Source organism: Quercus robur, chromosome 5 (genome assembly GCF_932294415.1).
Source record: "Quercus robur chromosome 5, dhQueRobu3.1, whole genome shotgun sequence".
Lineage (NCBI taxonomy): Eukaryota > Viridiplantae > Streptophyta > Magnoliopsida > Fagales > Fagaceae > Quercus > Quercus robur.
The window spans coordinates 72,622,117-72,694,205 of record NC_065538.1 but is presented as its reverse complement, the minus strand read 5'-3'; the positions used below and the strand labels follow the sequence as shown (position 1 = coordinate 72,694,205).

The 72,089-nt window shown below is 34.4% G+C and overlaps 3 protein-coding genes and 1 long non-coding RNA gene across 5 annotated transcripts; 2 read left to right on the top strand and 2 right to left on the bottom strand.

Annotated features, from left to right (window-relative positions):
• Nucleotides 1-10,883: 10,883 nt before the first annotated feature.
• LOC126727003 (plastid-lipid-associated protein, chloroplastic-like) lies at nucleotides 10,884-14,891 on the bottom strand. Its single transcript, XM_050432448.1, has 3 exons — nucleotides 14,203-14,891; nucleotides 12,126-12,321; nucleotides 10,884-11,342 (listed from the first exon to the last, which is right to left on the bottom strand). Exons 1-3 carry the CDS (start codon nucleotides 14,667-14,669, stop codon nucleotides 11,028-11,030), a joined length of 978 nt encoding a protein of 325 aa, XP_050288405.1. The 5' UTR covers nucleotides 14,670-14,891; the 3' UTR covers nucleotides 10,884-11,027.
• Nucleotides 14,892-37,717: 22,826 nt separating this feature from the next.
• Nucleotides 37,718-40,885, bottom strand: LOC126727004 (plastid-lipid-associated protein, chloroplastic-like). Its single transcript, XM_050432449.1, has 3 exons — nucleotides 40,292-40,885; nucleotides 38,482-38,677; nucleotides 37,718-38,199 (listed from the first exon to the last, which is right to left on the bottom strand). The coding sequence occupies exons 1-3, from the start codon at nucleotides 40,744-40,746 to the stop codon at nucleotides 37,885-37,887; spliced, it is 966 nt and encodes a 321-aa protein (XP_050288406.1). The 5' UTR covers nucleotides 40,747-40,885; the 3' UTR covers nucleotides 37,718-37,884.
• A 4,190-nt stretch (nucleotides 40,886-45,075) lies between these two features.
• On the top strand, nucleotides 45,076-47,381 carry LOC126727000 (uncharacterized). Its single transcript, XR_007656112.1, has 2 exons — nucleotides 45,076-45,324; nucleotides 45,896-47,381. It is a non-coding gene; the product is annotated as an uncharacterized LOC126727000 (long non-coding RNA).
• Nucleotides 47,382-59,302: 11,921 nt separating this feature from the next.
• Nucleotides 59,303-60,882, top strand: LOC126726999 (uncharacterized). 2 transcript variants are annotated; one of them, XM_050432445.1, is made up of 2 exons: nucleotides 59,303-59,669; nucleotides 59,913-60,882. In XM_050432445.1, the coding sequence occupies exon 2, from the start codon at nucleotides 59,970-59,972 to the stop codon at nucleotides 60,624-60,626; it is 657 nt and encodes a 218-aa protein (XP_050288402.1). In that variant the 5' UTR covers nucleotides 59,303-59,669; nucleotides 59,913-59,969; the 3' UTR covers nucleotides 60,627-60,882. The 2 variants fall into 2 exon arrangements, with proteins under 2 accessions (XP_050288402.1, XP_050288401.1); XM_050432444.1 differs by having other exon boundaries at nucleotides 59,303-59,756.
• Nucleotides 60,883-72,089: the final 11,207 nt, after the last annotated feature.

The following is a 72,089-nucleotide window of genomic DNA, read 5'->3' as shown; positions in this document are numbered from 1 at the left end:
AAACCTGCCCATTTTGTTTCAAATTAAATATGGGTCAATCCATGGCCTGCCCATTTTTTTGTGGGCCAACCATACCCAATCCGCGGCCCGCCCGCTTTTTTAACTTTTTTTTTTCCCTAAAAAATATTTAAAAACTATATGGCATTATGGCAAGGTGTACGTTTTGTCACGAATTTCCAAAGGGAGAGATTGTTAGGTTCTAAAAGTTTAGAACAATTGGCAAATCGTGAACACAAAATTGTCTAGATATAGATCCTAGAGTCTATAGGTATTATTAGACAATACTCAAGGTGATACAAGTTAAGATTCAAGAATATAAAAGCTGCAAAAAGAAGGGTTCAGAAATTGCCTGGTTCGACTAATGGAGAAACAGGCTCGATTGATCGAAACAAGTATCTACAGAATTCTATTTTAGCCCAAACTATACTTAAATGTATTGGGTTTCAAGTAAAACACTACAATTATATTAAAAAAAAACCCTAAGTACATTTTTATAAGGCTTTTCAGAGAGAGAATAGTGTGCCTCTTTTGTAGATCTAGGGTTTTGTACCCAAAAGCTCTCTAAAGTCTTCTACCGGTGTTATTCCTTGAAGAATCTCAAGATTTGGTGTTGTAGAAGTTGCTTCATACAAGATCAACGTCTAAGGAGATCCAAAACCTTTGAATGGAATCTCAAAGTCACAAGTGTGGGTGTTTGTGTTGTAAAGGCCTAATAGAGGAGTCTATGGATTTAAAGCTTGCATGTGGTCATGTCAGTAAGTTCTACATATGGTAGCAATAGGATGTTAGTGGTCTAAGTCTTATTGTAAACTTCGATTCTCTATAGTGGATTTTCATTTTACCTTGAGGATAGCTAGGTTAAATCCTCCTCAAGTTTTTTACCGGTTTGGTTTTCTTAGGTCATCATATCATTGTGTTGTTTACTTTTCCGCTGCTTTGTATGATATGATTGTTTTGTTTTAACCTAGATCTAAATAATAAACCTAAGTATTCTCTTAGTTAATTAATTAGGTTAAACAATCTAGTTTACAAGGATCTAAAACCTAACAAGTGGTATCAAAGCGAGTTAACTCTTGTTTTTAGGTTTCTTGACCTAAAGTTGATCCTTGATCCCTATTATCTTGGATAATTTTAAGTGTCTTACTATTTTTTATTGTGATGATTTGAATAAAAATGACACTATTGTTTTACTTGATCTTTTTTAGGCTTGTGAAAGGAATTTGCAGTATTTCAGTCTTTCTCAGAAGATTATCCCTCAAATATACTCTGCTTCACATGGATTTTCACCTACAAAGCCGAAGACTCATTCTATATGGGTGAGAAAAGATTCTCTAAGGTGAGTGTTGCTGACTTGTCCCTGATTTAATTCTTTCAATTATTTGTGGGCATGTTTACTTTTAGTTTTTAGTTGTTTTATTTTCTTAGGTTGTTTTGATTATTGAAAAATCCAAAAACATTGAAAATTTTCAAAAAGACAAAAATATTTGATTTTGTATCTTGTTTATTTGTTTTGAAGATTACATGAGTTATAATATCTCTCTTTTGATTTAAAACATGCTTGACATTGTGGAAAAACTTGAATAGTATGTGTTATATAAGTGCTAAGTTATTTCTGATTTTATATGAGTATGTACTAGTTTGTACATGTACTCAAGGGTTAATTAAGAAATTGATATTTCTTTTTTGTGTACCCTCTATAGCTTAGTTAAGCACTGTCATGCATTGCATTTGCATTTTTAATCATTTAGCATAATGTGTGCTTTTAGTTTTGGTCATAAAAAATTTTTTGAAATCAAAAAGATTTTTATTTCTTTTGTATTACACATCATGAATATATAATTGAGGTTGGCCTATTATCTTTGCATAACATGCCTGTATACCTTGTTTAGCTTAGATAAGCCTTTTTTTGCTTAGATGAGCATTTTTTTTGCACTTTGCTAGTTTTAGCTATGTAGTGCATGTTTGTGTGAGTGTTTATAGTTTTTGAAAATATGCTCTTGATTTTGAAGTCACATGATTTTGATTGTAAGAACTAAAAAATCCTAAGAGAAAGGCATAAAAAACCATCTCACCACTGTTTACTAGCCAATCATAAATACCTTAGTGCATATCATAAGATTTTGTGCTCGAGAAAGTGTAGCACATGCACAAAAAAAATAATAACAAGGTGTAGCCTTAAAAAAAATTAAAAAAAAAAAAATCTACATTCAATAAAGCAAAATAAAAAAATATGCATGATTGCAAGCTTGTTTTCTAGGAGATGTGGGAGTTATAGGATGTAACTCTTTAGGTGATAGTCATTTTCAAACGTTTGTGATGGATGATGTAGAAATTTTGATTAATTACTATCTACATATCACCTTATATGTATCTCATGTTCTTACTAGTTGCACACACATCACAAGTAAGTCTTTTCTAAATCTTGTACATAAAATTGTGTGTGAATTTGGTTTGGCCATCCAAGATTATATATTCTATGACTTTGATACAAAATATATTCATTGGTTGAAAATTTGGGGTAAAAAGTGTGAAAATCTTGTTTTTAAAGCTTTAGGTTGAAAACAAATGTTTTTGAAGCTTTGGGTTGAAAACAAACGTTTTTGAAAAACTTTTAAACTCATTCTCATGCATTTCATTCATGAAATTATTTGGTTTGAGTGTTTTCTGCATAAAACTTCTGCTGTTTTTCAAAAAATTCAGTTTTCCAGAATTTCGATCGATCGAGTGTGATTTTTGATTAATCGAAAATTTCCAAGTTTTTGAATCTTGCTTCTACCTGACTCGATTGGTATTCAATCGATGCTTAACCGATTGAAACTAAAATATTTTCAGTTTCTAAATTTTTGACCAAATTTTTTTTCATGCATCATTTATATTTAGGATTCACATGCATTGCATTGTTTTCTGTATCCATTTTGCATTTTTACAGTCATATCTCTCATCGTTTTCACACATAACATGCAGACACTTTGCTAAATTGGGTACTCAACTTGATCTAAAAATTGATTGATTAATTTTTGAGTCCTTTGTACATTTTAGTATATGCTATTTTTCTTGATGTGTGAAATGTTGAAAATTGAAAATATTTTTTTAGAAATATGATGGATAATCAATGTGCAAATATTTTCTCTTAAACATATTGCATGCATATATTTATAGATCACATAGTGTCAAGTTTGCATTTATTGAAAGAGATAATATTTTTTTTTAAGTGTATCCTCAACTTATGTTTCTTTTAGTTTTTCCCCACCTCCTAAATTTTACCAAAAACTGTTTTTCCCAAAACATGTTTTGTTTTTCCTATTTTTATAGGAGGAGAAAATTTTTTTTTTTTTAAACTTTTATTGTTCTTAGAGAGAGTTGTTGCTCCTAATAGGGGGAGTTGCCTCTATTCTCTATAGAGCTGAATTCATTTGTTTCCTTGATTCTCTATTTTCTCTTGACTTTTGTTGTGTATGTTTTCTGTTTACTTTTGTTTGAGTTATCTTTGTCAATACGTGACAAAAAAGGGGAGAAATAGATAAAATGTTGGAATCCTTTTTTTTTTTTTTTTAAGTTTTAAAAAATGTTTTGTTTAGGGGGAGTTGAAATTGTTTTTGAAAGGGGGAGAAAATAAAAATTTTTGATGTATCTAACTTAGGGGGAGAGTTAGTTTGCATATTTGTTATTTGCTTTAGTTTGATTATTTATTGTTTATATGTCTTTCTTTCCACACATGCAGTGATGTGTTTTTTGGAGTGTTTTCAAGAAAAACAAGTACATTCTGATTAAGACCTTCTACCCCTTATTGCAACTTCTAGGTTAGGAGTCTTAGATTGGGATTTGTGATGTAATTGGGCATTTTATTGTAGTGGGTTATTCTTGTATTTGAGCATTTCATATTGTATGTAAGTTTTGTCACGAATTGCCAAAGAGGGAGATTGTTAGGTTCTAAAAGTGTAGAACAATTGGTAAATCGTGAACACAAACTTGTCTAGATATAGATCCTAGAGTCTATAGGTATTATTAGACAATGCTCAAGGTGATACAAGTCAATATTCAAGAATATACAAGCTACAGAAAGAAGAGTTTAGAAACTGCCTGGTTCGACTGATCGAGAAATAGGCTCGACCGATTGAAACACATATTTGTAAAATTCTATTTCAGCCTAAACTCTACTTAAATGTATTGGGTTTCAAGTAAAACACTACTAGTATATAAAGGAAATCCTAAGCACATTTATATAAGGCTTTTCAGAGAGAGAATAGTGTGCCTCTTTTGTAGATCTAGGGTTTTATACCTAAAAGCTCTCTAAAGTCTTCTACAAGTGTTATTCCTTGAAGAATCTCAAGATTCAATGTTGTAAAAGTTGTTGCAAACAAGATCAACGTCTAAGGAGATCCAAAACCATTGAGTGGAATCTCAAAGTCACAAGTGTGGGTGCTTGTGTTGCAAAGGCCTAATAGAGAAGGAGTCTGTGGATTTAGAGCGAGTCTGTGGATTCAAAGTTTGCACGTAGTCGTGTTAGTAAGTTCTACACGTGGTAGCAATAGGATGTTAGTGTTCTAAGTCTTATTGTAAACTTCAATTCTCTATAGTGGATTTGCTTTTTACCTTGAGGATAGCTAGATTAAATCCTCCCCAGGTTTTTTACCAGTTTGGTTTTCCTACGTCATCATATCGTTGTGTTATTTACTTTTCCGCTACTTTGCATGATATGATTATTTTGTTTTAACCTAGATCTAAATAATAAATCTAAGTATTCACTTGGTTAATTAATTAGGTTAAACAATCTAGTTTATAGGGATCTAAAACCTAACAGTATTGTAAATGAAGATATTGATGAAATTAGCCAACTTGAGCTACAATTTGCAAGTATGAATATTTGTAGTGCTAAATATACTACCAACGTTGAGTAAATTGATGTATAATTCTTATAAAATATTCACTTGTTCTTCTTTACTTAAATTGTTATGTTCATTTTTAAAGGTTTTATTTTATATTTAGTTTATCTTTTTATATATTCTAACTTTATTAATATTATTTTAAATGCAACAGGGATTTGTGCACTTAAGAAGACTGATAGCTTGACATGGTCCATAACATTCAATTTTTTTTTTGTTTTGTTCTTTTTGTGGGAATGATATCATTAGTGAACTTTGAATTTGAAATATATAAAGAATTTTACTCATGCTCAAAAGTCAAAACTATTTGAATTGCGTGGATATGGAAATCTTTCTGTTTTTTTTTTTCCCCTTCACATCACATGTATAACAGTAAATTAGTAACAAATAATCTAACTATTTGATTTGATTCATTCTCTCTAAAAAGTTGGCATTTATTTGGTTTTTTTTTTTTAATGTGAAAATATGGGTCAACCCAACCCGACCCAACCCATTTTAAAATTGTCCTTTTTTACCCAGCCCGTTTTGGCTCGCAACCCAACTGACCCAACCTGAAACCAACCCAACTCAACCGTTTTCCATGTCTAAGAACAGTGGAGTCTCAAAAATTTCATATGCCTTACAAAAGCAGGCAAAAGGGAAGCCCCGGCAAAGGGAGTTTAGAGGATGCTTTACGTCATTAACAAAGGAATCCAACAGACCAAGGTAGAGAATGGTGTCATTTGGTTCATTGGGGTTGGGGGTGTGATAGTTTCAGCATAACAATACCATCCTCATCATTGGCCAAGACATACAAAGCTATCCACTCCAGCTTAGTTGCAAACCTAAAAGGCCCACCCACACCCATAGGTACCCATACCTTGTAGAGTAAAAATCCCATAAAAGAAAACATTTAAGTTGGAGATAAAAGAGTTTTATAGAAGGGCTCTGATCATAATAATCCAAAGAAGTCAACTGCTATTAAATTACCTTCTTTCATGTCCCAGATCTCTCAAAGCGTGAGCTTGTCTAGCATTGTTTGAGCAAATATGCTAAATATGTTTTCAAGATTCACATTCTCCTCTTTGGACTAAAATGTGTACCACATTGGGGATGGGGCCATGGGGCGTGATTGATTTAGGGATTTTGATCCAAACGTGAGACCTTTATTAAGCTGGTTTTAAAAAAATTATAAAAAAAAAAAAAAAAAAATCATCTTAGTAAGGCATACATGTGACATTCTGATTTGGTATAAAATTATTTTTTATTTTGGTTATTAGCCATGTCAACATTTTCTATCCATCACTTAACGGTAGGAACTAATTTCACCCAATAACAAAAGGTTAGGGATTAAATTGACACATTTGAAACGTTAGGGACCAAATTGACATTTAGCGAAAATGATAAAGAATAAATTTGTAATTTACCTATAAAAAAGAATCTATGCGGAATGTAAAAACCGTTCAATAGACTTTTGAGTCGTCGATGATCAAATAATTCTATAACAAGTACATTCCTTCTCCGTCACAACTTTCTTCCGAATCCGAATTGAAGTTGTCCGAGTCACTAAGGGTAGTAGCAAAGACTTTACACTTTGCCTTCAAATAAGTGGGGCATTCTTTCTTCACATGCCCAAGCCCTTTGTACTCATAGCACGTGACCACTTGAGATGGAGAAGAATCTTTGGAATCCTTCTTCTTGAAGTCTTTCTTATCCTTCTTGAAATTTAAGAATTTCCACTTCTCAAAAGACTTCCCATCCTTCTCGAATTTAAAGAACTTATGAAAGTTCTTTGCAAGGTATGCCACTTCCTTTTCAACCTCATCCTCACTAGAGGAGTCTTGAGCCTCCACTCTCTCATTGATTGTCTTAAGAGCAAGAGATTTGCTCTTCCTTTGTGAAGGTAGAGATAGCTCATAAGTTTGGAGAGAACTGATTAGCTTTTGAATCTTAATCTCATCAAGGTCTTTGCTCTCTTCGATTGCAGTGACCTTGGCACGAAAGCTCTCCAGCAATGATCATAAGATCTTCCTCACAGCCTTAGAGTCCTTCGTCTTTTCACCCAAGTTGAATTTGCCAATCACCACTTCATTCAACTTCCCATAAAAGGAGTCGAACAACTCATCTTCACTCATCTTTAGTTCTTTGAAGCGAGTGGTGAGCATTTGTAACTTGGTGTCTTTCACCTTCTTGGTGCCTTCATATGTGGTCTCCAAAATTTCCCATGCCTCCTTGGCGATTGTAACATGTGAAATCCTATGGAATTCATCGGGTGAGACACCACAAAAAATAGCATTCAAAGCTTTACTATTAGCATTGGCCGCTGCAAGGGCTACCTTATCCCAAGTAGATTTGGCAGCCTCCAGCCTAGTCCATCCATTCTCAACCGCATCCCATATGCTCTCATCAATAGAGCACAAGAATGCACGCACACGCACTTTCCAAAAGGCGTAATTGCTCCCATTAAAGAAGGAATGTGCATTTAGGGATTGAGATATATCCATTGTAGGGTCAAGGATCACACTTAGGATATAGAAATCCGACAAAGTGTACCCACTCTGATACCAATTGAAAGTTCACTTGGTGTATAAAACACTACTGAATGTTTAGACCCCCAATTTCAAAAATATTAACACAAGCTTATACTCAAACAATAAATGTGTGGAATAATAAGTATAAGCAATACCCAAATAAATAAACTACTCTAAACCATAATTAATCACAACACAACAGTAATTAAAAGGTAAAAGTAAGGATTAGAGAGATGCAAGCACAAAGATAATACCAGCACGTGTTATCGAAGAGGAAACCAAAGTATTCGGCGAAAAACCTCTTCGTCGCCCTCCAAGCGATAAAATGATCCACTAAAGAATAAAGTCGGGATACACGAATAGCAATAGACCCTCCAAGCCTAATCTACCCAATGCACCTAAGCCCTCCAAGCTTCATGCTCTAACAAGGTTAAGCCTAACCGTATCTTCTTTAGCTTTCTGGATCCCGTAATAAGCCCATTGCATCAACCAAATGAATTGGTCATCTCTGAACTGCTTCCCAAGCATCAAATAACCTCTTCACTGATATGGGTATGGTGAGATAAGAATTTGGCTAATGAACCTCTCAAAGGTATGTTAATGGAGAGGGTGAGAGTAGAGGAATTTGAGAATCAAAGGTATAAGATTGTGGATGAGTCAATCTTGTTGTTATTTAGGGTTTTTCTCTCAAAATTCTCTCTGGAAGTTCTCTACATTTCATGGGTATAAGGGTATTTATAGTAGGATACGTGAGGAATGTGAAAAGTCATTTTTCTGCAAAACAGGATGTTCCGGAGACTCACTCGCGACAGGGATGAGTCACAAGTTCAAGTCGCAAAATAGCTAACTGGTCAGACTGTCCTTTTTTGTCCTGTAGTGCTCCAGCTGTTGTGACCCTTCAGCTTCCTGCGTGGTTCACACGTGTGGTATGTTGGCGAGTCATCAGTCTCGAGTCACTCACGAGAAGCTATTTGAATGCACACACACTTGAAGTCTTCACACTCTTTCACATACAACCCTTACATGATTCCCACCTAAATATAGGGTATCTAATTGCTGAATTATAAGCAAATTTGGCATGGAATAAAACCAACACATGGTTGAATAAATTCAACCTTACAATTTCTCCATTTGGCTATTCCGTGACAAAACCCTAAAACAGACTCTAGACTTAAAATGTGAGTAGGGAACAGCTGTCAAAACTCACTCACACCTAACTCTAGATTCTGTGAATCTCTTGAACCATACGGACAAGTTTTCCTGAAAACAATATCACAAGAAGTTCATTGTAAGGATTGGGACTAGTGCAGAGGAACACTAGACCTATTAGGATGCTGACAAGTGGCAAACATTTGACATGTGTCAACATCTCAACGAATTCAGTGCTACAATGCACTAGACCCAAGTCAGTTCCTATATATATTACCTATACGATCACCTAAGTAGCAAAATTTGCGGGGACAACTCCAGCCACGGCCAAGCTCAAGATCTGTTCTTCCACTTGAAGTAATCAAAGTTTCATTATTTTTGTCATCGTGAAGGCCGTCATCATCTGGAAGGCTTGTATTGGAGATGCAGGTTTAGTTAGCTATTATGTACAGAGTGAGAAATGTAATAAATTCTTCAAGCTGGTAGCATATTTTGTGAGGCATACAAAGATAGAGTAGCCCCTCCAATACGCTCACGGGGTGTCCACTCTTGAAAGCAGACGGCATGTTAGCTAGTAGTTGAAAACATGTCGTGCCATGTTCATCCCTCAAGTCTCGAAGTGAAAAATCCCACGTTAGTAACTCCAAAGCTGTATCTGTAAATAATTGAGAGAGAGATCAGAGAGAGAAGTTTGAGGTTTTTTTTTTTTTTTTTTTTTTTTTTTTTTTATAAAAAAAGAGTATTATTTAATATGAAATGAAAGAGAGAGATTAAGTCTTACCAAAGTGGATGTCAAGGATAGCTATATGAAGAATGGATGTGGAATCTTTTCACCTGCGGTGCTTTTCCATTATGCTGCTTTCCCTGTTAATATCTTCGATAACATTCACAACCAAAAACTTAACCATTTCTGTCCTGCTGTCCTGCCAAATGCAGCGGCTATAAACAAAAGAGTTTCACCAATATTGTTTTTATGGCCAAGTTGGCTTTTGTCAAATTTCAATAAGATACGTGCCATTTCTATATCTCCAGTTGCTGCCGCTTCATGAAGTGGTGTGTTTCCCCATATATTCCAGCCACCTTCCCTCTCCTCTCCTCTCCATCTCCCATGCTTTATTAAAAAATCCAACAATTCCTTGTTTTTGCTGAAAACAGCAATATGAAGTGCAGTGCCCTTGGTGACTGTTAACGAAGAATCCAGGTATACACTATCTTTCTCCGTGTAGTATTTCTTCACTGCTTCCCAATTCTTTTCCATGAATAATCCATAAGGTTCCATCAATATTTCCAAATTATCCATCTCTCTCTTCCTCTCCATGTCAATGTCTCTCTCCATCAGACAATGTATGCAATCCTGCTTTGGTCCATAGACTGCTCACAATTTAAAGAAAGTTACTGGTGTCTACTTTGTTTGCTCGACTAACAAAGGTAAACATTATAACAATAAAGAAAAGATTCTAGGCTGTAATTTTTATTTTTCTTTTTTCTTTTTCCAGCATTGCCCTCCATTTTTCAATGAATTAGCTTGGTTTTCCTGTAAGAAAAGATGGACTTCAGTTTCAATTTTTCAAAAGAGTTCATAGTAATGATCTTATAGAGTCAAAATCTATTGTGTATTGATACAATTATTTTTATTGATTTCTTTAGTACTAACTAAATGATCATAAATGTATAACTGTGCAGCCTTTAATAATCATATTTATCATCACACCCCGAGGGGTGTATACAATGCAATTCGGTGACCATAAACAGATTGGTCACTTTGTGATTTGGTACAGTTTTAGACCGTACAATTCAGTGCAGTTTTGTCTATGCTGTGCTGGGCCTTTTATTCCCATTTTGGGCTAGTTTGGACTTGCCCAAATATCTTTCATTTTTTCCTTTGTTTTGGGTTGATTTAGAATAGCCCAATGGGATTTTAGTTGTAAAAAGGGTTTTTAGTTGAAAAAGTTTTTAGTAATTTTTAATTATTGAAAAAGATATATTAAATATATAAAACAAAAATGATATAGTATTATTAGGTGCGGTGAAGTGCAGTTTTTTAAAAACAAAACCGCAAACCAAACCACACCTAGCTTTTGCACCTCCACAATGATTGGTGGTGCAGTGACCACATTTAACAGTCGGTTTAGGTGTGGTCAGGTAGTTAGGGCCCTTTTTTGTACACCTCTAGTCCCAATGTCAATAAAATAGTAGTTTTCACAAAATCATAGAATTAAAAAAATAGCAAATACGTAATTGACTCCCATCAAAGGCAAAATGATGCTCTAGGGTCAAGAAAAATCATATGTTAGCAGAGAGTGTACATGCCATTAGAATGACCTAAGATTGACAACCGATATAAGTTATGGATATACCCTTTCATATCTTTACAAACACCATTTCAGAGGTCCAGTTTACATTCATCACCAAAGATTTATTACATAAAATGTCTTTGTTGAGGCGGTATCCTTATAAGAAATTATAAAAGAATATTTTAGTTTGCTCAGGTTGTCAAGAGAGAGCTGCCTTCCTTGATGAGAACAAACACACCGCCACCATCTTCCCTTGAAATTCGAAGTTCTTCATCAAGGTAAGTGGTAAGTAACCATGATTCAGGATTGCTTTTTGAGAAAGAGACCTTCAATGGTGGCTGGCTGGAAATGGTCTTTGCAACAGATGAAGCTGTGTCTTGAACAGAGTTGATTAAGCCCTCGAAGGGCGAAAGGTCAATCTTTTGCCCCAGAAGTTCCACATTTTCGGGTATCACTATGGAGTCAGTTAATTGGGGAGTCCCAATGATACCTTCTTCAAATTTCATCTGAATAGAGTGAGAAAAAAAAAAAAGGAAAGGGCTAATTTAGAGCTAAATCCAATGCTTCAAAGTTCTCTAAGGTGAGATAGAACAACATGGCAAAAGAGAATCTCTGAATGCCAGGGGCAAAGCTATAACATGGATGGCCCCCCACAAAATTTTAAAAAATTATTTTATATTATGTATAAGTATTAAATATTTAAATATTTAGCTACAAAAATAGAAGATGTCCCCCAATGTTTGAGTTAGTCCAATAAAGCTCTTAAAAATCAATAGAATTTGTCAATTGGTCTAGTAGTTATAGAGATAAGGTAGTTTTTGTTTTCTCTAATTCATTTTTTGTACATGTTTAATATCAAACTAGACAGTTTTTGTATACTCATTAGAAGTTTAAAAGATGATAAGTTCCCCTAAAAAATTATCTTCCGAATATATATATTTGAAAGTTGTTAATTTTATATACAATATATTTATATATTATGACCTACTCTAGTATCAAAATATTAATGTTTATATTTGTGTACATACATTTATGTATGTGTAGGATGGTTTATCTTAACTCGAAACTAATATATTAATACCAAAATTCGGCCCCCCAAATAAAAAATCATAGCTCCACGTAGAATGTACTTGGAATATAATTTTGATTTGCACCCTTTAATGCATGGTCCTTAACAGAGATTTGAAACATATATGCAAGAAATAATATGTAACTTTAGATTGCTGGACATGTAGGCATAATTAGTGATTGATGAGAAAGGATAACATTAAAAGAAACAAAAATAAAACCTGCACACTCTTTGGACTTCGGACTTCAAACTTGGCACCGTTACCAATTGGAGTTGTAGCCAATGGCCCAGCAAGCAAGACAATATTCTCGACCGTAACATTTTCTGAGTCAATTATTTGTGATATTTCTTCTACCGTCACTAAGGGCAGTGTACCCTTCGACAACAATGGGAATAAACCTGCAAAACATGTGTACCTGCTCCACACACAAAATTCAAATTCACCATGTACATGACTATTCTCATGAGTACTAGAAGAAGAAACATGAGAACTCTTATGAGGAAAAAAAAACAAAACAAATCTTGTTGTTTCATGATATATTTCCAATATTAATTGTTGCTATACATCAACTTCCAAGGATAACTACAAAGCATTTCTCAGCAAATAGCTAACACATTAAGCAACAACGTCATACCAAATCGTTTTTTTTTTTTTTTTTGAGAGATAATTACAATATATTGCTAAGCCTGTATCTCGAACCCTTCTCCCCTAAACCCCATGCACTTTGTGCATGGGGAGGTGCCTATTTGGCTACAAGGCCCTTGGCCAAATCGAATTTTTTGGGTTTTGCTTTAAATTAATTATCTGTAACAGACCTATAATGTAAAAATAGCGGAATGCCATATGTAAAATCATTACTAGATCTAGAGACCTCTATGCAAGTATGCATGCCTCACATAACAAGAACTAGATGAGTGTAAAGATGCACCATTCTTGGGTTGATCATTTTGATCCTGGCTCCAAAGTTTGTACACAACCCAAGTCCTATGGATTTTAGCTTTGGTGGATGTCTGAATTCCATGAAGGGGGCCAAACCAAATTACAAAGCAACTTGATTATCACAAGTCACAAACAGCCTAGAGTTGCATTCCTGTCTGTCTTCTAACACTAACAAGTACATATAAGAAGTCTATTCTACATTAAAAAATTGTAGTACAAATGGATGTCTTGTCTTTTTTTTCTATGTATCCAACGCGGATCCCGTTTGCGTTTCTTTCCTCTCTCTTTTTTCCAACCGCATGTTTGACTTTTCAGCAGTGAACCGTACACCCGTGCACTGTTCACAGGTCCACAAACTTCACTTTTTACCAACTTTTTCATTAAAAAATGGGTCTTACAATACTATTCACACATTTAAAAATTATTTTACTATAGTGTTTTCAGTTTTAGCAAAATAAGTTCTATCCAAATGGACCTTAAGACTTTTCTACCTTAAACAAATGTAGTTCAAATGGATGTCTCGTCAAAACTTCATAAATTTTGCCTTTAGTGAGTCGCTTAGTTTCATTGTAGTAGAACATGCGGCTCTTGTCTCAACTATGTCATTTGAACATATTTCTTTCAAATCTCATTGTTTATATCTTTGTTTTCACTAAATTACTGATTACCTCCAAAATTTAAGCTATTAGAGAATTATGAATTTAATGATTTAATCATTATTTTATCAAGAGTGCCTTTTAGTTAGAGCCCATTGGCTTCAATCAAGGTGTAAAAGATCAAACTGCAAAACACAAATACAATCTCATATTGCCGGTTGAATTATGAACACCTACTGGAATGCTTTCTACAAAATATTCTTACTCTACAAGAATCTTACAAAGCAATTACTATAATATAGAGAGAGTTTATAGGCACAACAAAAATCCCAAAACATTTTCAAACAAAATTGTTTTGAGTTATGTTGGATCCGGGTATAATCTTTCTTATTTTATTTTAACTTAGGTTAGACTAACACCTCATTTTTTTTGGGTAAAAATGTTGTGACTTGTGAGATTATGACCATAGAAGAACTCGAATACTAATAGTCTAATACACCACTCCACCAACAAAAAAATTTCTTAGTTTTCAAACAAGATTCATCGAATGATATAGAACTCCTAAAATTTTATGAAATTTTCCATTTCCAAAGGTGAAAAACACAAACTGAACCAAGCAAGCAAGTTACTTCTCTACTAAGATTTAATTAAACAAGTTTCAGAATCTCCTATCACTTTTAAGCTTTTGATGCACATGTTCATATATAATACTATTAGAGCAGGTAATCCTGAGAGTTCGAACTGTGTAAACAAACACTTACGCGAGAATCCATTTTCCATTGAGAAGAGTCAAGGCCTCAGTGCGTGCAGGGATGGGTTTTTTCGCCTCCAGCTGCGTGATAAGCTCGGTAATCTTGGCTCTTGTCTCGCTCGTCGCACTTAGCCCCCTGTCAGTCCCGTTAAACAAGGTCACCAAAGCCTTCTTCAGCCTATCGATCTCTCTTGGCGCCGCCGTCACCACCTCCTCCGCCACCGCCTTCACCTCCTTCACCACCGCCACCGCGGGCCCCTCTTCCTTCTTAGGACCCAACTCCTCTTCGCTCCCCGCTCTGACCCGGAAACTCGGCCTCTCCCGGACCAATTCCCCGGTCCAAATCCGGGTTTTCTCGACCCGTTTCGCTCCGATTTTAACAGAATTTGGCTCAAAAACTGAAGCTTTGGGAGTGAATTGGGTTTGTGGAGTGACCACTGAGAGACTGAATTGGCTTAACTGTGACACAAAGGCCATATTTTGCAGTGTTGATTTGGGTTTTTCTTTGCTTGAGAGAGAACAGAGAGGTATGTGAACTGAGAGTAAAGAACAGAGAGTAGAGTTAATATATATACAGAGCTGTCCTGAGCGAGAAAATACCACATGTTACGAGTGTACGTTTCTCTCCTCTCTCTCTCTCACAGCTGGTGAGAGAGATGGAGGAAGCATACACCCATGACAGGGTATACTTCCTCATACTGAGCAACTATGCCGACTTCCTAGTACGTGTATTAAATTTAAAGGGATCAGTTTTTCGGAGCAACCATGCCGACTACCTAGTCCATACGTGGATGTGAAGGCATTGGAGGAAAATAGGCCGACTTCATGTAGGACAAGAAAGGGTCTGTTTTGTAATGTGAATTTTGCATGAACGTGATTTGTTTGGTCTGTAGTACACTTATACTATTGGCGGAGAATGTGCGATAGGTCAACAGAAATTGCACTAATTATGTGTGTCCAGCTTACCATGAGCTCAAGCATTGAGCATGAACGCAATGTGTTCCTAATTTCAGCTATTAATTAATTTTTAATAAAAAAAAGTTGGGATGTCCAATGATCTTTGTGCTAAGCACTATGTTTACTGATTTGATTTGTGTATTTTATATTATTTGGGTCACGAGGCTGTGCCTCTAGGAACCAACTTTTATTAGGTTCCCAATAAACCAAAAAGAGTAACATAGGAGTGAAAAAAAAAAAAAAAAAAGTTACATAGGAATGAACTTAGCAAAAAAACCAAAAAGAGTTGCGTAGGTGTGTGAAAAAAAAATCATCGAATTGTGGTCTGATGATAGAAGTTTTTGTTCCAGCATCTAGAGAGAAGTGATCTGAGCGATAATCCTAACAAAACCCGTGTAATATACGCGGTATTACCCATTGTCGTCACGTGGCGTGGAGTCAATAAGCCATACTGGAAACCCTCTTTTTTCATTTTTAAAAAAAAAAAAAAAAGTCTTCTAGAAAATGCAATAAGGCAAGCCACTAAATTGGGGGGATAATGGTGCCGAGTAATACTGTAAATACTATAAAATTATAAATAACAATTACCAAATATGTCTAATATATAACTATTGTGATCGTCTTATAGATCAATCATAAATATTCAAAGTTGAGATAAACTTAGTTATTTTTAAATATCCTAAGAATATTGATTTATATCATGCAAAAATAAATAAATAATATTGGTTTATAAAATATTTTAAAACAAAATTATGAGATAAGAAAAAATTAGTTAATTTTTTTTTGATGATTTTTAAAATAAAAAAAAATAGTGTCAAAATTTTTTTTTAAATAATTTATTAATAATTGTCCTAAACCGGACTTTACTAATATTTGCTCTAAACACATTCGTCCAAAGGACCATTCATTGTATTTTGATCATTCATTCATTGAATATGCTGCTGGGATTTGAATGGCAAAATTGATAAGTGATTATGCTGCTGGGATTTGAATGGCAAGATTGATAAGTGATAACAAGTTGTGTACGTTCTAATCAATGATTGTACTTGAGTTGGGACATGGGCAAGGAAAAAAAAACAAACAAACAAACAAAAAAAACAAAAACTTTGACACTGAAATAAGCCGAGCCTGGGCCGTCGGCAAATTACATTTTAAAGTCTAAGGCCCATAAAAATCTTTTGGCTAGAAAGAAGGGCAAAAATGGCCCATTACCATCAATTTTGGAAATAATTTGCCCAGAAATACTGTTTCTGAACTATATAGCAATGTACCACTTTTTCTGGTACTCGAGCTTGGTGAGTTCGAGTACCATGTTTTTTTAATCCACTGTCGCCCCATATTCAAGGAGCCCTATAGTGGCGTTTTTAAGCCCTATAGTGACGTTTTCAGGCCCTATAGCGGCGTTTTTAAGGCCCCATACCAGGTTAAGGAGCCCTATAGTGACATTTTCGGGCCCTATAGCGGCGTTTTTCTGCAAATTTTTTTTATAAGTCCCATAACAGGTCCAAGGGGCCCTATAGTGGCGTTTTTAAGCCCTATAGTGACGTTTTTGGGCCATATAGCGGCGTTTTCCTGCAAAAAATTTTTATAAGTCCCCATAACAGTTTCAAGGGGCCCTATAGTGGCGTTTTTAAGCCCTATAGTGACGTTTTCGGGCCCTATAGCGGCGTTTTTTTTTTTTGAAAAGAAAAAGTGGTACATTGCTATATAGTTCAGAAACAGTGTTTCTGGGCAAATTATTTCCAAAATTGATGGTAATGGGCCATTTTTGCCTAGAAAGAAGAACAAAAACAAAGCCCATTACAGTCATGGGCTAACACCCAACGCAGCTCCACTTCTATACCTTTTGGACGCGTAATTCTAGTAACCCATCTATTATTTTATTGGATAGGAAATCATGTTCTTTCCCTTCTATAAGTGAAATTGCCCACAAGATTATTTTTGGGTATGGGATTTTTGCTATGTAAATTAGCAAAGTAGGGGTGTGTACAAAACCTAGAAACTAAAAAAATCGGCCAAAACCGCTCGAACCGTTGCCAAAATTTTGGTGAGGTTCAGTTTTGGTCTTCATTTCATAAAAATTGAAATTTTTGGTTTTGGTTTCAATGGCAAGTTTGTATGCACCAAACCAGCCGAAACCGAACCGAATTATATTATAATATATTTTATATTACATATATAATATGAAACACGGTTTGGGCTTGCAAACATTGGGCCTCTAGCTTTCTATTTGATTATATAAACTTTGGGCCTCAGGCCTTTTTGTTTAAAATTAAAATATTGGGCCTCTTGCTATTTAAAACCCAATAACCCATTAGATTAACTAACTAAAATTAAACTAATTATCTAATTAAGATAAAACTAATTAAGTTAAACTAATTAAACTAAAAACAAAAGACATAATTTAGAAACCTTACCCTACATACCCCATGGCTCACACTTTTCACTCTCACTCTCAAACAACCTCCACACTCCACTCCAATCCGATTCTACTCCCTCTATCGCCAGCCTCCACACGCCGGCCTCCCCCTTTTCTTTCACTCTCACTCTCTTTTGATCATCGACTTGAGGCTTCATTCTGTACTTCTTTTGATCATCGATATGATTCTTCTCTCTCTCTCTCTTCCCTTTTCTTTCTTGATTTTCTTCATTCAACAGCTCCAAACCCAAGGCCCAACAAATGAAAACCAACCGAAACCAAAATAAAACCAAAATTAAAAATTTCCAATTATTTCGGTTGATTTCAGTTGAGAACTTCACAAACCAAGAATTTTGGTTTCGGTTGGCCAAACACTAAGAAAACGCCAAACCGAACCGATTACACCCCTTTAGGAAAGCATCCTACATAATTGGGCTTCTTTTTGTAATGTTGATCCATATTATCTCTTACAAGAAAGTTGGTCAAAAACCTAGAAAATAGCCTCCAAAAACCAGCGAAACCCCACCAAAAAACCAACACAATCCAAAATCCAAGAAAAATGTCTTTGCAAACCCACTGAAAAACTGACAAAATGCCACTAGGAAACTTAGAAAAACAATCCTAAACAGCCTCAAAATAACCCAATAAGCTCACCAAAAACCCCATTGAAAAACCCAAAGCTCCATCAAAAGCAAGAGCGGCATAGCATAATATATTCAAAAAAGGAATAAAAGATTTAATTGCTAGACTTGTAGGCATAATCAGTAATTGATCATGATGAGAAAGGATAACATTAAAAGAAACAAATATAAAACCTACACACCCTTTGGACTTCGGACTTCAAACTTTTTTTTTTTTTTTTTTTGGAAGAGTCTTCGAACTTCAAACTTGGCATTGGTACTAATTGAAGTTGTAGCCAATGGGCCAGCAAAGTGGACAATATCCTAGACCTTAAAATTTTTTGAGTCAATTGTAACTTGTAAGCATTATGTTGATTTGATTTAATTTGTGTATTTTATATTTTTAGGACATGAGGGTGGAACAGGGTTTTTTTTTTTTTTTTTTTTTTAAGTTCCCAATTCTAGTATTTTGAGTTACATCGAAGTATTCCCTAGGGGAAAAAAAAAAAGGTTACATAGGAGTGAACTTAGCAAAAGAAAACAAAAGGTGTTACATAGGAGTGGGAAAAAATTGTGTAAAGAGGTTACAATGTAGTTAGTGTACGTTTGTTTCAGCTTATAGGAGCTGAAACGCACATATTTATAAAAGCTAAAGGATTTTACGCGTTTGGCTCAGCCCAAAACGCAACTTTTTGAAAAAAGTTGCGTTTTGGGCCAAGGCAAAAAACGCGTTCAGAACGCGCAAATATTCTGGACCGCAGGAGGTCCATAAACCAAAACGCGCATGCACGTTTGAACAATACCGTTGGGCTGGATGGTCAATTACGAAAATACCCTGATAAAAATTCATTAGTTCTCATGCCTGAAGCTGACTCTCACGCCTCTCATCTCATCTCATCTCTCTGCTCTCCCTTTGCACGAAGCTCACTCTCACGCATCCCATCTCTTCTCTCTGCTCTGCCCTCTCCATGGTAAGTCTCTCTGCTCTGTCATCTGTGAATCTTCTTCCTCTTCTTCTTTTTTCTTCGTCTTCTTCAACGCGCACTGATCTTGTTATTTTTTTTTTTTTTTTCTGTCTAATCTGATCTGAGAAATACATTTTGAAGGTAGAGATTTGATCAAAAAAACACCAAGCAACACTGATCCACTGACTTCACTGCCATCAACGAAGGAAAAGAGTGAAACTTGGATATGGGTTTGGCCAAAAACATAGACCCAAATGCTCCTTTGCCCAGCAATGGGCCTCTCTCCCATAATCCTGCATCAACAACAACGCCAAGAACCAACAGACAAAGTGCTAAGAGAAGAGGGAGAAAAAAAAAAAAAAAAAAAGACGAAGAAGGAGAGCTCTGAATGTTCTAGAGTTTGGAGGAATGGCAGGGGAAAAAAGGAGGAAAGAAGGATAAAAAAGAAAAGAGAACGGGTACGTGTGTGGAGGAGAAAAAAAGAGGGGAAAAAAAGGGAAAAAAAGAAAAGAAAAGAAAGAAATGTCATGTGTTGAGGATAAAAAAAGAGGGGGAAAAAAAGGAAAAAGAAGAATGGAATATTATCACAATTTTTTCACAATATATTTTAAGGGGTAGGTTATTATTAGCTAATATTGGTGAGAAAAAAAAATGTAGAAAGAGAAAAAAATAATTTTAATAGTATGTTAAAATTAAAATCAGTATCAATTTTTATCACAATATTTTCACAATAAATCTTAAGTGGTAGGTTATTATTAGCTAATATTGGTGAGAAAAAAAATAATTTTTTTAGAAAGAAAAAAACATAATTTTAATAGCACATTAAAATTAAAATCGGTATCAATTTTTATCACAATATTTTCACAATACTTTTACAATAAATCTTAAGTGGTAAGTTATTATTAGCTAATATTGGTGAGAAAAAAATAATTTTTTTAGAAAGAGAAAAATTGATTTAAGTATGATGAAGTAGTTGATTTTTAAGTATGAACCAAACTCATATCCAAAAAAAAAAAATAAATAAAGTATGAAATAAACTCCCTTATATATACATTGTCCTTTTTGGTAATTTACCCCCTCAAACTGTCACTTTTATAAATGCTAGCCAAACACTCAACTTTTTCAAAAAACACTTTTTAATAGCTTTTACCAAACACTTAGTGTAAGGACTCAATTTGTAACGATCCCAAACTGGTATTGGGTTCGTACGTTAAAGGCCCAAACAATAAAATTTGTAGAGCGTGGGTGTCCAAAAACTAGGTTAACTCTAAAAGAAAAACGATTAAACCTCACGTTTATAGATGGACTAGCACTGATATAACAATTAGTTTTTCTTTGAAACAAGTTCAGTTCTTTTGTTCTTAAGGCTTTCTTTTAAGTACTCTTTGTTTTTTTGATGATCTAATCCCTTTCCTCAATGCTTTCTTTCATGTTATATACTGCCCTCTTGATATCATCTTCACCACACACGTATAAGTTGATAGCAGCTGTAAGGCTGTTTCATCACTGTTCAGGCATCACCTCCATATTAATGCGGTCAGAGAGTTGGTTGAGAGGCAATTAATGCGGAGGCAGCTGTTGTTATAGATATTTGTTTGCCTTTTCTTTCTTACCCTTGGTCTCATATCCCACTTTTAGTGGTAACGTAGCTCCGAAGTACGTTTGTAACAAGGCAGCATTCTGATCGTCCTCGGACTCATATTGCCAAGAAGGATTTTGTCCTCGAACGAATATTGAACTCACCTTACGTGATATCTACTCTTCCTTTCGTTTGGTTACCCTTATAACCTGATATAGGCCTCCTCAGACAGCTTTACGTCCTCGGATGGGCCACAGGCCCAATTAACTTGACTTTAATAATTTATTGACTAACCGGCCCCTACACTCAGTTTTTTGAAAATGCACTTTTTCATTATGCACTTTTTAAAAACTGAACTTTTTCATTATACACTTTTACAAAAAACTGAACCAAACTCACCCTTCCCCTACACTCAGTCTTTTAGAAAATGCAATCAAGGCAGGGGATTAAACTAGGATTAAACCTTTTTTTTTATTGATAAGTAAGGAGGCCCAGACCCCCAAAAAAAAAGAACTAATTCATCTACTTCCTTACAAAAGACTCCCGAAAAAAGGGTTATTATTGGGTACTTCGAGAGCATACTCCCTCCCTCTCACATAAGGGTGGGTCCCACCCACTATAGAACCTATCCTCATGTGAGTGGGAGAAAGTATACTCCCGAAGTATCTAATAAATTTCCTACGGAAAGATGAAAGAGATGGATTGGGGACCCTAAGTTGGAGAAATACACGCCCAACGAGCTAAGTGATGAGCAAGCTCATTACATGATAGATAACAAAAAGTGAATTGGGATTAAACTTAGATAAGCATGGTCATTTCTTTGTATTTTGATCATTCAAGGCCCATTTGGTACCCCATCTTCAGCAATGTTGTTTGCTATTTAAACACCCAAACAGGTGGGCCCTATGCTGAAATATGTGTTTGGTACGTAATTCAAAATATGTGTTGTTTGAGTTTGTGTTTCACATGAGAGTCCAACACTCTGGGCTCACCTAACGTAAACTCTAGGTATCTAGTAGAATTTGTGTGGTGTGAGATATTGGACCGTTGTGTGTGTTGTCTTCCTCTAATGTGTAATCAAACCAAAACAGTATTGGTGGCAGTTTTTTTTAAAAAAAAAAAACACGTACCAAACACACAACTTCATATTTCTAAACACCAAAATATCTATTTGAAATACATTACCAAACACATTTTTCTCTTTATGAATACTATAAATACGTATTTTTGACAACACTTTTTAAACCACATTTTCACATCATTTTAAACAATATTACTCAAACTTCTCTACCATACGGGTCCCTCATTGATTATGTTGCTGTTATATTTGAAGAATGATGTGTGTAGGCTCTAATCAATTATTGTACTTGGGTTGGGTCATGGGCAAGCAAAAACACTTTGACACCGAAATGAGCTGAGCTCGGCTGTTGACGAATTACATTTTAAAGTCTTAAGGCCCATAATAATCTTTTTTCTTTTAGAACAGCCCATAGTAATCTTTCGGCCGGAAAGAAGAAGAAAAACAAATCCCATAATAGTCATGGGCTAGCACCTAATAATGCTCCACTTCTATATCTTTTGGACGCGTAATTCTAGTAGCCCATCTTTCATTGGATAGGAAATTATATTCATATCCCTGGCAAAAATGGCCCATTACCATCAATTTTGGAAATAATTTGCCCAGAAACACTGTTTCTGAACTATATAGCAATGTACCACTTTTTCTGGTACTCGAGCTCACCAAGCTCGAGTACCATGTTTTTTTAATCCACTATCGCCCCATATTCAAGGAGCCCTATAGTGGCGTTTTTAAGCCCTATAGTGACGTTTTCGGGCCCTATAGCGGCGTTTTTAAGCCCCCATACCAGGTTAAGGGGCCCTATAGTGACGTTTTCGGGCCCTATAGCGGCGTTTTCCTGCAAAAAATTTTTTAAAAGTCCCCATAACAAGTTAAGGGGCCCTATAGTGGCGTTTTTAAGCCCTATAGTGACGTTTTTGGGCCCTATAGCGGCGTTTTCCTGCAAAATTTTTTTATAGGTCCCCATAACAGGTTCAAGGGGCCCTATAGTGGCGTTTTTAAGCCCTATAGTGACGTTTTCGGGCCTTATAGCGGCGTTTTTTTTTTTTTGAGAAGATGTTTGACCAATGAAAAGATGGTACTCGAGCTCACCAAGCTCGAGTACCAGAAAAAGTGATACATTACTATATAGTTCAGAAACAGTATTTCTGGGCAAATTATTTCCAAAATTGATGGTAATGGGCCATTTTTGCCCATATCCCTTCTATAAATGAAATAGCCCCATAGTTTTAAAAACCGGACCGGACCGGCCGGTTCAACCGAGAACCGGACCTTAATCCGGTTCGGTTATTATTAAAAACCGGAAATGAAGGAAAAAACAGAAAAACCGCCGGTTTAACCGAAAAACCGGAAACCGGTAAGGTTAAACCGATTTTTAGCTTGTTCTTTAACCCTTCAGCCACTGTGTTTCTGACCAAAAAAAAATAAAATAAATAAGAGATTTTGTTTCAGATTTAAGAGGAAGAGAGGTTTTGACTTTGAAAATGTTGTTAAGTCTAAAGCTATGAAGCCTAAGATGCCCACATTGACACCAAAAATATCATATTTACTATTTATGACTTGACACAGTTGAAAAGAATTGAGGAAACTCAAACCAAAGAGATGCAGCCACGCAGGTACAATGTCCGCTTCAGTTTAAGTGCTTTTCTTGCTGCTCTTGTATTTTTTTTTTTTTTTTGGCTGAATAAAAAGAATGAGAAAAATCTTGCTGCTGCTCTTGGAGACTTGCACAGGTGCTAATGCACATATATTGACCGAGAGAGAGTACTGAAGGCAAAGAGATGAGAAATGAGAGAAAAGTAAAAGAAGAAACCAATACAAAGCTTTTAATTAACCAAGGTGTAAGGTGTGGATGTAAGTTTTCAAAATATGTGGTAGATGGATTATCAACGTGTAAAGGACTAAAGGTGGGATATGTGGTGGAAAAGTAATGGGCAATGATATTGTCACTCACAGGTGACTTTTTGATATTTGAAAAATGAAAGAATAACTAAAATAATTTTTATAGTAGGCTTGAGTTTGGTTGTCTAATATATAAATAAAAAGAGATGTTATATTTACAATATTTTTACAACAAATTATAAGTGGTTAGTTGTTATTGGTTCAAATTTGAACTTAATACTAAAATTACTTTTTTTTTCCTAACAATAACAATTAGTAACAACTAACCACTTAGAATTTGTTGTAGAAATATTGTAAAACTATTGTGAATATATCATTTCTTATAAATTAAAGTTAAGGTTTAATGTTTTACTGTTATTTAATTTAATTTTTTAGTTAAAATATTAGTTATAAAATTATTTATTTATCTATTTATATTTTATAATTATTAATTAATTATTTATGACATCATCGGTTCGACCATCGGTCCGACCCCGGTCCGACCATAAAACCGAGAATCACTCTCTATTCCGGTTCTTTGACCGTACCGGTTTTTACAACCATGAATAGCCCACAATATTATTTTTGGGCTTGTATTTATGTAAATTAGGAAAGCACCCTAAATAGCTCACAATCCTGAACATTGGGATCTTTTTTATGAAAAAAAAAAAAAAAAAAACCCTCTATCCAATCGGATTCAAATGGGAAGGACCTGAAATCATTTATATTCAGCTTGTAATTTATTTTCAAGAACCTTTTGATTCAATGGTATTATGCTGTGTCCCATGAAAATAAAATTCCCTACCTTATTTTGTGTGTATATATATATATATATATATATATATATCATATCATATACTATATAATAAAAAGTGAGCTTAGAAGCTGTGATTATGTCAAGTGGTTTCACTATAAAAGTTTAGCTTAGAAGTTATGGTTACGTCAAGTAGATTCACCAAATTGTAGGAATTTTTTTTAAATTAAAAAAAATAGATATAATTTTTGTTCTTATCTTCTTCTCCTATGATTTTTTAAGTTGATAAAAATTTTAATTTGATTACAATTCAAATTGTAAGGACTCAATTTGTAACGACCCAAAATGATATTGGGTTCGCATGTAAAAAGGCCCAAACAATATCATTTGTAGAGCGTGGATTTGAAAGGCTATGCCTTGGTCACCGGACGGTGGTTAGTCGTGGTGTTCATACAGAATTAAACCGTGTTCGTTCGAGGAGTCTTTCTCCTTGAGGCGGTCTGGAAGGCTCTGGTTCTTGGCCTTTTTTTTTCCCAGTCCCCTTTTGGCACATCAACCTTCACATTATATAGCCCTTCTTGGTTGATCCTATCCCTCCACTTGTTGATCAGGCAGGTGCCTACTTAAGTACCCGTCTCATCAGCTGCCTCCCCTTGCTTTTTGTTAGTTGCGATGACCGAAGCCACCCTGTTCAGGCGTCTTTTCTCATTAATATGGTTAGGACATTTGCGGGCGCATTTAATGCGGAGGGGACGTATTTACCTTGAACCAGGTCCACACCGTACCCCCACGTGGGTCCCATTCTACTCGCCTCTTCTTCAGGGGGCTTTTTGGGGGCAGGCTTCAACGAGATGTTGCTCTTCCCTTTGAAGTCTTAGAATGCCGAGGACAGGGTCATCCTTAGCTGTGCCTTCAGGCATTTCGGCCTTTCCCTATTCGTCCTCGGCAAATACCTTCCTCGGCACGGGCCCTGGGCCCTAGTAGAGCGTGGGCCAGATCATAAGTTTTCTGGCCCCACAATAGCCCCTCAAAATCTTGCTATCCGGCTCCTCGGACGGATAGGAGTTTTTTGATGACATCAGACATCTATCAATGCCTATCAATCCGTATCACCTATCGGTTCCCGAGACTTTTCATCTGCCCGAGACATGTTCCTGGAGACTTTAGAATGTGAAACGTGGCCTCATTAAATGCGAGTGGCTCTGTGTTACCCACGTTCTACGGCGTGATGGAGATCTAACGGTAGGGATTTCCTTACCTTTATGGGGGGGAAAATTCGTGCAGTTACTCTCAATGGGAGGCATAAATGATTTTTGGAACGGATTTGTCTCTTCAGTTTTGCACTTAAGAGTTCTAGCGCATATACCCTGGGTTCATCTGAACTTTGGTCCAAACTCAAGTCTATCTCCAGCACAAAAAGCCTGTCCGAAGCGCCTTTCCTCTTTTCTGTAAGTTCCCTGCCTCCATTAACTCGTGCTTTTTCTTTTCTGGGTTTATTTTTCTCTGGTTCCCTTCCTTTTCCCGTCACTGGTTGAGTTTGTTTAGTAACTCATAGAGATGGTTAAATTGAGACTGAGGAAATTGGTTGATACTGAGGAGGCGATGGAAAAGTTCATCGCCAACTACAGGATTCCTCCCAACGTGAGTCTAAGGCATTGTAAGATGGGGGACTGGCACTTTCTGAGGAGAACGGGCGAGGTGGTAATTCCTGTCCTTGCCTTCGTAGAGGAGGGTATGAGAATCCCCATGGGGCCAGTAACGAAGGGTTACCCCAGGCACTTCTGATTAGCTCCCATCCAATGCACCGGCAACATGTTTAGGATTCTGGGTTGTGTGGATGCCTTAAACGAAAAGATGGGGCTAAGATTGACCCACCACGACGTGAATTGGTGCTATAATCTCCAAAATTTGAAGGGGAAATCCTATTATATGAAGACGAGAGACGAGAGGGTTCGACTAATTCAATGCCTCCCTGATTCCAACAAGGGGTTAAACAAGGATTTCCTTATCGTATCCGGTGAATGGCATGATGGCGATCCGTGCCCCACGGTAGAGGGAGAACCAGGTGGGGTATAGAGAATGGAAGGGTGCCGATCCTTTGTGCCATTTTAATTTGATGTGGTTCGGTAACTAACCATGCGCATGTGTTTTTCTTGCTGATCCACACGCTTTTCACCAACACTTTCACCTAGTTAACTGGGTGGACTTGGAGACTGTTCTTCAAGCGGCAGTTTTCGTAAATGATGGGGATGGTCAAGTCCGAGCCGCTCACAAAATCTTAGGGTACGCTCCCCTTCAGAAGTCATTTGCCGACCCCAGGCACGTGATCAGCGCCAGCCGTCCTCGGTTTACAAAAATTACCGTGGTCGAATCAGGATTTTTAATCTCTGAAGGATCATCTGTCCCAGAGGGCATCCCACTGGTGGACCTCTCCTCATCTCACCAAGCAGCGGAGGACGAAGGCGAGTTAGATCAATCCGAGGAGAGATTTGGAGTATTTGACCTAGCCGACCAATTTGAGGATCCTTCTGGTGATATAGGTGACCCGGCCTTGTCCGAGGCGGAATTGTCATCAGTAGGCACATCTTCCCAAACCAAAATGGGACTTAAGAGAAAGCCCCTGACCAGCTTATTCGACCTCCTCGAGGGTCAACCGGGGAAGGGTGCACAGGGAACATTGCAGTCCAGCGCTCCGCCTCCACCACCTCAGCCCTAGACCATCCAGACTAGGTCATCCTCCACAAAGTCGCAGCCACAATTTCCCCACCCCAAACTTCCTGCTCCTCCCCAACCATCTCTGCCTCTTCAGCCGGAGCCCACTGACTTAAAGAGAAAAAGGAGTCCCAAGGGTAAGGAAGCCATGGACGGGGGAAAATCTCAATCTTCTAAGGAGAGGGATGAAGCCTCGCGTGTGAAACAATTAAAGATTGGGCACCAAAGCAAGGGTAAAGAGACCGAAACCCAATCTGCCCAAAGCAAGGGGAAGGGGATCGAAGCCCAATCCTTGCCAAGCGCCTGGCTTCCCGCCCTAATGCTCCACAGGGGGCCATTGCTGGAAACCGCGTCCATGAGGGACCTTGGAGATGGCGAGGGCGGTTATATGGCAGACACATTAGGGAGAACCATGTTACTTCCCACCGATGTGGATGAGTTGAAGAAAATGAGGATGCAGGAGGTCTTCCTCAGTACGAAGAGGTACTTGGGTATGGTAAGGCTTTTGAAACCTAAAACTTTCTTAACTCTTGCTCCCAGTCTGTCACTCACGATGTATTTATCTCACTTGACAGGCTCTTCAGGCCACCTATAGGATGGAGGAGGAAGTTAACAAGCAGAGTAAGGCCGCCGAGAATGAACGCTCCAAGCGCATAGACACCGCATGGACTCTTAAAGCTTCCGAGGACGACCTCGCAAAGGCCAAGGATGCCTTAAAGGAGGCTATCCGAGAGAGGTATAGCGCCTCGGCAGGTTTAGATGGCGCCCAAAAACAGGCCGAGGAACAGACAAAACGTCTACTCGAAGCCGAGGATCAGTTGCAAATAGCCAAGGAGCAGATCAATGATTTGAAGAAAAGACTGATCACGGCAGAGAATGCTAAAGGTGTGGCGGAGTATGCCCGGGACAAAGCCTTGAGGGCCAAGTAGGAGGCTGAGTTTGCCAGAAACGAGGCCGAAGCTGCTAGGGACAAGGCCGAGGATGAGGGTTACAATACAGGGGTAGCTGAAACCCAAGCCTCCCTTAAAGCCCAAATTCCCGGGGTGTGCAGGCTATACTGCTCCCAGGTTTGGGAAGAGGCTTTAAAGCTAGCTGGGGTGGATGCTTCATCTGATTTGTGGAAGGCGGAGAGCATATTTTACCCTCCAGCCATCCGTGAGGCCGCCTCTGCCAGCTCCGAGGCTGTGAGCGATCAACTCGAGGCAGGGGTTACTCAGTCAAAGGCTGCACAAATCGGCGTCCCTCCTAGCGAGTCGCTTAAAGGGGGAGAGCTTCATGATGTGATAGAAGCACCTGAAAGTATGGATCCCGAGGTACCCAAAGAGGATGCCGAGCCTATGGTCAGTGCTCAGATCCCTGATGTCGAAGAGCCAGCCATACTTGCCCAGCCCCTGCAGGCAATTCCCCTCGCTGTGGTCCCCAAGAATACCGGCACCGATCCTGCTCAGTCTTCCCCAGAAGGGACTGTCCTCTAGGGCGTCGAAGCTGGTCCTGTTCTGCCTTCCCAGGATGTGGCCGACATAGAATTGAAGAAGTAGAAACCCCGGCCAGCCTCCGTATTTGTTTTTAGTTTAATGATTAACTAGTTTCTTTTTTATTTTGAAAACTTTGTAGTCTGCTTGCAGTTTGAACCTGTTGAACACATATATGAAATTTTTTTCTTCCTCTTTCCTTTTGATTACTTGTTAGTTACCTTCGTCGATACTTACTATTATTTATGATTTTTGAACTAATTATCTTAACATGTATGAATGGTTGTGCATGCGATATATTTAGAATCATGTTTCGGAACGTTAGCTTACTCGCACCTATAGAGCCTTAAACTCGTGTCTGAACCTCCTTCAATGGAGATATAGGCATCATCCGAGATGTCCCGTGTATTGTTAGGTCCAACTTAGTATCCAAATTTCCTTTAAGTAGTTGGCTTCCCCATAGGTTTGAGTCCGAGGACCATGCAATATCTTGGTTCTGTCCAAAACTCGGTTTTTAAGTAGTTGGTTTCCCCATAGGTTTGAGTCCAAGGAACCTACAATACATTGGTTCTGTCCAAAACTTAATTTTTAAGTAGTTGGTTTCCCCATAGGTTTGAATCTCAGGACCATGCAATACCTTGGTTCTGTCCAAAACTTGATTTTTAAGTAGTTGGTTTCCCTATAGGTTTAAGTCCGAGGACCATGCAATACCTTGATTCTGTCCAAAACTTGATTTTTAAGTAGTTGGTTTCCCCATAGGTTTGAGTCCGAGGACCATGCAATACCTTGGTTCTGTCCAAAACTCAGTTTTTAAGTAGTTGGTTTCCCCATAGGTTTGAGTCCGAGGACCATGCAATACCTTGGTTCTGTCCAAAACTTGATTTTTAAGTAGTTGGTTTCCCCATAGGTTTGAGTCCGAGGACCATGCAATACCTTGGTTCTGTCCAAAACTTGATTTTTAAGTAGTTGGGGGAATTAACCCCTTGGCTATGGCGTGGGACATTGGTTTAGGGGGATTAGCTCCTCAGCCAAGCCCCTAGAACCATCCGCGCTACTGACGCTTCGAAGAGTAGCCCCTATTGATGAAATGTAGCCCCTAGTGGAACTTTATGCTAGAACACTACAACTGGCTGTTGGAAATGATGGGGGGACTGTCTCAACCCACCGCCTGTGCCAACACACAAGCCTTCCCCACAGACGGCGCCAATTGTAAGGACTCAATTTGTAACGACCCAAAATGATATTGGATTCGCACATAAAAAGGCCCAAACAATATCATTTGTAAAGCGTGGGTTTGAAAGGCTAGACCTTGGTCACCGGACGGTGGTTAGTCGTGGTGTTCATACAGAATTAAACCGCGTTCGCTCGAGGAGTATTTCTCCTTGAGGCGGTCTGGGAGGCTCTGGTTCTTGGCCTTTTTTTTTTCCCAGCCCCCCTTTTGGCACATCAACCTTCACATTATATAGCCCTTCTTGGTTGATCCTAGCCCTCCACTTGTTGATCAGGTAGGTGCCTACTTAAGTACCCGTCCCATCAGCTGCCTCCCCTTGCTTTTTATTAGTTGCGATGACCGAAGCCACCCTGTTCAGGCGTCTTTTCTCATTAATATGGTTAGGATGTTTGCGGGTGCATTTAATGCGGAAGGGACGTATTTACCTTGAACCAGTTCCACACCGTACCCCCACGTGGGTCCCATTCTACTCGCCTCTTCTTCAAGGGGCTTTTTGGGGGCAGCCTTCAATGAGATGTTGCTCTTCCCTTTGAAGTCTTGGAATGCCGAGGACAGGGTCATCCTCGGGTGTGCCCCCAGGCATTTCGACCTTTCCCTATTCGTCCTCGGCAAATACCTTCCTCGGCACGGGCCCTGGGCCCTAGTGGAGCGTGGGCTAGATCATAAGTTCTCTGGCCCCACACAAATTATTCATTTAATCCTTTTATTATTAATTTATTTGATACTATTTATTTTTACTTAAAGTATATTACTACACGGTCATAAGGAAGAAAAAAAAAAAAAAAAAAAGCAACCATTTTTTTTATAGGAAAAGCAACAAGATTATTGGTTCATACTTTGTACTGATTTACCAATCTTTTATTTTTTGGGATAAAATTAAAAAAAAAAAAATTGTAAATAACGTAATACTCCTAAGGATTTGAGTTTAAAGTCAACACTTTTTCCTTAAAATTCTATATATAATGAAGGAGTATACATATATAGTTATACATATATGACCTTTTTTTTATTCCACTTTATTATGGGATAGCAATAAACGCATTGATTAAATTAAATTTTTTTATTTCAATAGGATTTAAATTCTATATCAAATGTAACTCTTCCTCTATATATAAGCTTACTCTAATATGTAAATGCTTAAATCTCATGATAACACAGGTATGCATTTTTTTTTTTCATTATTATTTTTTCATTTTAGTTAAGCTATCTTTCTTTAACTTCAAAAAAAAATTAATGAAAACTTCTCACATGAGTACTTAAATTCATGAATTCCGCATTAGAAATTGATAGATAGATTAACCCAATTCATAATATTAAACTTTTGTACTTATTTGTTATCTTCTACAATAAGTGGTGTAGGTTTTCGTTACATACTCTCATTTACTCATACTTTCATCTCTCAAAGTGACGAAAGAAACAAATAGGTATATTCTTTGTTTTTTTTCTACATTTATATCTTAATTTATAATTTTGGTTAGTTCCTTAATTTTAAATTATGAATTAGTTTGAATATATTCTTAATATTAAATTTAAATTATTGTTTATAGGTTTTTAGTTGTGTTATATTCTTCTAAAAAAATAAATAAAATAAAAGAGTTTTTTTTTTTTTTTTTTGGAGAAGGAAGACGGTCAACTTTATTAAAAAAAAAAACCAGCAATGTCAATTAGTACAAGAGAAACAAAGGGTGGTGGAACAGTCTCCATCTACACTGAAAAATCAGAAATACTAATGGAATGTCTTGCTAAATTATGCGCTACTTTATTATCCTCTCTCTCTTTACATGAGAGTAAAGTAATTAATTAAACAAACTAGCATTACATCTGATATCCTCAATTAATAAACCAAAGGAAGACAGGTAAGGGCTATTATTTCTCAAAGCATTTGACAACACCTGAGAATCTGTTTCTAGTATTGCACGACTAAAACCCAGCTCAGTTGCAAACTCAAGAGCTGTTGAGGCTGCCAGTGCTTCAATCTCCATGGGCGTGTACTGTTGTGGCAGAAGTTTAGACATTGAAGCCATGACTAAGCCCTTGTTGTCTCGGATCACTACACCAATGCCTGATTTTTGCTGCTCCTTGAAAGTAGCTCCATCGCAAGTTATCTTCACCACTTCTGGATTTGGAGGACGCCACTTAGCTCAAATTGAAGTGAGGTTAGGCCGAGTGATGGAAGGCGCAGGTTGGGTCATTGCAAACTCATCAGCCACACGCTCCTTTGCAAATGACGGAATCTGATGGACACTTATGTTTGGTTGGCTCATACGCACCTGGTTCCTTTAAGTCCAAGTTAACCACACCGAAGTTGAAAACAGCTCCAAATTGTGATCATTTGTAATGAGCCATGAGAGCAATTCCTTAAAATCCACAAAGGTGTGTCTTCTTTGGCAATGTCGAAATGGTTCTTCTTCCCACACCATGTCTAGTTCGCTGCAAGTCCAGAGAGCATGAAGAGCTGATTTGGGTACCTGTTTGCAGCGGTCACACGTCAGGTTTTCGATGATAGTTCGCCTCACCAAATTATCCTTAATTGGCAACGAGTTCCTGCTTGCCCTCCACACCAAATTCTTGATTTTGTTTAGAACCTGAAGAGACCAAAGTGTCCACCACAATACCTTGTCATGCGCCATTTGTTCTTCATCCCACTCGGTCTGTACTTCAGCCTTCAAAAATCTGTATCCAGACTTACTTGTGTAAACTCCGTTGCTAGTGAATAGCCAAAATAAGGTGTCTTCTACCTCGCACCTTGAGAGTGGATATCAATTTGGACAAAGCTAAACAGATAAGCCTAAGAAACGTTTACTAATAATAGTTTTATGACTTTATCAGTAACTTTTTATTAACATGATTTAAACTATACATGTGCTAACTTCTAACTACCAAAACCAACAATTGAAGTATTAATCCATATGAAATACCACTTAGATATCCATATGAAACAAAGAGATTATAACAAGAATTAACTAGACAAGGATAAAATGACACCACCACCGACCTACATGCAAGTATTTTTTTACACTTTACATGCACTTAATTTGTCTTTCAAATAATATGTACAGATAGTTTGGTTTGGTTGTGTATATTATAGTTGTTTGCCATATATATTTTTTGGGTTAAATAGTTGAAAAATGTTGAAATAACAAGACTTGCAAGATTAAAAAGAAGATTGATTATGAATGAACAATGATTTCTCTATTAGGAGTGTCATTGCTTAGAGTTACAAAAAAATTCATGGTATAGTTAGAATTAGAAAAACAAAACTATATCGTTTGGATTTGAAATTAAGTTCATAAATATATATTTTTGGCTTTTAAATAATACTATTTAAGCACTTTTAATAAACAATGTTTTTGGAGTGATTATATTTATATATGGTTATAGTAAGTATTTTTGGAGAGATTATATTTATTTATATAAGATTATAATTATTTAATCTATCTTTATTCATTCAACAACATTAGTTATGTTTTTATTTTTAGACTAATATATGTTCATTGAGTTGATGTTACACCAACTTATATCTTTATTGGGGCATTTTGACTGAAAAATATATACACACATGTAACATGATTTTTACTTTCAATTATAAATTAATAAATCATTTAGCTATTAATTTTTGAAACAAAAATTATATGTTTTATGAGTTTCCACTTAACTTTGTTTCAGCTATTTTTTGGATTCATATTTTTTTCATGCCTATACACACACATGTAGCGTGATTTTTACTTTCATTTATATAATAAAAATTCATTTAGCTTTTTTTTTGTTAATAAAATTATACGTTTTATAAGTTTATACCTAAAATCGTGCAATGCACAGGTCTTAAACGAATATATATAATTGAGTTAAATTTTAAGATAACTCAGCTATGTGGATTTTAGGATACCTACACTATGGAGTTACTAGAATCCTAACAACCATTATTATATTAAAAAAAAAAAAAGGTAAATTACAAATTTAGTCCCTATTATTTTTGCTAAATGTCAATTTGGTCCTCAACATTTCAAATGTGTTAATTTAGTCTCTAACCTTTTGTTATTGGGTCAAATTAGTCCTTACCGTTAAGTGATGGATAAAAAATGCTGATGTGGCTAACAGCAAAATAAAAAATAATTTTTATGCTAACTCAGATGCTTAGTGTGATGTTGACTAGGATTAAACTTAAAAAATAAAAATAAAAACTAAGGGGTCTTACATTTGGATCAAAATTCCTAATTCAATTATGCCCCTAACCCCAATATGTTTCACGTTTTGGTTTAGAGAGAAGGGATCAAACTAGAATTTGCTGGCCTGACCTGAACCCACCTATTTTGTTTCGAATTAAATATGGGCTAACCCACGGCCTGCCCGTATTTTTGTGGGCCAACCTGACCTGACCCGCGGCCCGCCCATTTTTTTAACTCTTTTTTTCCCCAAAAAATATTTGAAAACTATATGGCATTATGGCAAGGTGTGCTAGACTACTCCTAGGTACATAACATTATTATAAAACGCACAATGAACTTGTGTGACTAGCAGTTCTGCCCCCTATTTACTATAAAAAATAAAAAGTTAAATGAAAGGGGAAAAAATATACAAAAGGAATAATAATATACTAATATCTATCTTAGTATCTAACAACATGTCTAAGTTTTATATATATATATATATATATATATATATATATCCAAGTTTGTCTATTTAATTTTAATATAGTATTAATAGTAATAATCTAATATACTAATATCTATCTAATCTAAATATATAAGTAGCACAAAGCTACAAACCCGGCCACAATGTGTCAATTGACAATTGACAAAGTGACAAACAGTAAACAAAACAAAATAATTCAATAGTGACTCAAGCAAAATAATTGCAATCTTTTTTAATGATTAGGAATTTGAGCATTATGAAAGTTGTCATAGTGCCAAAAAAAAAAATATATATATATATATATCAATTGTACTTGTATTTAGAAGAGCCTAGACTTAGAAAAAAGCAAAATCCAAAGTTGGAAGTTCTCCCTTGGTGGAAAGAACATTACAACTTGTTTCCAGAGCTCTCTTTAACGGCATGAGATCTCATGAGCATAGGAAAAAAAAAAAGCATTTGAATCAAGTTTTAGCACAAGGAAAAAAAAAAAATTCTTACACCGTATCGATCGTGTCTTTTGCCTGAGAACGTGGAAGTTACGTTGTGCACTAAAAGTTGATTATATGGATTTGAAGGTATTTTAATTTATTAATAGAGTCATATAAATTATACATTTTTAATTCTTTATTGAGAAGCTTTGATTTGCTTTCATGATACAATTATGTTATATTAAAATATTGTATTGTAGATGAAGATATTGATGAAATTGGCCAACTTGAGCTACAATTTGCAAGTATGAATATTTGTAGTGCAAAATCTACTACCAACGTTGAGTAGATTGATGTATAATTTATATAAGATATTTACTTGTTCTTCTTTACTTAAATTGGTATGTTCATTTTTAAAGGTTTTATTTTATATTTAGGTTATCTTTCTATATAATCTAACGTTATTATTATTTTTAATGCAACAAGGATTTGTACACTTAAGAAGGCTAATAACTTGACATGGTCCATAACATTTAGTTCTGTAATTATTTATTTATTTGGTTTTTGTTCTTTTGCGGAAATGATACCATTAGTGAACTTTGAATTTGAAGTATATAAAAAATTTTAGTCATGCTCAAAAATCAAAACTATTTATGAACTTCATGTTTTTTGGTTTGTCTGTTTTTTTCCCTTCACATCACATGTATAACAGTAAATTAGTAACAAAAAATCTAACTATTTGATCTAATTCATTCTCTCTAAAAAGTTGGCATTTATTATTATTATTTTTAAATGTGAAAATAAGGGCCAACCCAACCCACAACCCGATTGACTAGACCCATTTTCAACCCGTTTAAAATGGCCTGCTTTTTACCCGGCCCATTTTGGCCCGCAACCCGAATGACCCGACCCGACCTGACCCAACTGTTTGCCATGTCTTTGAATAATGAAGCCTCAAAAATTTCACATACCTTACAAAAGAGAAATCCTTGCAAAAGGAGTTCAAAGGCAGGCAAAAGAGAAGCCCTAGCAAAAGGAGTTTAGAGGATGCTTTATGTCATTAACAAGGGAATTCAATAGACCAAGGTAGAGAACGGTGTCATTTGGTTCATTGGGGTTGGGGGTGTGATAGATTCAGCATAACAATACCATCCTCATCATTGGCCAAGACATACCAAGCTATCCACTCCAGCTTAGATGCAAACCTGCAAGCCCCACCCACACCCACAAGTACCCATACCTTGTAGAGTAAAAATCCCATAAAAGCAAACATTTAAGTTGGAGATAAAAGAGTTTTATAGAAGGGCTCTGATCATAACCATCCAAAGAAATCAACTGCTACTCAATTCCCTTCTTTCATGTCCCAGATCTCTCCAAGCATGAGCTTGTCTAGCATTGTTTGAGCATATATGCTAAATATGTTTTCAAGATTCACATTCTCCTCTTTGGACTAAAATGTGTAGCAAATTGCAGATGGGGCCATGGGGCGTGATTGATTCAGGGATTTTGATCCCAATGTGAGACCTTTATTAAGGTTTTTTTTTTTAATAATAATAATTAAAAAAAAATCTTATTAAGGCATACATGTGACATTCTGATTTGGCATAAAATTATTTTTTATTTTGGTTATTAGCCATGTCAGTATTTTCCATCTATCACTTAACAGTAAGGACTAATTTCACCTAATAACAAAAGGTTAGAGATTAAATTGACGCATTTGAAACATTAGGGACCAAATTGACATTTAGTGAAAATGATAAAGACTAAATTTGTAATTTACCTATAAAAAAAATTTTAAAAAAAAAAAAAAAAAAAAAAACACTACGCAGAATGCAAAAACCGTTCAATAAACTTTTGAGTCGTCGATCATCAAATAACTCTATAACAAGTTATTCAAGGAATTCTAATAGAAGATCCTCAACAACAACAAAATCTAATAAGATAATTAAAAAGACACTTGACACAAAATTAAAATCTAATTAGAATTTAATTTAGATTCCTGACTAAACTTTCACTTTAGGAGTTCATAGTAATGATCTTACAGAGTCAAAATCTATTGAGCATTGATACAATTATTTTTATTGATTTCTTTAGTATTGAGTAAATAATCATAAGTGTGTAATTGTGTAACCTTTAATAATCATATTTATCATCACACCCCGAGGGGTGTATACCATGCGCGTGATTTGGTGCCCCTCACCATAAATTGATCGGTCACTTTGTGATTTGCTAAGGTTTTAGACTCTGCGATTCTATGACAATGGTACGGTTTTAGACCGTGCAATTTGGTGCCGTTGTGCTGGTTCTGTATTGGGCCTTTTATTCCCATTTTGGGCCCAAAGATCTTTATACTATTTTTTTTTTCCTTTGTTTTAGGCTGATTTAGAATAGCCCAACGGGATTGTAGTTGTGAAAGGGTTTTTAATTGCGAAAGATTTTAGTAATTTTCAATTTCTGAGAAGTATATATTAAATATATAAAATTAAAAAAAATTATATAATATTATTAGGTGTGCCGGTGCAGTGTGGTTTTCTAAAAACAAAACCGCACCGCATCTAGTTTTTGCACCTCCACCGTGGTTAGTGGTGCATTGACCGCGGTCAGTTTAGGTCTGGTATTAAGCCATTTTTTCTAAACCCCTAGTCCCAATGTCAATAAAATAATAGTTTTCACAAAATCATAGAACTAAAAAATAGCAGATACGTAACTGACTCCCATCAAATGCAAAACAATGCTCTAAGGCCAGGAAAAATCATACGTTAGCAGAGAGTGTGCATGCCGCTAGAATGACCTAAGATTGAAAGCCAATTTAAGTTATATAAAGTTATAGATATACTATTTCATATCTTTACAAACACCATATCAGAGATCCAGACTACATTTATCACCATAGATTTATTACATAAAATGTCTTTGTTGAGGCAGTATCCTTATAAGAAATTATAAAAGACTATTTAAGTTTGCTCAGGGTGTCAAGAGGGAGCTGCCTTCCTTGATGAGAACATACACACTGCCACCATCTCCCCTTGAAATTCGAAGTTCTTCATCAAGGTATGTGGTAAGTAACCATGATTCAGCATTACTGTTTGAGAAAGAGAACTTCAATGGTGGTTGGCGGGAAATGGTCTTTGCAACAGATGAAGCTGTGTCTTGAACAGAGTTGATTAAGCCCTTGAAGGGTGTAAAGTCAATCTTTTGCCCCAGAAATTCCACATTTTCGGGTATCACTATGGAGTCAGTTAATTGGGGAGTCCCAATGATACCTTCTTCAAATTTGATCTGAATAGAGGGAGGCAAAAAAAAAAGGAAAGGGATAGTTTAGAGCTAAATCCAAAGCTTCAAAGTTCTCTAAGGTGTGATAGAACAACATGGCCAAAGAGAATCTCTGAAGGCAGAAGGTACTTGGAATATAATTTTGTTTTGCCCCCTTTAATGTGGGGTCCTTAACAGAGATTTGAACCATATATGCAAGAAATAATCTATAGCTTTAGATTGCTGGACTTCTAGGCATAATTAGTGATTGATGAGAAAGGATAACATTAAAAGAAATGAAAATAAAACCTGCACACGCTTTGGACTTCGGACTTCAAACTTGGCACTAGTACTAATTGAAGTTGTAGCTAATGGCCCGGCAAATTGGACAATATTCTGGACCGTAAAATTTTCTGAGTCAATTATCTGTGATATTTCTTCTACCGTCACTAAGGGCAGTGTACCCCTCGACAACAATGGGAATAAACCTGCAAAAGATGTGTACCTGCTCCACACAAAAATTCAAATTCAACATGTACATGACTATTCTCATGAGTACTAGAAGAAGAAATATGAGAACTATTATGAGAAAAAAAAACAAATCTTGTTGTTTCATAATATATTTCTGATATTAACTGTTGCTATAAATCAACTTCCAAGGATAAATACAACCCATTTCTCAGCAAATAGCTAACACATTAAGCAACAACGTCATACCAATTTTTTTTTTTTTTTTTTTTTTTAGAGATAATTACAATATGCTACTAACCCTGCATCTTAAACCCTTTCTCCCTAGACCCCAAGCACTTTGTGCATAAAGAGGTGCTAATTCAGCTACAAGGCCCTTGGCCAAATCAAATTTTTTAGGTTTTGCTTTAAATTAATTATCTGTGCCAGACCTATAATTTAAAAATAGCGGAATGCCATATGTAAAAACATTACCAGATCTAGAGACCTCTATGCAAGTATGCATGCCTCAGGTAACAAGAACTAGATGAGTGTAAAGATGCACCATTCTTGGGTTGATCATTTTGATACTGGCTACAAAGTTCGTACACAAGCCAAGTCCTGTGGATTTTAGCTTTAGTGGATGTCTGAATTCCATGAAGGGGCCCAAACCAAATTACTAAGCAACTTGATCATCACAAGTCACAAACAGCCTAGAGTTGGATTCCTGTCTGTCTTCTAACACTAACAAGTACATATAAGAAGTCTATTCTACATTAAATAATTGTAGTACAAACCGATGTCTTGTCTTTCTTTTCTACCTTAAACAATTGTAGTTCAAATGGATGTCTAGTCAAAACTTCATAAATTTTGCCTTTAGTGAGTCGCTTAGTTTCACTGTAGTAGAACATGCGGCTCTCTTGTCTCAACTATGTCATCTGAACATATTTCTTTCAAATCTCATTGTTTATATCTTTGTTTTCACTACTGATTACTCACAAAACTTAAGCTATTAGAAAATTATGAATTTAATGATTTAATCATTATTTGATCGGGAGTGCATTTTAACTAGAGCCCATTGGCATTAATCAAGGAGTAAAAGATCAAACTGCAAGACACAAATACAATCTCATATTGCCGGTTGAATCATGAACACCTACTGGAATGCTTTCTACGAAAATATTCTTACTCTACAAGAATCTTACTAAGCAATTGCTATAGCATAGAGAAAGTTTATAGGCACAACAAAAATCTCATTACATTTTCAGAACAACCTTGATTGATTTATGTTGGATCCGGGTATAATCTTTCTTATTTTATTTTAACTTAGGTTAGACTAACACCTCATTTTTTTTGGGTAAAAATGTTGTGACTTGTGAGATTATGACCATAGAAGAACTCATATACTAATAGTCTAATACACCACTCCACCAACAAAAAAATTTCTTAGTTTCCAAACAAGATTCATCGAATGATATTATCCCCTTTTTTACTATCAGGTCTAGAACTCCTAAAATTTTATGAAATTTTCTTAGTTAATTCTCTACTAAGATCCAATTAAACAACGTTTCAGAATTTCCTATCACTTTTAAGCTTTTGCTGCACGTGTTCATATATGATATTATCAGAGCAAGTAATCCTGAGAGTTCGAACAGTGTAAACAAACACTTACGCGAGAATCCATTTCCCATTGAGAAGAGTCAAGGCCTCAGTGGGTGCAGGGGTGGGATTTTTCGCCTCCAGCTGCGTGATAAGCTCGATAATCTCGGCTCTTGTCTCGCTCGTCGCACTTAGCCCTCGGTTAGTCCCGTAAAACGAGGTCACCAAAGCCTTCTTCAGCCTATCGATCTCGCTTGGCTCCACCGGCTTCACCTCCTCCTCTGCCTCCGCCACCGCCACCGCGGGCCCCTCCTCCTCCTCAGGACCCAACTCCTCTTCGCTCCCCGCTCTGACCCGGAAAGTCGGCCTCTCCCGGACCAATTCCCCGGTCCAAATTCGGGTTTTCTCGATCCGTTTCGCTCCGATTTTAACAGAATTTGGCGCAAAAACTGACGCTCTGGGAATGAATTGGGTTTTTGGAGTGACCGCTGAGAGAGTGAATTGGCTTAACTGTGACACAAAGGCCATTTTTTCAGTGTAGATTTGGGTTTTTCTTTGCTTGAGAGAACAGAGAGGTGTGTGAACTCTGAGTTTAGAACAGAGAGTAGAGTTAATATACAACCGCTAATTACAGAGCTGTACTGAGCAACTATTCCGACTACCTAGTACGAGTATTAAATTTAAAAGGGTCAGTTTTTTGGGGCAATTGATGAACGAAATGACTATTTTGTCCCTAAAATAATGGAGTTCTTTCTCTTTGATGATGAGGGCAATGTTGACTTTGACAACAATGTCGCCAGAAGAAACGTACCACAAAGAAACGTGCGTGCACAAATCACTTGGGGACACGAGGTTGTCCATGTGTTTGACACGTGGATGTGAAGGCGTTGGAGGAAAATAAGCCTACTTCATGTAGGACAAGAAAGGGTCTGTTTTGTAATGTGAATTTGGCATGAACGTGATTTGTTTGGTCTGTAGCACACTTATAATATTGGTGGAGAATGTTCGATGGGTCAACAGAATTTGCACAAATTATCTGTGTCCTGCTTACCATGAGCTCAAGCATGAAGCATGAACGCAATGTGTTCCTAATTTCAGCTTTTAATTAATTTTTTAAAAAAAATTGGAATGATCTTTGTGCTAAGCACTATGTTTGCTGATTTGATTTGTATATTTTATATTATTTGGGTCACGAGTTTGTGTCTCTAGAAACAAACTTTTTTACATAGGAGTGAAAATAAAAACCACACAAGGTTGTGGTTTGATGGTGAGAGTTTTTACCTCAGCACCTAAAGAGAAGTAGTTCGAGCAACAGGCAAGGCCTATATGATACAAAATTGTGCACAGAGTGCAGTTAATGTTATCCTAGTCTTCTAGAAAGATTCCCTTAAAAAAAAAAAAAAAAAAGTCTTCTAGAAAGTGCAATCAAGGCAGGCCACTACCTTGGGGGGATAATGGTGCCAAATAATACTAAATACTATAAAAGTATAAATGACAATTACCAAATATGTCTGATAGATAACTATCGTGATCGGCTTATGGATTAATTAAAAAGATTCAAAATTTAGATAAACTTGGTTATTTTTAAATATCCTAAGAATATTGATTTATATTATGCAAAAATAAATAAATAATATTGGTTTATAAAATATTTAAAAAAAATTAGGAGATAAAAAAAAAGTTGTTAATTTTATTATTATTTTTTAATAATATCAAATTTTTTTAAAAATAATTTATTAATAATTATTTTAAAAACACCCATTAACAAGGCTCTATTAATATTTGCTCTGAACACGTTTGTCCAAAGGACCTTTCATTGTATTTTGATCGTTCATTCATTGATTATGCTGCTGGGATTTGAATGGCAAAATTGATACAGCCTGTGCACGTTCTAATCAATGATTGTACTTCAGTCAAAAAAAAAATCAATGATTGTACTTGGGTTGCGACATGGGCAAGGAAAAAAACAAAAAACTTTGACACCAAAATGAGCCGAGACTGGGCTGTCGGCAAATTACATTTTAAAGTCTAAGGCCATAATAATCTTTCGGCTAGAAAGAACAAAAACGAAGCCCATAACAATCATGGGCTAACATCCAATGCAGCTCCACTTCTATATCTTTTGGATGCGTAATTCTACTAACCCATATTTCCCTTCTATAAATGAAATAGCCCACAAGATTATTTTTGGGCTCTGGGATTTTTGCTATATTAATTAGGAAATTGCAAAACTTACATATAGTAACTCAGGTTCTTATTTTAATATTAAGATATGTCCATTGCACACCCTTAGTATGATGGTCACTTCATAAATATAAGTGCTTATGAAGTGTGGGAGGTAAGGGTCAAAGTTCAAGTCTCTAGGAGAGAGTTTCACACATATACACTTAGATTATGCTATAGTAGAATTTCTATATTGTATAATATATATATCCAACAGTTCATTCTCCCAAGAAACAAAACTCAAGCAATCCACTCCTCTCCTTGCTAGAAATCAAGCACCCATACCCTCTTGAACAGCTGTCAGTGACCACCTTCGATTGTAACAAACTGTGGAACTCGTCATATCCACCAGCAGTAGCAGAATTTTCATGCACCCAATTGCTTGGCTTATGAGAATATATCTTTGGAAAGAGATTAGGTGGACATTAGTCTTGAAAATATACCTTTAGAAAGAGATCTGATGGCTCATTCTTCCAAGTGATATCACATTGACCAAACATTGTGACCATAGTTTGGAACATGTCAACAAAAACCATGGACAGCGAATCTTGACACCCTCTCTCCAACTGGTTGAAGTTGTAGGAAAAAAAAAAAAATCAACAAATACCCTAAATTGGATAAATTACTGAAGTGAGTTTGCATAACCTCCATTTACAACCGTGAATTTATCAATTACGATGCTAAATCGGTAATTCTTGACTAATTCTCTCATCTAACCTAAAAAAATTGAACTTAAACTCTAATTAATCTTCAAACCCAGAACCTGTGTATTTGCATAACCACCCAAAACCTGTGTATAATGGAGAAGATCCATTGTTATGGATCAAAGGGGCTAGATTCGAGTATGGGAAACTACCGATATGTTGTCTCCCACCTTACAATTAACAAAGCCTTGAGTTCCACCTTTGATTCGAATTCCCAGCCCAACACCACCCCTATCAAAGCAAGTCTATCAAAATTGTTTGATTTCCCTTCAAAAGGGTATGGGTGCTTGATTTCTAGTAGAGATAGAAGAGGCGTGTTGCAAGAGTTTCACTTCGTGAAACAGAGAAGAATACTGCTCAATCCATGCAAAATTTTAACGTTGTTTAGCGTGCTTAGTTAACTAGGCACATGTCTTAATATTAAAAGGGAACCTAAGGTACTTTGCCCATTAAAAAAAACCCTACATAGCCCACAATTTTGGACATTGGGCAGCTTTTTTAATGCTGATGTGACCATATTATCTCTTTACTTCCTAAGTGGATCTTTAGCCCAGAGTAACATGATGGCCTGGTCCATCACTCCATCTAGCTATCTAATTTTCTTCCTCTTAAAAAAAATCTATTTTATTGGGGTGTCGAAATTGTATTTTGTCGGACCCAAAAATTTGTGAAAAAGTGAGCTTAAAATTAAGAATTTGGTGAATTTAATAGTTAAACCGTGTTTTTTATTGATTGCAATCAATTTTATGGGATTAACCAAGTTTAAATTAAAGACCATAAAATCCCCTACAAATTGATTGTCCCCGAACAAAAGTCATGCTTGAATTAGGCGATGAAAATATGAAAATTGTCTCATTGAATCTTTCATGGAAAATGTGCATTATTGCATTCAAACTTGTGTTACTTTCCCTTAAATTGCCCCTGTACATGCTAGAAAGTCAAATTTTAATTTTCTTAATTACTTGATTTTTCCAAGGAACGCATGTCATCGTATTCTTTGGGTCCAATTATTCCTAATTAAATTATCATATTTAGGATCCATTTGGGATTAGCTTATTTAGTTGAAATTGAAAACTTTTTATTGAAAGTGTGCTAAAGTATGCTTATATCTTAAAAAAATTGAAAATGTGATAAAAGGTGGGAAAAAAGTTATACATAAAAATTAAAAAAAGCTAAAACTTGAGCTTATAAGCTCATGCCAAACACATTCTTAATTGAATTAGTCCCACAATTTTTACTGGAGAAGTGTGTGTTCCTTGGAAATTCATTTTTCATTTAATTTAGCACGTCCAAATTCAATCAAGATCATACTCTTTTTTCATGTTATGCTAATTTTCAATTAATTGTTATATGAATACACATTTAAATTGTTGTGGTCTTGTTCATGCAATTTTTCAAGATTTGTGTGGTGGCCTATGATAAGCCCAAGTGTCCAAGGTTCTAGAATGTCCAAGAGATATTTTCATACAATTTGTCAAGATCATGCCATGTGTTAGCCTATGATAAGGCCAAGTGTCCGAGATTTTAGAATGTTAAAGAGATATTTTCATGTAATTTGTCAAGATCATGCCATGTGGCAGCCTATGATAAGACCAAGTGTCCAAGGTTCTAGAATGTTCAAGAGATATTTTCATGCAATTTGTCAAGATCATGCTATGTGACAACCTATGATGAGGCCAAGTGTCCAAGGTTCTAAAATATCAAGATCATGCCATGTGGCAACTTATAATGAGATCAAGTGTTCAAGGTTCTAGAATGTCCAAGAGATATATTAATGTAATTTGGCAAGATTATGCCATGTGGCAACTTATGATGAAGTTAAGTGCCCAAAGTTCTAGAATGTCCTAAAGATATTTTATAAAATCCCAACCACCCTTTATTTAAATAAAAATAAGGGGGTAGGGTCAGATTTTTGAGACCCCATGTGACCTACCCACCCCATATGCTTCCCCACCACACAAAAATCATCTCACACCATCAGTCTCTTGGCCAGTCAACTTAGTGGTCCTCCCCACTTTTTCTTTTTCAGTTTCTCACAAACACAACCCACTCCTCTCCCACACTCCCTCATTCTCCCACTGGTACCCACTCCTCACCACCATCTCCACCATCATTTTTCCAACAAGATCACCAAAAAAACTCCTTAGGAACCTTTGCATCTTCCTCTCTTTTATTTGAGGTAAAAATTCATAATCTTTTTGGTGGGTTTTTATACTTTTGCTTGAGATTCTTTTAATCTAAAATTTGGAAGTGATATTCTTGTGATTATGTATATGGGTTTTGTCTTGGTGGATTTATTTGATGAGTGAGTTTATGGTTTTTACAAATGGTGGCTATCTAAGGCTTGTTATGGTGAAGATTTGGGGGGTTTGGCTTTATAATGTAAAATATATGGTAAATATAATTTTTGTGGTTTATTAGGAGCTAGTTTCAAATTGTTTGTCTTGGAGTATATTGTGATTTTCGTGTCATGGGTCTCTTGATGATGTTGTGTAATTCTTGTAGGAACTACTTATAAAGTTTTGAGGTTTTGATGTTAGAGAGAATACCTTGAATGACTTAAGTTTATAAATTGAAGTATATGCCTTGTAAATTATATTGTTGAGAAACTTTGGAAGTGAAATACATTATCTGTGAGATTAAATACTAGACTTGCCTAATTAATTGCTTATTTGGCAATTCCTAATTCGTAGCTAAATGCAATTTCAAGTTTTATACTTATCATGATAGGTTTGCTTGGTATTATTTAGGCTCTAACTTATCTCCTTTGGAGCTTGGAGAATTAGGCTTTTTGCAGGTTGTAAGGTAAGTAGCTTTTTACTTGGATTTTTGGAAAATAACCATGTTGCATAAACATTGTTTTTGAGTCAAACACATTTTGAAAAATTATTTGTGGGATTATGTTTTCTTAAAAAGTGTTGTGTAGATGATTATATATAAAAAGCACATCATGTTTAATATTGCATATGGGGAAATTTATGAATTGTTGATATGAAAAATATGAGCATCTTTGATTTAATATTTGATAATGAATTCATGGATTTTATGGTATATTGGAAAATTTAAAGGTGCTTATCTTGTCTTGTATTATTTGGGAAATTGGTAGAAAATCTTGTTAACAAGGAATGAATTTGGAAACCTTACAAACTATGTGGAGGTTTTGGTTGTTTAAGGTTTTTCTAAAACTACCTGGATATAAATTATGTATTTGAAAGTAAATGTAACCTATGAGCTTTATGTTGTTTTAATCCTATGTCATGTGTGATTTCCCGGTGATCACCCGATTTGATTTCCACAGTCTTTATGACAATGGAATCAGATCTAGGTTAGTGTCCTTTCACTTTAAATGACGTATTCTTCTTTACTACCCATGGGGGGAAGAAGTTTTTTGATTATGTGTGGGTGAGCTTACTGCTCATGGGGCCAAAAGATCACATGCAAAAGAGATCATATTTGACGTGTTTTCCCTGCGGCCCATTGCCCCGGGGGGGGGGGGGGGGGGGGGGGACCCTTGAGGGTATGGATGAAGTTATTGCCCATGGGGCCCAAGAAACTACATACCAATGAGGACAATATCATACCAATTGTGAATGGGTGGATCTCCTAACCGTAATGTGGTAGTGTGGTATATTTGTGATAATTTGCCTTATGTTAGATTTTATGACTTTGGAATTATATTGTTAGTGCTCACAGATTATAGTATATAGTTTCATGGTATTTATTTTTAGAAGTTGTGTTTCATTAGTTAATCATTCTTTGTCATATTATTATTTAAAATGATATTGCAATATTCATGTTAGAAATTCCTAAACTAACATGCTTTCTAAACTATTCCTCCTCATGAAATTTGCATTTCCCCCACCCTATTAATTATGTTACTTACTAGGTTCTGTCTCATCCCATTCGTTTACAAACTTTTTTAGAGTATGCAACAATCATTTTGAGACAGGTTTTTGTGGCTACCAATAGTTAGACTAACTACTGATAGAGGTTGGAATTTTGTGATTGTGATATTTAGATGATGTACATCTTAAAGTAGATTTGACTCGTTTTTTTGTATCTAATAGTGGTGATGACTTTTATCTCCACTGATGGGATAAGTTAATGATGTGTAATTATATTTATTCAGACCTCCATTCTTTTGTGGCTAATGGTCCTTGTAATTATTGCATAGAACTCTGACTTACTTTGGGAGTATCTTTAATAAAATTATCATGAGAATTCTTGATGTTGGTACTTGGTATGAATTGTTTTGATTGAATTGTCAAAAAGGAAAAAAAAAAAAAAAAAAAAAAATTCTACAAGTACCTTTGGGATGTATTTCTCATACTTTGGATCCTTTTGGGTTTGGGATGTGACATATTTTCATGCAAAAAAGTTACAAACTATATATGGAGATTTTTATCTCATGGTGGCCTAGGAACACTTGTCCAAATCCAATGCATAGGGTGAATGCAACAAATCGATTCTCTCTTCCAGACATAACCAAATTCTTGGCCTCCAACAAATACCAAATAACTTACAAGAAAGTCGGTCAAAAACCCAGTAAATAGCCTCCAAAAACTAGCCAAACATCACCAAAAAACCAACACAATCCAAAATCCCAAAAAAATGTCTCTGCAAACCCACTGAAAAACCCACAAAAAGCCACTGGAAAACTCAGAAAAACAGCCCTAAACAACCTCAAAATAACCTAGTAAGCTCACCAAAAACCCCACTGAAAAACCCAGAGCTCCATTAAAAGCAAGAGTGGCATAGCATAATACATTCAAAAAAGGAATTAAATATTATTTTTTTGGATAAAAAAAAGGAATAAAAGATTTAACTGTTGGACTTGTAGGCATAATTATTAATTGATCATGATGAGAAAGGATAACATTAAAAGAAACGAATATAAAAGATTTAATTGCTAGACTTGTAGGCATAATTGGCATTGGTACTAATTGAAGTTGTAGCCAATGGCCCAGCAAACTGGACATTATTCTGGACCTTAAAATTTTCTATGTCAGTTGTACCTTGTAAGCACTATATTTGGTGATTTGATTTAATTTGTGTAATTTATATTATTTGGGACACGAGGGTTGTGCCTCTAGGAACAAAATTTTTTTTTTTTTAGGTTCCCAATTCTAGTATCTTGAGTTATATAGGAGTATTCCCTGGGAAAAAAATGGTTACATAGGAGTGAACTTAGCAAAAGAAAACAAACAATGTTACATTGGAGTGGGAAATAAAATGTGTAAAGAAGTTACAGTGCAATTAATGTTGTTCTAGTCTTCTAGAAAATGCAATCAAGGCATGGCTTTAAATTGGGATTAAACTTTTTTTTTACTGATAAGTAAGAAGGCGCAGACCCCAAAAATAAAAAAGCAAAGACAAAAAAATGGAACTAATTCATCAAATTCCTTACAAAAAACTCATGAAAAGATAGAAGAGATGGGTTGGGGATCCCAAGTTGGAGAAATGCATGTCCAACGACCTAAATGGTGACCAAGCTCCTTACATGATGGATAACAAAAAGTGAAATGGGATTAAACTTAGATAAGCATGGTCATTTCTTTGTATTTTGATCATTCATTGATTATGCTACTGTTATATTTAAAGAATGATGTGTTTACGCTCTAATCAATTATTGTACTTGACCATCGCACACATTGGGCTAGGGATGGCAATTTTGCCTTGCACCTCCTCGCTTCACCCCGCGTGGGTTTTCTCCACCCCTGCAAAGGTGGTAGGGCAAGGATATGGTGAGATTTTAGTCCCGCACCATAGGACAGGGTGGGGTGGGGTTGTGATGAGTTTAAACTTTTTAGACCCACCTTACCCCATCGCTACCCCGCTCGACATTGATATGGGTTAACTATAAATTTTTCACATCCTAAAACCTCTACTATTTAAACAAACATATTATTAGCTTATTTTATTATATCCAACCTCTTTTTTCTCTCTAACAAAGTTGAATATAAGGTACCAATTTGAACTTCTTCTTCTTCTTCTTCTTCTTCTTTTTTTTTTTTTTTTTTTTTTTGTCTTTATTAGAAACAAATTTATATACTATTGAATATTTAATTTTGTATTATGAGATCTTTTTGCTGTTGTGATATTGTCTTGTTAAACACATGGATAATATTATTTAGTTTTTGATAAAAATTAGTTTGATTTCATAGGATAAATTTATTTGTAATTTGAAGTATATTTTTATTAATGAAAAAGGTTTTACTATAAAAAATTGTAATAGTTGTGGGCAAATTAACAAGAAGAAAAGTTTTAAGGGTTGGGGTAGGGCTTTGTAGGGCTCCAAGGGGTGGAAATGCGGTAAGAAAATTTTTTCCGTTATGCGGGGCAAGGCGGGACAGGATAGGAATGGGACAAAATAAAACCATGTGGGACAATGGCGAAGATTCCATCCTTCAACCACGTCCCATTGCCATCCCTATGTTAAGCGGAATGGTACTTCCCCAAGCCTTAAAGGCTTGTAGGGTTTGAGGACCCAAATTCAAATGGTTCTGAGTGAGAGGGGGTGGGGGTAGTATCTTAGATTCATTAGATTATGATTTCTATTTGAGCTAAAAAAAAAAAAAAATTATTGTACTTGGTTTGGTCATGGGCAAGCAAAAAACACTTTGACACCGAAATGAGCTGAGCCTGGGCTGTTGACAAATTACATTTCAAAGTCTTAAGGCCCATAATAATCTTTTGGCCAGAAAGAAGAACCGAAAGAAAAAAAATTTCCCCATAACAATCATGGGCTAGCGCCTAATGCTGCTCCACTTCTATATCTTTTGGATGCGTAATTCTAGTAGCCCATCTTTTATTGGATAGGAAATTATATTCATTTCCCTTCTATAAATGAAACAGCCCAAAATATTATTTTTGGACTTGTATTTTTGCTATGTAAATTTGGAAAGCACCCTAAATAGCCCACAATCTTGAACATTGAAAAAAAAAAAAAAAAAACTCTATCCAATTGGATTCAAATGGGAAGGGCCTGAAATCATTTATATTTTCAACTTGTAAATTTATTTTCAAGAACCTTTTGATTCAATGGCATTATGCTATGTCCCATGAAAATAAAATTCATTACCATATTGTGTGATCATATTATATACTATATAATAAAAAGTGAGCTTAGAAACTATGATTATGTCAAGTGACTTTACTATAAAAGTTGAGTTTAGAAGCTGTGGTTACGCCAAGTGACTTCACCAAATTGCAGGAATTTTTTTAGATTTAAAAAAAAATAAATACAGTTTTTTGTTCTTATTTTCTTCTCCTATAATTTTTAAGTTGATAGAAATCTTAATTTGATTACAATTCAAATTCTTCATCTAATTCTTTTATTATTAATTTATTTGATACTATTTATTTTTACTTAAAATATATTACTACAAAGTCAAAAGAAAAAAAAAAAAAAAAAAAAAAAAAAAAAAAAAAAAAAAAAAGGAAAAACAACAATGTTATTTTTTCTTACTTCATTTTGATTTACCAAACTTTTTTTTTTTTTTTGATAAACTAATAAAAGAAAATTGTAAATAATGTAAGACTCCTAGGATTTGAGTTTAAGTAAACACCTTCTCCTTAAAATCATATACTACATAATAAAAGTTGGGCTTAAAAATTGTGATTGCGCCAAATGGCTACTCTCACTAATTAATAAATTAATTATATATTTTTTTCTTAAGATATATTTCCTCAATTAAGAGATAATATTTAACAATTGTTTAATTTAGGTAAAATTTTATCATTTAAATTTCAACAAATTTAAATTCTATTCAAACTAAATTTTATTATAAAAAATTTCTAAACTTAAATCTCACACAACAATCCACATTTTCTTTCTAAAAAAATCCACATTTTGACTAAGGGATAAGATTTAACAATAATTTAAAAATATAATTTTAAATTCTATTCAAACTAAAATTCTATTATCAAAATTTTCTAAACTTAAGTCTCATACAACCCACGTTTTTGTTTTTGTTTTTTTCCTCAAGTTGCATGATTTAAAAATAATCTAAATATGTATTATATTTTAACTAAAAGTCCATTATAAAAACTTTCTAAACTTAAATCCCACACAATCCACTTTTTTTTTTTTTTTAATTCTCAAGTTGCATCTTATTAAATTAATATTTTATTAGGATATTAATCTACAAAACTCTTGACTAATGGGTAAGATTTAACAATAATTTAATTTATATAAAGTTTTATCATCTAAGTTTTAGTGATATAAATTCTACTCCAACTAAAAATCTATTATCAAAATTTTTTCAAAAAATTTATTATCAAAATCTTCAGAATTTATATATATTCAGTCATGGCTTTTTGATACAATCTCTCTTAACCAATAATCCATTCCTATAACTAAATCTCACACAATACACTTCACGTTGTTGTATTTTTATTTTTTCAAAATGCAACTCACGCTTATGTTTTAATCTAATAAATTCATCTTACTTATTGTTCTTTACTTTTGAATTTGCTTCCAGTATATTATGCCAAAGGAAGTCTATTATAAAGAAGCAAAACAATTTACACCCATTTAAGTTCTTGGTTCTCTTATGTAAGTTTTTATTTATACTTTTATATTCTCAATTTTTGAACTTTTTTGTGTATGTTTTTATTTTTGGTTTTGGTTATTGTATTTAATTTGTGAGTCTATTGATTTTTTCAATTAGACTATCACTAGGAAAAAATCATTATTGAGGAACTATTTTATTTATTATTGTTTGTGTTGGCTAAGGCATAAATTAAAAATAGCCCAAATAGAAATAATCAAACTCATTCGACATCTCATATTAAGAAATTACCAAAAAAGTACAAAGAGAATTCTTAAATATAAAAATAGATAAACTCTAAATGATCAGAACTTAAAGTAAATTTTTTATTAACATTATTTACTTATTTTATAATTTATTATTACTATTTATTTAATTATTTAATTTTAATTATTTTAAAATTTTTTTACCTTACATATGAATTTTCATCAAGTGGTGCATTGCATGGGAATAATACTAGTTCTATATATAATGAAGAAGAATACATATGTACTTATACATATATGACCTTTTTTTATTCCATTTTTTTATGGGATAGCAACAAACGTACACATTGATTAAATTAAAAATATTAATTTCAATAGGATTTAAATTCTATATCAAATGGAACTCTACCTCTAGATATGTAAGCTTACTCTAATATGTGAATGCTTAAATCTCATGACAACATAGGTATGCATTCTTTCATCATTATTACTTTTTCATTTTAGTTAAGCTATCTTTCTTTAACTTCAAAAAAAAATAAAAAATAATGAAAACTTCTCACACAAGTACTTAAATTCATGAATTCTGCATTAGAAATTGATAGATAGATTAACCCAATTCATAATATCAAACTTTTGTATTCATTTGTTATCTTCATGAATTCCACATTAGAAATTGATAGATAGATTAACTCAACTCATAATATTAAACTTTTGTATTTATTTGTTATCTTCCACAATAAGTGGTGCAGATTTTCATTACATACTCACACTTTCATCTCTCAAAGTGACAGAAGAAACAAATAGGTATATTTTTTGTTCTTTTTCTACATTTATATCTATATTTATGATTTTTGTTAGTTTCATAATTTTAAATTATGAATACGTTTGATTATATTCTTAAAATTAAAATTAAATTATTGTTTACAGGATTTTAGTTGTGTTATATTCTTCTAAAAAAATAAATAAAATAAAAGAGTTGATATTAATTTGGCAACAAAGCTAAATAGATAAGCCTAAGAAATATATACTAATTATAGTTTTATGACTTTATTAGTAACTTTTTATTAATGTGATTTGAACTATGCATGTGCTAACTTCTAACTACCAAAACCAACAATTAAAATACTAATCCATATGAAATACCACTTTGATATTTGTATGAAATAAAGGGATTATAACAAGAATTAGCTAGACAGGGATAAGACGACACTACCACCACCACCAACCTACAGGCAAGTATTTTTTTTACACTTTACATGCACTGAATTTGTCTTTCAAATAATAGGTACATTTAGTTTGGTTTGGTTGTGTATATTATAGTTGTTTGCCATATGCATTTTTTGAGTTAAGTAGTTGAACAATGTTGAAATAACAAGACTTGCGTGATTAAAAAGAAGATTGATTATGAATGAACAATGATTTCTTTATTAGGAGTGCCAGTGCTTAGAGTTACAAACAATTTCATGGTATAGTTAGAATTAGAAAGACAGATCTATATTGTTCGGATTTGAAAGTAAGTTCAAAAATATATATTTTTGGCTTCTAAATAATAATATTTAAGCACTTTTAATGAACAATGTTTTTGGAGTGATTATATTTATATATGGTTATTGTGGGAGCATTTTTTGCTTCAATGAAACTCATGTTTTACTTAGGCAATTTTTGCTTGTCCCACATTGGAAAGATCTCATCCCTCTTTCTCCCTTATAAGGGATGAGATCTTTCCAATGTGGGACAAGCAAAAATTGCCTAGGTAAAACATGAGTTTCCTTAAAGCAAAAAATGCTCTCACAGTTATAATAAGTGTTTTTGGAGGGATTATATTTATATATGGTTATAATAAGTGTTTTTGGAGTGATTATATTTATTTATATAAGATTATAATTATTTAATCGTTCTTTATTCATTCAAAATCATTAGTTATATTTTTATTTTTAGACTAATATATGTTCATTGAGTTGATGTTACACCAACTTATGTCTTTATCGGGGCATTTTGACTGAAAAATATAAACAAACATTGTTCATTATTTAGCTATTATTTTTTTAACAAAAATTATACGTTTTATGAGTTTACACTTAACTTTGTTTCAATTATTTTATGGATTCAAATTTTTTTCTTGTATATATACACACACATGTAGCATGATTTTTACTTTCAATTAAATAATAATAATAATTCATTTAGCTATTATTTTTTTTAACAAAATTATACATTTTATGAGTTTATACCTAAAACTATGCAACACACGGGTCTTAAACTAGTGTGTGTGTATATATATATATTGATAAGGTCCTGCAAAACCAGAACCTATGATAGAGTAGCTGACTTCGAGGGCAGCTAGCCTCCGAGAGAGAGAGAGAGAGAGAGAGAGAGAGAGAGAGAGAGAGAGAGAGAGAGAGAGAGAGAGAGAGAGAGAGAGAGAGGATGTAACTGACAAAGATATTATTTCATTCCCTTGGACATCAAGTACTCTATATACTAATACATGTCTATCCCTTAGCTGTAACTAACTAACAGAATAGGAAACTCACTATACAATTTCTTGCACTCACTAACAATATCCCCCCCTTTATAGCACATTGCCCACAAGGTGAGGGAATTGTTGTTGTAAACTGTATAAGTTCTCCTAAGTTGCATCATATTGATTGCTTCCTTGCCATTAGACTAATACTTAAGCGATGGTTCTGTTTCGAAGCCTGTGAGACCTCTCTTGCAGCACTTCAATAGGTTCAAGGTTAACAATGCCTTCTGCAGTAATATCTGGTAAGGTAGGAATGGGGATAACTTGCTATTCCAATTTGGCGTTAAGGTAGGACACATGAAATACTGGATGAATTAAGGCATTGGAGGGTAGGTTCAGCTTGTAAGCTACTTCATCTATCTTCTGCAGAACTTGGAATGGCCCATAGTACTTAGGAGCTAGCTTGCCAAGAGTTTTATGGTTTATTAACTTCTGTCTATAAGTATGCAGCTTCAAAAACACCCACTCCCCCACTTCAAATGACCTTTCAGACCTATGCCTATCAGTTTGTAGCTTCATCCTTTCTTGAGCTAAAACCAAATTATGCTTTAGCAATGACAATATCTACTACCTAGACTTGAGATGCATATCAATTGCCTCCACTCTAGTAGTTCTAGGAACATAATCCATTAATCTTGGTGGTGGATAACCATATATTCAAAAGGAGTTATTTTTGTGGAATTGTGAAAATTAGTATTGAACCAATATTTAGCTAAAGGCAACCAATCAATCCAAGTAGTATGTTTATCAGTTGTAAATGCCCTCAGATATTGCTCCAAGCTCCTGTTCACCACTTTAGTTTGCCCAATTGTCCGTGGATGATAGGCTAAAGACATCACTAGTTCTATTCCTTGCAGCTGCATCAATTCCTTCTAGAATTGTGAACTGAAAGTGGGATCCCTATCACTTACAATAGAAGTTGGCATTCCATGTAACTTAAAAACATATTGCACATACAATTCTGCCACCTTGGAAGCTGCGTAAGGATGTGCTAAAGGAATAAAATGAACATATTTAGTCAACCTATCTACAACTACCAAAACCACATTTTTCAAGTGGGATTTAGGAAGACCCTCAATAAAGTCCATACTTACATCTGACCAAGGTGTAGAAGGAATGGGCAAAGGTTGAAGTAACCCAACTGGCTTACAAATCTAATGCTTAATTCTCTAACAAGTGTCACACTCTCTAATATGTTGCCTTAAGTCCTTCCTTAAACCAGGCTAGTGGAAATCTTGTTGGATTTTGTGCAAGGTCTTTAGATAGCCTGAATGTCCTCCTAAAGGACTGTTGTGCACATAGTGCAAGAAAGAAGATTTGAGATGGCTATTAGGCCCCAAATAGATTTGACCGTTGTATAATAGAAGTCCATTATGCAGTGTGAACCCTCTGGGAATTTCTCCCCCAGTTTGAGAGTTAACTTTTAAGATAACTTAGCTATGTAGATTTTAGGATACCTACACTATAGAGTTACTAGAATCCTATCAACCATTCTTTAAAAATAAATAAATTAATTAAAAAATATATATATAGATATATATAATGCAAAAACTGTTCAATAGACTTTTGAGTCGTTGATCATCAAATAACCCTATAACAAGTTATTCAAAGAATTCTAATAGGAGATTCTCAACAACAACAACAACAACAAAAATCTAATAGGATAATTAAAAAGATGCTGGGCACAAAATTAAAATCTAATTAGAATTTAATTTAGATTTTCTGATTAACTTTCACTTTAATATATTATATATATGATTGTATAACTTAGATTAGAATTGTGAAAGACCGAGTAAGTCCGGTTCCAGACGAGGCAAAATCAATCAAAATCTGTTTCAAAAATCAAAATTAGCGACCTAGCACCAAATGTGATACCATCCAAACTGAATAACTATTGAAAATTGCACATTAATTTGACATTTGGTTATGTTTGGTTGAACGGATATTCCCCCTATTCTGGTTGGTGTCAACAAAAAAGGCTTCATGATTGGTTGGACTCCATAGACCAACCAATTGGCATTGCCAATCATTGATCCAAAAAAATATTTACATGGATACGATTAATAATATTAATTCCAAGTAGAAATTTGACTTTGGATTGTTTAGATCCATATAATGTTAATTAAGAAGAACTTTAATCATGGTAGGACATGTATGATGATGATAACATGCCTACTTTGTCTAGATTTGAAACCACCGAAAATAGGGTCTAGTTGGGTAACTGAGAGTGAAACCAGAAAAAGTGTTTTGAGTCCCATTAGATCACAAATCATGATGTTCAATTAAATTAAAAGCAATGTTAACGAATGCTCTGTTAGGAAGCCGGTGGTTTCTAATGGGGACGACAAAACTTGTAAGGAAATTTACTTAATTTGAGATAGACACCCTCTATAGAGAAACAAATAGATAAAGAAATAGAAACTGATTTATTCTTCCATCATGGAAATGTGATTACAAATAGGTATTTATTGTACCATAAAGCTATTCTATTGGCCCACATGGCCTAATCCTAATGGTCCTATTATTCCCTATTTGTATTAATAATTTCAATATGTGTTAAATGTGATTAATATACTTGGAATTGTAACTAACTAACTAAATGCAATATTACAACAATTATTATCTAAAAATCTGTAGGGGTTCCTTACATGCTTTTATGACAATTATAAATAAACCATTTTAAAAAAGATCTGATACAATTTTTATGGGAAATATAAAAAACTGTAAAAATACATGTTTCTTTTCTCATAAAAAGTTTTTAAAAGTATATCATAGACCTATAGCTTTGGCACATCCGTTAAATTTTCCCATACAGACTGCATTAAAGTTTTGTTCATCATTTTCCTTGTCAGACAAAATTTGAAAATTACACTTTCTATTTTCTTTTCCCTGTCCAGGACGAAGAATATGTGTAGTGAAATTATGTTGGGAAGCAAATTCTCCCTTTTTGGCACAATCAGTGCATCAACCTTCGTTCAGTGGTGGGGAAATAACAGATGAACTTGATGTGACTCATTGGACAAAGGTTTTTTTTTTTTTTTTTTGGGGATACATTATAGAGGAATAAAAAATTTAAAAATCCTCTTTGACACAAACATTGGTCCAATACCATGTGTTATATGTTTGAAGTCAAATAGTCTAATCCTTAGTGAAAGGTATTTATTTTTTAAATTTTTTTATTTCGAGAATGTAGTGAAAAGTGTTTATAATATGAAAGGAAGTTTATGTATTTATTTAAAGAGAAAAGGAATGCATATTTAACCTAAATTTCAAAATTTTTTAACATAATAAAAGTGTTGGGGTTAACCCCTACGAGATAGAACAGTTGGGTTGTATATTTTGTGTTTAATATAATATTTAGATCCCTCTATCCATCGGAGTCAATTCACCAAAAAAAAAAAAAATCATTTATCAATAATTCAAACCATTTAGTTAAGGATAAACTTTCAAAATTCAAGCAATTTATTTTTTAACTACAATATAATCAGATTGATGTCTCTCATCTAGTCATCTTACCAAACACCAGTCTAAGGCTGCGCTTTGCTTGAAATTGGAGACTTACGTGTCTAACCAGCTCAATAAAAATAGAGAATCTTGTGGAGCATGCCACCTCATTCTATTATTTTAATATAGGTTAAAATATTATGTACATTTGGAGAGAATCCACTCTAAAATTAGTCCCTAAAAAAAAAAAAAAAAAAAAAAACCCTTTAAAATTAATAATTTTTTATATAATTTAAGAGGATGGAGGAGTTGATCATTAATTTTCTCCAATGGTTTAAATGGATAACCTCATGTGGAGATAGTTTTTTTTTTTTTTTTTTCTATGTTTGGTAGTATCATAAAAAATGAATTAAGAAAAAACAATCTTTTAACTTTCTTTATTTAACTTAAAATGAGATTGAGTTGGTTTTTTTTTTTTTTTTAATATTAAAATTGGAAAACAACATTATCTCACGTGGGGCTAAATAAGGGAAATCAAAAAATAGTTTTCCAACTCATTTTAAGATTGTTATCAAACATAGAAAAATAAGATAGTTTTCTAAAAAGTGTTTTATGAAAAATGATTTATTTAAAAAAAAATATTAATGTCGAAACAAACAAAATTAAGTTACAACTTGCAACTTAAACTATCAATTATAGTAATGTTAATATACTCATTTTCCTATATTGCTACCAAAAATAGGAAAACCAGTTAATTTTCTAAAAAATTATTTTATAAAAAATTATTCATTTAAAAAAAATATTAATATCAAAACAAACGGAATTAAATTACAACTTGTAACTTAAACTATCAGTTGTCTATTATAGTAATGTTAATATACTCCTTCAATGAATAATTTTTTTATAATTTTATTATCAACCCACAAAAAAGAAAATGTATTTCTAAATACTAATAAATTATAGACCAAAAAATATATGTTTTAAAACAACGTCATTTTCAAATAAATTAACGACCAAAATATGATTGGTATAACCTTTATAATTTTTAAAAAATGAAATTTAATAATAATGATATAAATTATAAAATTTGAAAAATAAAGAACTAGTAATTTAGAAACAAATCTAAACTTTTTCTTTTTTGAGCAACAAACAAATCCAAACTTATAGATATATAACGTGTAAACTTTAAAGTTCATTTTAATATTAATATTATATTATTATCCAAAGTTCTGATTATTAGGTGATGGAGATGCCATGTGGCAAAACCTTGGTTGACGCGCCGGCTTCAATGGCTTTTGACTTCATTTCGGGGCCGGCAAAACACCATGTACAAGTTACAAAAACCACAAGCTACTTATAATTTATAAATACTACTTTAATGTAATAAAAAAAAAATTTTAATTTTAATATATTGCCAAGTCTGCCACAAAACAAAGTATAAAGTTACCAAAAAACAAAGAAAAATTGGTTCCCTTACTCCAACTCCAAGACAATTAAGAAGAAGAAGAAGCAGAAAAAACTCTGTGAAAGTAGCTCTCCAATTCCTTTCCCTTTTTTGTTTTCTTCTTCTCTTTCTATCTTGTCCTCCTTTTCTTTCCCAAGCTCTCGAAAAATCCCATCTTTTTCAAAGACTGAGTTAGCTAGGACCTCATAATCAGTTTAAAACACTGTATTTATTGACCTATCCTAAGTTTCTCAAGTCTCTCAACTATGCAAAAAAACAACTTTGCTTTGTTTGGACCCCATTTTTCCATGTTTGGTTTTGTCACTTTCGCTGCTGTGAATTAAACATAGAGAGGTGGGGTTTTAACGCTTCTTGCTGCTACTTTAAGATACTCACGGGATTTACATGGACAACTCCACCTTAACTGTGTGATCTAAACCTGTAGGTTTTTATTAATGTAGTACCTCACAAAAAAGCCTTTTCACTCTTGCTTTATTTATATATAGACTATAGTAGTGTGTTTGTATATTCCTTTTTTTTTTTTTTTTTGGCTTCTGGGTTTGCGTGAAAATGAGTCAACTCGGTATGATACTGCAGGAATCGGTGGTGAGAGAAAGAGAGACGAGAACGATTCTGTGTTTTCTGAGGGAGCAAATGGACGGTGTAGATGGAACGAGGAGAAGGCGGAGGAGTCTAAAAGAAAGGCTGGGATTGAAAGGAATGGGCTGTTGTGGAACCACCTGGGTTTTCGGTGGGACCAATGTTAGAGACAACAACATCGTCGACGACGACGACGACGAAGAAGAAGAAGAAGAAGACGTGGTTGTTATCGATGTGGGCCTGGGCCAGGCTCCACCGGGTCAGAACCCGGATCCGCTTTGCGTGAGCCCGGTTACGTCGGGTTCGGGTATGAACTTAGCTGCCGCGTTGGCAGCTGAGAGACAACTTCGTGCGTCGCATGAACCGGAGAGAGTGGCATCAGTGGGGCCTACAGAGAGCACCGTAGGGGGGACGACGTCAGCACCGGGAACGCCGTTCAGGGTTTCGTTGATGAGATTGCTGGAGGAAACGGACGGTGGAGATGAGGAGACGACGATGATGACAGAGAAGGAGAAAGAGAAAGAGAAAGAGAAAGGAGGAGTGGAGGGGAATGATTCGGTGTGCTGCGTGTGCATGGTGAGGAAGAAAGGCGCAGCGTTCATACCATGTGGGCACACTTTTTGCAGGGTGTGTTCGAGGGAGCTTTGGTTGAATCGAGGTTCGTGTCCCCTCTGCAACCGTTCGATCCTCGAGATCCTTGACATTTTCTGATTCCATCTTCATCCACGTGGTGCCTCCTGATTCGTCATAAACTGTGTTTTTATTTTATTTTATTGTTTTTTTTTTTTTTTTTTACTGTGGGGTAAATTTTCCCAAGGAATTCAATACTGTAATTCTGTTTTACTGTGTAAAATGAAATTTGATGGATTTATTATATATATATATATATTGGTGCTCTTTAATACTACTACTATTACTAGACTAGAAGTCTAGAAGATTTGTTTTTCATTCCCTTCTCTCTCTTTTTTTGGCATTTTTCCAAAGGATTTAATGATTCTCTTTTTCTTTTTTTTGGTTAAGTAAGATATAGTTGGAGTACCACGATCTAGCAGGTATTACTTGTAAATTCAGTGATTCTAGATAGAAATTAAATAAGGAAAATAAGAGCTAACAAAAGAATTTGACAATCTTTTTCAAAAAGTTATGTAATTATCATTTTTTTTTTTTTATATATTTTGTTGATTAACACGTACTTGAATTTGATTGGGTTTTTCCATTGATTGGGATTGCGAAATTTAGCATACCTACAAAAGAATGGTTTGTGAAAATCATATCAGACCTCAGTCCTCCGTTGCTCTTATATATAAATTGATAGTAAGGAATATCAGTTGTAGTAGTTGGATATTAACACAAACTAACATTAAGCAGTGAACTTCCTTAATGTGGGTTGATGTTACCTCTCTCCAATAGGGGTAACTCAAATTTGCTTTCCTAAAGAAAATGCCCCCTTTTTTTAAATTTGTCAAATTTAAGGGATTAGGACAACAAACATTTGGTTGGTTGGTGGGAATTCTTTATGAGCACCTGAACACTGGGCTTGGGACACATGAATGTCAACGGAAGTGATGAACATTGGACGTGGATGAGACATGTTTCTTGGCTTTTTCTAGTTTTTGAAGCAAGTATTTTTCTTACGCTAAGAGATGTACAAAAAAAAATATTATTAACGACCAATGATACCATTTGTATTATGCATCAATCATGACATATCATATCAACAGTAATTGTGAAAATTCTTGCACCCCTAAATTTTTATTGAAAAAATGAGGCCACAAAACTAAGTAGGACTACAAGGTACAAGAAAATAGTGTTCTTGTATTGTTTCTGCAATTGTTTTAGAGGGATAAATCTTAGTTCATGAAAAACATTGTTTTTATTTTTTGTTCCCTTTTTGTTTATGTAATAAATACGTTATATAAGCCTTTAAAAATATTTTAAGGCTTAAAACTTTTGTCAATATGACTCAATTAAAAAAAAAAAAAAAAAAAAAAAAAAAAAAAAAAAAACCTTGAAAGCTTAAGAGCTCTAATAGATGTGTTTAGAATTAGATACTTTTTTTTTTTTTTTTTTTTTTTATTTTTGCTGAAAGTTTAGAATTGGATACCTATTTAGGTGTCTTTTAAGAGCTATAATAATACTTGAAGTGGTTTTCTTTATTCCTTCCGTACAATAGTCTCATCATGTTACATATCGGAGTTGAAAGTTGAAAGTTTTAAAGGTGGTAAGACATAATTATCATGTAATTGGATATGATATGATGGATTATATTTCAAAATTAAGGGGGGGGAAATTCTTGTTTCAAAACTTTCAATAACAGTTAAATTTCAATAGAAAATTCTTGCTATTTTGTATTGGTCCATAAAATTTCCACCTTACTTCGATTAAATTATACATGGGAATGTGACAATGTAAGCACTCACAAGTTTTGGGACAATAACTAGGTTTTCGTTGACCACATTTGCCAAAAATATTTTGCCCATGTGCGAATTCAAATTACTAATATAACGATTTTTTAAATGGATTTTTTTAACTTGTAAAATACGAATGTCAACTTTGTCTAAAAGTCTGACCAAATTTTGGAGTTTTGGATTTGTTCTACTAATTTGCTCAAATGATTGCCGAAAAAGACGCAAGCTTGCAAATTGCAATGAGCAAGAGGGGATTTTTTGCATTATTTTTTTAGAGGGAGGGGAGGTTACACTGAGAGAGTCCATTATATTATATATAGTTCTAAAACTCAAAATTAAAATATATAAATAAATAGGTGCCTTTTTTTTACTCAATTACTTAAATCGGATGCGCCATATTTATCTAGTTTAGGTTGATTATGTTGGAAATATTTTAGTGGATAAATAAGTTTTAAAACAACAAATAATATCCCAAATAATTAGCAAGGACATAATATAAAAAGGAGTTTAAAACGATCTCACAATGCTATAGAATCACGTTGCAAAAGCGTTGTCCTTAAAAAATTGATTTGTGTTGGTGAGATAAATATCTTGGGGGAGTTTCCTTAAATAATTAATATAACATATAGAGACACACTTTAACCCAAAATATTTAAGTACAATGGATATGTGCTTAATTATATTTTATTAACCACTCATTCTTTCCATCATTATTCAATATAGGACTTCACTCATACGTGTAACCCAACAATCTTCCCCTCATGTGTGAGTCTTTGTCTCTCTATGGGTTTCAAGACCTCTCCGTGGGCCATGAACAAATCATGCTTGCCCCCCCCCCCCCCCCTTGCCTTATGGGCTTTTATCTTCATCAATGTTCCATCCATGGACCTCTCATATGCCATCCATAGGAACCCTGTGTCAACCCCACACACACATCCATGTTCATGGGACCCTCACGCCACACCATTATTTAGCATCATTAGTAACATTCCTTTGTTGGAAATTTTCCAAAATCTTTTGCGTAGGCTTTATGAGCTTGCTACATGAAATAAACCGTCTCTGCTCCAACTGCAAAAGCAACCTGCCCTGCTACATTTGAGAAAGGACTCTAAGCACACACACCCCGTACTTGTTCCAACTGTGAAAGGAACCTCGATAATCTTACCACTTTTGCCCCACATCACCATAAACTCTAATACCACTTGTTAGGGAGATAAATACCTTGGATAACTTCCTTGAGTGATTAATATAAGATATAAAGATACACTTTAACCCAAAAGGCCTAAGCCTAATGGACATGTGCTCAATTATATTATATTAACTAGTTATTTTTTTCATCATTATTCAATGTGGAATTTCACTCACACATGTAACCCAACAGATTTGGGCCACCTAGAGTAAAACTTGATGCAACTTGTTCTTTTAACTAAATAATCATCTAAGATTAGACTGTAGTATCAACCTTCATGATGGACGCACTTTCACTCACAAAGGTTCAAGAAGAACTCTCTATTGCCTTCCTTACAACAAATATAAATTGTAGAAAAATATGTGGGAGAGAAAGAGAATAGAAATTATGTATTTGGAAATACAGAGTAATAGAAAAAAAAAAAAAAAAAAAAAAAAAAAAAAAAAAAAAAAAAACACTTATAGAAAATGGTGTAGTGATGGGTATTGTATAGACTACTCTTGACAATAATAGCCTATAATTATTGGTTACTAAAAACTCATAAAAGCTCAACAACTAGATTACCCATTATTGCCTAACAGCTATTTTTAATTACTCGTCCTTGTGTCGTCATCCATAGTTCAGCCATGCCTGTACCAAGTCATTTGAGAAGGAGAACATACACATCCGTTGATAACTAAGTGATACGATGAAGGGAGTTCTTCATGGATGAGTTTATTTAGACAACCATACACATGGACGATAAAATTATACTTGATAAATTCTACAAGAAATTCTCCAAAGGTTTCTCATAAGTAAAACACAACACGTTGCTTAACACGTGAAAGGAATTCCATACACTTCATTCCACATGCCCCATTTTCTTCATTAACCACCAACATCACCCATGATGGTGATAGGTCCTAAACAAGTAGACCCACGTAAAAATCTCTATAAAAACGAACAGACCCCATCTACCAAAGGTAAGTTCTGACCATTTACTATTTCTCATCCTTATGTTCTAGAGAGAAAACTGATTTAATCGTTGGAAGGTCCTTGGCCGGGTCACACCGATCACCTTTGATAGTTATTTCTTTCTTTTCAAGATTTACAACCATCATCATAGTTTGAAACATTCCAGCTTACTAATTTTTGTGCATCATCAATCATAATTGCCCAATGGCTATTTTATAATTTATTACCCAACATAAATTCCCAATTGCTAGAAAAATAAAGAATAATAAAAAAGAGTTTAAAATGATCTAATAATGCTATAGAATCATATTGCAAAAGCATTGTCCTTAAAGGTTGATTCGTGTCATTTAGAGTAAAATTCAGTGCAACTAATTCTCTTGGCCAAACGATTCTCTAGGATTAGATTATAGTATTAGCCTTCGTGATGGATGCACTTCCACTCACGAAGGTTCAAGAACACCCCTCTATTGCATTTCCTTAGAACAGATATATATTGTAGAAAAATAGATAGAAGAGAAAGATAATATAAATTAGATTATCCATTATTACTCAAAAGTTTTTATAATTGGCCAGCGGTTATTTTATCCTTTATTGCCCAATATAAATTCCTAATGGTTAGAAAATAAAGAATAATAAAAGTGTTTGGAACATGTACCCACGCCACATATTATTAATTATATGTTTTTTTTTTTTTAGAAGGATTATTAATTATATGTAAAGTTTGAGGTTCAAATATTTAGAGAGATTTTGTTTCATAGTACCTGGAAAGCATGTACTGTAATTGTGATGGACTTGCTTTAGCAATTACTGCTCAATCTCAGGAGCCAAAAAATATTTCTAATGAAATGCATGTAATCTCACTTTTGGATGTGCTCCCTCTCCCTCCACGGCTCTACCATATAAATATAATGAATACTTCACTTCATTAATCGTATTATAATATGCACCGAAGAATGTGCAAATGCGCCTAATGCAAAACCCATCCACGTAAACGTAAAAAATTCGATACGCCAGGACCGACTCTAGATCTATGTATTTTTTTTTTTTTTTTTTTTTGAGAAAATAGATCTATGTACTAAGGCCTAGACCACACTCCACTTGTCTAAAAAATTTATTAAGTAAGATTAGTAATACATCAATTTTCACAACTTTACTACAACTTTGTTACATAGCGACTTGTGAGTGGTAGAATCATAGACCCACATAGATTTACCATTTTATTTCAACCACTCACGAGTTGCCATATGATAAAGTTATAATAAAGTTATGAAAATTGGTATGATGGTAGAGTTAATCATTTATAAAGAGGGTCATGAGATTCCTATTACATAATCAAAAAGATCATTTGTACTGGCTTATCTAAAATTGCATAAAACCCAAAATACATTCAAAGAAGCCCAAAATCATCCACATAACCGGTTGTTATTGCTGTACAAGAGGCCAGAGCATTAGCATTAAAATTTTGATCGTCAAGCAAATATCGAATGGGCTTAACATATCCACCACCTCGTCACTCTGATACGAGATAATGAGGCACCACCAATTTACTCAAACCTGACCCAAATATGAAACTTAGCCTGGCTCTGTTTTGGCCACAATTGTTAAATCTATAAACAATCTTAACTGGGCTTGTTATTTGGTATGAGGCCCATTTTATTTGGTCCAACGCTGCTTTTTATTGTTGAATCTCCTCAATTTTACTGTGCTTGTGTAATAAGTACAGGGCCGTTTTACTTGGTCCATCGTTCATCTATGGCAATTGCTAAATTTGATTTGCGGTCTGTGGCTGGCTATCAATTCCTTAATCCTCCATCCGTCAATCGATTTAAGGCTCAAATCAAAAGCCTTTTATCTTTTTAAGGTCTAAGTTCCATTGGGCTATAGAAAGCCTATTCATGCATTGGTTCAGTTTAAAAGAAGCTGCTCTTACTGGTTTCTTTTCCAAATATTTTAAAGTGGAATTTGAATATGCTAAGACTATGTTTGGTTCCATGTGTAAAATATTTTATGACCGTAAAATTTTTTCAGGTAAAAATATATTTTGGAAAACAAAATATTTTCAAGAGTTTGGTTGCATTCCGAAAAAGGCTTTAGAAAATATTTTCAGGTGTTTAGTTATGTTCCTGAAAATGTTTTCGAAAATACATTTTCTACTAGTTTCTTACATTTTCCCAGCATCCAAACAAATATTATAATAGAAAATTTTCAATATAAAAATCCAAACAAACAATAATGTAGGAAAATAGAAGTGTAGTTCCTTTTACACCAAAGCTAGTCCTATTTTACAATCAAGGGGAAAATGATTTCAGGTTAACAGAATTTTTCAATCCACCCAAACAGCCGTAAAGCTGTAAAATGTTTTCCAAAAAATATTTTCAATCAAACCAAACACAGCCAAAGTCTTATTCAAGGGCAAAAGATTTTAGAATATGACCCTTGAACTTAACTCAACATAATTTTAATTTAACAAAGTTATTGATATATCACAATACGAAAGTGGGATGGAGTGAGGCAGGTACTGGCGAGTACTTGCTATAACCTACAACGGGAGCAAGGAAAAAACTCACTTGAAGTGAGGGTGGGGTGGGAGCAGGCAGGCACTACCGCTCAATCCCTTGGCAACTGCGTAGGACCTCATTTAAAAAAGGATTCCATAATTTTGCTCTTAAAGTATAATGCTATATTTGTATAACAAAACAAAATAATATATACTTTACACCAATTTAAATAGTTTCTTCTGAAAAAAGTGTTTTTCTAGCTAAAATTTAAGGAATCCATATTCATCTTTCTCCCTATCTCACGTACAAAAGCTGTTTTATCATTTACCAAAAAAAAAAAAAAAAATCATTCCATCTTTCCATGAAATAATTCAATAATTGAAACATAAATTCACATAAATATCTCACTTATAATTATCATCTTGGACCTTAAATCTTGTTGAGTAGGCCTTGGGAGCGAAGAATAAAAAACCTACCCGGTTATCATTTCTAATTTCAAGGGAAGGGAAAGAGAAAAGACCAAAGTCATCTGAAAGGTTCCACCCCCAAAACACCATGAAGTCTACACAAAGTGCATATTTGGGATTAAATTATGGGTCCGTTTGGATTGAACTTATTTTTGCTGAAATTAAAAACTGAAAACTGAAAACACTGTAGCAAAATAATTTTTAAATGTGTGAATAGTATTGTGGGAACCATTTTTAATATTTTTTAAATACGTGAACAGTGCATGCATAGTACGTGAACAGTGCATATACTGTTCATGAACAGTAAATTTTGTCTCTGAAAATCAACATAAGCGGCTTAAAAAAAAAAAAAAAAAAAAAAAGAGAGAGAAGCAAAACGCCAAACGCTAGACGCGGACGCACAATCCAAACCACACCTATAAGTCAGTTTATTGCTTATTTTTCCTACTATTTACGGTTCTCTTGTGAGTCACATACTTATTTTATTTAATTTCTGTTTATTTTTTCTACTATTCGTGAGTTCCATATAAGTCACTACTTATTTTATATAAATTTTTACATTTTTCTGTAATACTTTTAGTAAGAAGTTTTCAATAAAAAAATTAAATAAGTTGTACCCAAAACATATGCTAATTCACTTCTCCAAAAAGGCAAAAACACATTGCGTTTGCGTTTTGTCTGTTTTTTTTTTTTTTTTTTTTTTTTTCACGTGTTTTGGAGCGTTTTGGGTGTTGCGGCTACTGTTCATGCACTGTTCAATGAACAGTAGCCACAAACTTTGACTTTTCAAATTTTTTTGGACCAATCACAGCACATCGTGTAGTGTTCACGGACCCACAAATTTCACTTTTCAGCAACTTTTTCATTAAAAATGGGTTCCACGATACTATTCACACATTTAAAAATTATTTCGCTACAGTGTTTTTCAGTTTTCAGTTTCAGTTTTCAATTTTCAGCTGTATCCAAACGGACCCTTAATCTTCTTAAAAGAGAGTAAGAGCATCCAATTCTATTATAACAGCAGAAAGAGCTACAGAAACAACACGATAAAGTCCCTTAAAAGCCCACAATTCAACCCTAGTAATAGTGACAAACCCGATACAATTAACTTAATAAAGCTGATGCAGATGTCACACACACACACATGTTTTTTTTTTTTTATAAAAAAGCTCATCTTCAGTCGATTCCCATGTCATAATAATGCGTATGAAAAATATGAGTGTGAACTGTTGAACACTATAACGTGGGCATCATTGTTAAGAACCAGCTTCTCCAATGGCAGAAGTGGGAAAAACTCATGATCAATGTGTGCATAATTGAAAGCAGGGAACAATTCGATTCTGAGTTGAGTTTGGAATGGATATTTTATGGTTACGTGCAAGGCATAGCTAGCCTCCAAATGGAAAAGGCTTCTTTTTGGTTGGATGAGTAATGAGTTAGTGGAGGGTTTTCGATTATTTTGCATCACAGTTCAACTTTAGGAAAGCCTTTTCTTCGTCCTTCCTCCAATTATGTGGCCTCTGCAATTTGATAGAGTAAAAAACGTACACACTGCTGACTGCCCATCTTTTTCTCTTTTTGTTTGATGCTGATGCCCTAGAAAGTATAGAGTCTAGTGAGCCTCTGGAATTAATGGATTCGTTATGTTTGCATTTTTTTTTCTTGTCTAGTGTTTTGGAAATAATGTTAATTTCAGTTTATGAAAAGTTTTGATACTGATTTAGCTATCTAGATTCATAAATTAGAAGCAACTTATATGATACCAACAAGAATAATCTTCATTATCTCAATGCTAGTCTCTCTAACAAAGTGACGTTTGATAAGACATTATAAGATAAACATAGAGCTAATGTTGCGGTCCAAGTAGTATATAATAAGACACAAAGAAAGAAAGAAACTCCCAAAATTTATGTGAACTTTAAAAAGTTATATCTAGATAATTCTCATAAAAGTTTACATATTTCAATAGTACTAATCAACCACTGAAATCAAGTTACTTTTGGGGATTCAATCAAGGTATAATTATGCTTCCCAAACTAGCTCGTAAGAATCATAATTTAATGGTAAGGTCACTATTATCTAGCAAACTTGATGGCCCAAACCCTATCTTTTATTAAATAATGATAATCTCGTCAAACTCATCATTTGAGTTAGAAAAAAATGGTTTTCAAAGTTCTCTTATGAGTCTGTTTAAATATAATACAATTCAACAACTACAATCAATACCTTTTAAGACTTAAACAAGTTATATTAAATGACGTTTTCCTCGACCAAAAAGAAAAGTATATAAAATGACTCAGCCTAAGTTACTTCTAGTTCTAGTTGGTTTTTTTAAAAGAAAATATTAACAAGTAATAATGACATTTTTGTAGTCACACCAAGGCTTCGTTTGGTTGGAGTGGTGGAAAAGTGGGATGATAGAAAAGATTTTAATTTCCCTCATTTTTGTTTGGTTGGGAGTGGAAAAGTAGAGGGATGAAAAAAGTGAGTTTGTATAAATTTACTTATATATCCTTGTTAAAAAATGATACTCAATTAAAACAAAAAAAGTGATAAAAAAAAAAAGAAGCAATCACCTAAATTTATTTTAAAAAATCATGTTAAAAAAAAACACATCGAAACAAAAAATACAAAAAAAAAAAAAAAAAAAAAAAACAACAACAACAAAAAAAAAAGAGAGAGAAGAATATGGGCAACGTACACCTGCCCAGTAAATCAAAAATAAAAAGTGTGAAGAAGAGCAACGTAAAGATGAAGCCCATGTGCAACTACACATGGTCATTTTCGTCAATTAAGCAGTCTCATTTTCTCCTTTTAGTTTTCTCTCCATTTTGGGGAGAAAATTTTTTGATGGGTTTGGGGAGAAAACACCTGGACCCCACAATTTATTTTTCTTCATTTCCATCCATCCAAACACATTCTAAAAAAAAATTCATTTTCATTTTCATTTTCTCTCCAAAGTTTTCCATCCACTCTATTTTACTTCCAAACAAACACATCCTAAGGTAGGGTTCAAGACTAACTGATCAAAGCTTTAAATCTTATTTCTTTCTTCTCTGTATCTCTTTTTTTTTTTTATAATTTTTTTTTATTCCTCAACATCATAAATCAAGTACAACTAAAATTCCGTAATAAGGCCCCATCAATCAGATCCCAATTTTCTAAAAACATAGAACATGGCTTTCAATCTAGTGATTCTAGTCACAAGTACTCACAGGACTCATCACTACCCCATGTAGAATGGCAGAAAGTCTAGGCAAAGAACCTTATATTGTTAATTAATTTGCATATACTTATAAAAGCTATTATTATTCAGTCCTCATTCAGTAACAAACAAGTTGGATGGACCCCCCCCACATGTGATTCAATCCATTCTCAATCATATCATTGGACTGGGAATCATCAATTACTAAAGTTTCACATTTAAGAAAAAAATAATAAAATAAAATAAAAAGACTATTTTATTTCGTGAGGATTCTCATCACACGGGGACACGCATATATTTTAAATCAAGGACCCCAGCAATGATCGACTTTGGTCTGTGTTCGGTGTACACCATTGATTGGTTTCTATTAAGGTGGGTCCCACATTCGGCACTGTCTCCAAGAAATTTGGTAGCACGCCGAGACCATGCTTTTGAAAGAGCTTATCAAGAAACAAGAATCTTGGAGATAGATTTGATTTTTTGAATTGTATGTAGGCTTACGTATATTTTTGTTTTCCATTTATAGAAAGGCTGATCCCTGTTTTCTGATTGGTTTGAGGGGACATTTTGATTTTATCAACTGATGAGATGACAATGAAAAAGATTTTCATGAAAACATTATTGGTACCTAAATCAATCTCTTCCCACAAGATGGCATATCATTTTCTTCCATGCAATCTGTATTCTGATTCTGAATATTGATCAGATTCATCGGGCTATTAGTGCTCAGATGAAGCGTGCGTTTGCGTACAGAGTTTTCTGCATTTTACGTTTTTTAGTGGGTCTCATAAGTACTGTTTATGGACCACCAAAAACTAAAAAACGTAATCATGAGTTTTGCTACAATGTTTTGTCTTTAAAAAATTATTTTGAAATAAGTTTTTAATTTTTAGCAAATAAGTAGTATCCAAATAGATACAAAATGTCACGAGACAAATTGGGAATAAAATTTGTTTAATAATAAATAAAAAAAGTCTCTACTGTGAATTCCACGCTACATGACAGTGATAAATAATATCACGTATACCACCAAAACCTTGATAGCGAACAGGGTGCTTCTGTCTCATTGTAATGAGATGGTTAGTTCTAATATGAGATAAATCTTGGAGGCTTGAATGAATACTAACAAGCTCTTTTAAGCCTCCTCGGAAAGGTAGGAGCTCCAAAATTCTCTCGGATGATGAGTTTGATAGCAACAATAATGGGATATTGGCATTTTCTCTGCTTACTTTGGAGATGTTATTGCCACTTATATTGTATGCGTTCATCTACTTCAAACTATTAATTTTGGGAAAAATATTATTTCCATTTAAAGTAGATCCATTTCATAATTTAGATTTAGATTAAATTTTGCAAATTTAAAGTTGTGTATAGAGTATAGACTATCTCTTCATTCGAAATTTTAAATAATGTGGTAGTTTGTACACTGATACATATAAATAAAATAAAATCT

What these genes read in the sequence shown, in the direction of transcription:
- LOC126727003 (XM_050432448.1), bottom strand. Translation starts at nt 14,669, where the DNA reads ATGGCCTTTGTGTCACAGTTAAGCCAATTCAGTCTCTCAGTGGTCACT. An exon ending in AATGGAAAATGGATTCTCGC is followed by an intron (nt 12,322 to 14,202) that starts GTAAGTGTTTGT and finishes TGTGTGGAGCAG; the next exon opens with GTACACATGTTTTGCAGGTT. An exon ending in GAAGTCCAAAGAGTGTGCAG is followed by an intron (nt 11,343 to 12,125) that starts GTTTTATTTTTG and finishes CACTCTATTCAG; the next exon opens with ATGAAATTTGAAGAAGGTAT.
- LOC126727004 (XM_050432449.1), bottom strand. Translation starts at nt 40,746, where the DNA reads ATGGCCTTTGTGTCACAGTTAAGCCAATTCACTCTCTCAGCGGTCACT. An exon ending in AATGGGAAATGGATTCTCGC is followed by an intron (nt 38,678 to 40,291) that starts GTAAGTGTTTGT and finishes TGTGTGGAGCAG; the next exon opens with GTACACATCTTTTGCAGGTT. An exon ending in GAAGTCCAAAGCGTGTGCAG is followed by an intron (nt 38,200 to 38,481) that starts GTTTTATTTTCA and finishes CCCTCTATTCAG; the next exon opens with ATCAAATTTGAAGAAGGTAT.
- LOC126726999 (XM_050432445.1), top strand. Translation starts at nt 59,970, where the DNA reads ATGGACGGTGTAGATGGAACGAGGAGAAGGCGGAGGAGTCTAAAAGAA.